This window comes from Pelobates fuscus, chromosome 8, assembly GCF_036172605.1.
Source record: "Pelobates fuscus isolate aPelFus1 chromosome 8, aPelFus1.pri, whole genome shotgun sequence".
In the NCBI taxonomy this organism is placed as follows: Eukaryota; Metazoa; Chordata; class Amphibia; order Anura; family Pelobatidae; genus Pelobates; species Pelobates fuscus.
In genome coordinates, this window is record NC_086324.1 from 161,276,075 (window position 1) to 161,347,019 (window position 70,945).

A 70,945-nucleotide genomic window follows, 5' to 3' on the forward strand; every position below is an offset into this window, starting at 1 on the left:
ACAAGTAGCAGGTTTGATTCTGCTTTTTATGCATTAGCTTGGATACAAGATTAAGGAACAGGCTTCTTGAGCCATCTACACAGCTAGGATACAAGATTCATGGCAAACCACAATTTTTTTTTCATATCTACTGCACTACAGGGAGCCCTGAGCAAAAATAAGGGAGATTGCACAAAAAAACACTCATCATAATACTTTTAGTTTTAGTCCCAGGGTCTGTACCAGTTTTCCACCCCACTCAGTCTCTTGAGGCTGAATCTTTCCGTCCTAGGTTGTGACTGAATTGGGGTTGGTGTGTAGCATTCCGCTTTCGCTCCCCTGGGGTCTGCTGTGGTAGTGGTGCTCTCCAGCTCCTGCCGTTCAGGTGCTGTATAGAGCCGATCCAGGCATGTTATCAGCTTCTCTCCGTGGTATATGGGATCTGCTGTGCGTGTGGCCGCCGCCATCTTAGGTGAGCGGATTGTCTCTGCAGCCTCCTGGCATTGCCCGTCTGGTAGGGCCCGTGTGTGCAGACGCTGGGCTGTGTGGATGCCGTGGTGGACCGGGATGACCCCCGCCGGTCCAGAGGGGGGGGGGGAAGGATCAGTGGTGTCCTGCAGGACTTCGGGGCTGGGAGACCGGCCGCATCTCCCGCCCCGCATCAACTGCTAGGCCCCAAGTCGGACCTGCCTCGGTAAGTGCGCCCGGAGAGTGCATAGTACCTTCGCCCTGTTCCCACTGGGTGCTCCGTGGGGTGGGTAGTTGAAGTACCCGGTTAACTTGGCTGGATTGCCGCAATTTGGGTGCATTTGTCGGCCTCTTAATAGGAGCTCCGGGTAGCTGCGACTTGTCCGCATGGCGGTCAAGCTCCGCCCCCTCTACATAGCTTTTGGATACGCTGGGTTCGATCATTCTATGAGGACTTTGTGCTTTTCGAAGAGCAGCCGTAGATTGGCACTGGATTGTGTATCTGTGGACCAGTACTCTAAAAGGACACAAAATCACCATAAGAGAATTAATTGTTTTGTTATATTTTTTTCTCAAAGCTTCTCCTTCAGTTGAAATAATTAAAACCACATTGAAATGGGCGGGAAGATGACCTTCCAACTTAAAGAATTGAGTGATGTTACCTGGTTCAGCAGTGGGAGGTCCCAACATACACATCAGATGAATGCCGATGGAATCTAGAAAACCCAAATAAAGGAATCCCCCCGGCAAATTAAGTTGTTATGGTGCCAGAAGGTCCTTGGAGCCGAATTACCCTTAGGGGTTAAACTGTTCATGAACAATTGAACCCCAAAGTCTTCTCTCCATCGCTGTTTAGCTCAGCCCCTGTCATTCCAATTCTGTGAGTTTCTTCAAACAGGAAGCCTCAGATGTACGTATATTTCTCAAGGCATTTTATGAATGGAGAGCTTCTGATTGACTCTAAGCGTCAGCTGACGCGCTCAACCAATCTGCGGTGACCCTGTCCCAGGCAGCCCAAGGCTTCCTGTTTGAAGAATCTCTGAGATTCTTCTATATTACCTAAAGTACATAACACAAAGCAGGCATGGCTTATGTAATTTTCATACGCCTGAGAAAACTGGACAAAAGACGGAACTACCTTTGTCAAGTTTTGTCATTTCTTCCAGCCATCACCACTATTGCTTTGTCTATGAAGACTCCCATGGTCTTGTGGAATCCACCATAGACAGTGTTATACTCCCGCACATGCATGATTGTACAGCACTGATGCAGCTCTGAAGAGGACTCATTGGGTGTTGATGATTGTTCTGTTACTAAAGGAAGATCTGTGGGTTTTTCTTAACCCCTTAAGGACCAAACTTCTGGAATAAAAGGGAATCATGACATGTCACACATGTCATGCGTCCTTAAGGGGTTATAATCCTTAGAAAAATGACTTACGATGGCTTCTAGGAGGAAGAAACACTACATGACTCCATTACATCCCTCCACTCAACACAGAGAAAACGGTCAATCATAATAAGTGTCCCAGTACAACAATTCCGACCTGCTTAGTTCCACATATGCACATTTAGTTCCATAGCCAATCAAATCTAATAGGATAAACAAGCCTTACTTGATGGCAGTCACAATACAGAGTACATTGTATCTCTAGGATCGGAACTATTAGTGTAGGAACATAAATACAATATTTATTGCATACAGTTAAATAAAAATTGTATACAGTAAAAGGCGTGGGGAATTCTTACAAAACCTGATGACATTTTTAGAAAAATAAAAACATCCAAAAGCCACTAGGTGGAGCTAGAGTGCAAGTAGTTTTGCAAAGACTACCCCTGTACATGTAGCATTTGTAAAATAAATAGAAAAAATTATAATAATTTTAATGATGCTCTAGTGACCAGGCTTCTCCAAACTCCGGGCCTCCAGATGTTGCTGAACTACAACTCCCATGATTCTATGAATGAAATAGATAAGCTGAGAATGATGGGAGTTGTAGTTCAGCAACATCTGGAGGTCCAGAGTTTGGGGAAGCCTGCGCCTAGTCTAACAGATACATTATTTCATGCCTCTTTATGGACTTTTAATATTAGGTGACTTTTCCACCATATTTAGCAAATATGTATTTATTAAGCGTGAAAAAGAAAATTAAATGTAGAAAGTGAACACAAATTGTCCTGGAACTGGGCCACTGGGCCTCCATCAATCATTGTACTAAGATCGGTCCTTTATATTTAACATAGAGAGGGTATATAGAGAAGAGGAGAAAATAAACAATGTTATTTACTAAAGTGAGAATTATCAGGAATTTAAAGGAAATTCAAAGTGAATTCCAAGTTTAAGGCCAAAGTAGTCGATCTGGAGACATCCTCTCAGATCCTCAAATAAACTATGCTTCCAGCTCAGCTACTTTGGTCTGAAATGTAATTTTCACTTTAAATATCCAATAATATTATGTAACAATTGTTACTAAATACCGTTATTTTATATTTAAGCGGCTATATGGTACCACTTTCTTGGACATTATTATTAATTGGCTAATTTACATTTTAATTTGCCATCTGGACTAAAATAGTTATTTAAACAGATTGAGATTAAATAGAAGGACTTTCTAGTATTTGAATTTTACATTGTATTTTTTGTTTCTCATCAAATCTACCCTTTTAAGCTCACCTACTATATTATTGTTTTAATAGTTAGAGATTTAAATTTTACCGATTTTGAAGTGTTTTATTTGACAGAAATCCCAGCTCCTTGCCAGGTTTTTACTTGGTGTATTTATTACGATTTTTATGATGAGAGTTTTATGGTGACTCTTTGTACTGGCGGTATTTAGGAGATAGGATATTTTTTCCATTTTAGTTTGTTTGGTACTCGGGTGTACATGTTTGTGTTCCCAATGCTAGAATGTTCCTTTAATAAACATAATTAGATGTAGAGAAAGGGGGAAACATGAAAAACAAGCAAACATGGGAAATGTGGGAAGTCTTGTGATAAGAATTGATAAACGGCATCTTTGAGTTATTGGAGAAGGGGCACTAAGGCTGCATACCGCCACGTGGCTCAGCATATGTCCTCTGGTCTAGTGCAGCTGTCAACTGGTCGGTAAACGAGGAGGAATGTCTTGGGGTCATGTAGGTTTTGTCAAGGAATAATTCTGGATACAGATTCACCACCTCCTTCTAAAATACGTGTAGTGTTGGAGACGGCCACCAGCAATGACCTTGAAGAGTATAGGTGTTCCAACATAGGACAGTGGACACACTATGTATTTAGCAGAGTGTGCGTTACATCCTATGTTCATAGTATCATGAAGACCTGCAATAAAGAGGTGGCCAATAGATAGATCTTATGCTAATTTAGAAATACCATCCATGATGCACTACCAACCCTAAGGGTGACAACAGATCATGGGAGTCGAGGACCCTGCTCAAAGGAGCTTACAGTCTACATCAGGGCTGCCCAACAAGGAGATCATATTGTATTAGAACTACAACTCCCATGATGCTTTGCATGCCTTTAGAACGACAAAGCATCTTGGGAGTTGTAGTTCTTCAACATCTGGGGATCTACCTATTGGGTAGGCCTATTGTCCCTGTATCATTTTGTAATTTTCTTATTTATGGTTAAATCCCCCTCTCATAATATAGTAAAGCGCTGTGAAATAAGTTGACACTATATAAATACCAATAATAATAATAATACCACCACCTTCTGGCCATGCTTATTCTAGACAATGGCAAGCGTGGATGGGCCCTTTCATTGACAGATATTACTGTAAGCTTTCAAGGTTTCCAAAAATGTATCAAGGTCTGAACTAGTACTCTACTGGCATGTCTGTGATTTAATAAAAATGTTTTGCTTGCTAAATTGTGAATTTATGATACGGACCTGGTAAGCCATGGGGCGTAGACAAAATAAACTGCATGAAATTCGAGATTAAAGTTCAAACTATTTCAGGTTAGAGATTGACTGTAATAGTTTGTTATATATGTTATATAACCCTACCTATAATTCCCGTCAATAAATGATCATAGATGGCTAGCTACAGTATGTAACCACGAATTGGGAACTCTTTTTAACAAGTAGCTATAGGCAGAAACTCTGCTCACTGCAAATGACCACGCAAGACCACCAGAGTGCCAATAATATGCTAACGTTCTAAAGAAAGATTTCATAGAATCATAGCATATATTGGTAAAGATTTCATAGAATCATAGCATATATTGGTAAAGATTTCATAGAATCATAGCATATATTGGTAAAGATTTCATAGAATCATAGCATATATTGGTAAAGATTTCATAGAATCAGCATATATTGGTAAAGATTTCATACAATCAGCATATATTGGTAAAGATTTCATACAATCAGCATATATTGGTAAAGATTTCATACAATCAGCATATATTGGTAAAGATTTCATAGAATCATAGCATATATTGGTAAAGATTTCATAGAATCAGCATATATTGGTAAAGATTTCATACAATCAGCATATATTGGTAAAGATTTCATACAATCAGCATATATTGGTAAAGATTTCGTACAATCATAGCATATATTGGTAAAGATTTCATAGAATCATAGCATATATTGGTAAAGATTTCATAGAATCATAGCATATATTGGTAAAGATTTCATACAATCAGCATATATTGGTAAAGATTTCATACAATCATAGCATATATTGGTAAAGATTTCATAGAATCAGCATATATTGGTAAAGATTTCATACAATCAGCATATATTGGTAAAGATTTTATACAATCAGCATATATTGGTAAAGATTTCATACAATCAGCATATATTGGTAAAGATTTCATACAATCATAGCATATATTGGTAAAGATTTCTCAATAAACAATCATTCTTTTGTGTTCTTAGTTTACCAAGTTAAATGCAGGAATTCACGTCAATTTGAAGTGGCAGGTGAGCTTACACTTCAATGGCCATTGGAGTAATAATAAAAACCTCCAGTTATTTAAATGTCGTAGGGATTTAAGATAGTGCCCAAGTCATTCGTTTTGCTTTGTTTTTTTTTGTATGTATTAGGACTGAGGTGTATTATAGTCATTGACTCTGCGATGCCTCTTCTCGCAGATTCTGAGCAAATTGCAAAGAAAGCCGGCCCCAGCGTCAGTGGTCCACCTGGAAATTTCCTGGTCTCTTGGTGGGCTATTCCAGCCCTGTTCGTGGGCCGGATGTTCCCTACCCCTGCTATAATCAGTGAAGCTAATAATGATTTGTTTTACAGTTAGGGTCTCTGCAATATTTCTGACCTACCTGGGTAGCTCTCTGTGACAGCGGCAGCTCTCAATGAACCCATTTACAGGAGATAGTAGGACAGCAAGCACATCTGCAATGTACTTCCTAGGGTGGATGGGTTAAAGGAACACTCCACGCAGTTCATACAGTGGTTATGGTCCAAGGTGAGCTCTGGTGCACCTCATTGTAAGTAATGCACAGTGCGGTATAAAAATCTGCACCCTCAGGAAGCCATTTTAGATGTGGTGTTTGTATTACTTATGTACCAAACTTAAAGGGACACTATAGTCACCTGAACAACTTTAGCTTAATGAAGCAGTTTTGGTGTATAGAACATGCCCCTGCAGCCTCACTGCTCAATCCTCTGCCATTTAGGAGTTAAATCCCTTTGTTTATGAACCCTAGTCACACCTCCCTGCATGTGACTTGCACAGCCTTCCATAAACACTTCCTGTAAAGAGAGCCCTATTAAGGCTTTCTTTGTTGCAAGTTCTGTTTAATTAAGATTGTCTTATCCCCTGCTATGTTAATAGCTTGCTAGACCCTGCAAGAGCCTAATGTATGTGATTAAAGTTCAATTTAGAGATTGAGATACAATTATTTAAGGTAAATTACATCTGTTTGAAAGTGAAACCAGTTTTTTTTTTCATGCAGGCTCTGTCAATCATAGCCAGGGGAGGTGTGGCTAGAGCTGCATAAACAGAAACCAAGTGATTTAACTCCTAAATGACAGTGAATTGAGCAGTGAAATTGCAGGGGAATGATCTTACACTAAAACAGCTTTATTAAGCTAAAGTAATTTAGGTGACTATAGTGTTCTTTGAAGTTTGATAATTTTTGGGGTGTTTGTTAACCTATTGAAAGCTGATGTCAGCCAGCGGGGGAGACTTAATGCGTATGCATGGCAATGGCCGTGCTCGCTTTAGTGCCTCCCCCCCCCCATAGGAAAGCATTATACAATGCTTTCCAATGGGGTTTCGGGTGACTCGGATGCATAGTGTGAGGCCATTTAGCGTCAGGTGACCAAAACTGGCCTATCGACCTGAAAGTCCCTCTAGTGCCTGTCTGGTAATAAAAACTGGAATAATTACCTTTGCAGGGTTAAGGGACCTGTGGAATTATGCAACCAGACCACTGCAATGAGCTGAAGTGATCTGGGTGCCTATAGTGTCCCTTTAACAGATGGCACAGCTGAACGATGTTACAAAACGAAAGATTGTAAATAGAGAGTACGTGTCTTTGTCCAGAAAGTCAAGGACAAACGAGAACAATGAAAAGTGGTCGTTTGTCTACGTTTCTTTTATAGATGTAACTATAATGACGTCAGAAAGTTTAGCTACAACACATATGAAGACCCTCGACCCTCAATCCTCTCATTATACACCCACATTCCAGACTTCTCATGGGACAGGATATCAAACTACCATCTGTTCTTTTTAACCCATTAGACACCAATAGCTAATATGAATATAGAATACTGTGATATTTAATGTTTTTTCTCTTATTGAACCCCCGCCCTCCCACAGCATACAATCGGTGTTATTTACGGAGGCCTACATTACAATGTGGCGTCGGAAGCCAATTGATAACATTTTCTGACGTTCAGCCGCTATAGTGCGGCAGTTATCAAAGCAAGCAGTAAAACGGAGCACTGGGACGTACGATTTCATTGTTAATCTCACGACTTCAAGGTTAATAGGACAATATCACACGTTTAACGACACAAGGTAATAGCGCTTTTACAGATTGACAGCTTGGAGGTTACTGCTAGCCAAGTATATCGTCGGGGCAAATTAGTGACCCGTGTGTCATTAACCTGTTATGTTCCATGTGGACATTGCTTGACGTTACGGACCTTTCTGACATTGATATTTATTTATCTTGTGTTCGATTCTGTTCTGTTACATTAAAGTTCCAGTGCTTATTTATCCTTTAATTTGTCTAATTGAATCATTTGTAAATGTTAATCAAATATGTTATGTTATTAAATCAGGGGAGGTGTTTATTGGGCTCATGCACAAACTTAAGTAAATGGATTCTATAATTGATTATGGTTACGTTTTGATGGTCAATAACTCTGATCACCCAGACGTTTAAAGGGACACTCCACTGCCCAAATACAAAATATCTCTGTTTATTAGATTTAACCCAAATTAAAACTTGCATGGATTTAATTATGCATTTTGTCATTGGGGATTAATCTAAAAATCAGCTTGCAAAACCTGCAGATCTCTTGTCTGCTGCCTTTACAAGCCCTCCCCTTCTAACCCCACCAAGCCTTCTGTGGCTGTCCAATCACAGACTTTCCAATCCAACACAATGAAAAGGTTTTGTAAGTCAGGTGCCCTGGGCAATAGCTGCCCCTTTGAGGTCAGCTGCATTGAGCTAACAAAACCAGGAAGTAACAGGACCTGATGTCTGCTTGAAAGCCAAGGGGGTGTAACCAGGTTAATTTATAAAAGTGTCAATTTGTATTGAAATCTGCCATTTTTGCAAAATGAAAAAAATGGTACACTCTTCACACATGAAGCTTTTCAGCATAATAAATAAAATAAACATATTTATCAGAACTATCATTTTTTTTTTTAAATCAATTTACTTTATGTTCTGCACATCACTTATCTCCCAGCCAATAGCGGTTCATGAATTCTTTCCCCCAAGTTTTTGGGGACATACTGTGTATCCCTCCTGCTGGAAAGACTGGGTTTATAAAGCAGAGAAAATAAACACAATAGAAGAATTGTTTTTTGTTTTGTTTTTAACCAGCTGGCAAATATTATAGATACACAGCTACCCGGATGTAGTGGTTAAAAATTATTAAATCAGATGACTTTTATATGTTTATTCATTAATTTATACCGAACGCTGCCTTATGTAACCTTTACCAATTATTTTTCTCTCTTTGATGGATTCGGGTTTTAAATGTTGCATTTGAAGCCGATACAAAACGTAATTATTTAGTTATTTTTAAATTATCATTTATTTTAGAGAGAGACACACACATACACAGATACACAGAAAGAGAGAGAGGATAAAGAGACAGACAGGAGGAGAGGCAGAGAGAGACACACAGAAATACACAGATAGAAAGAGAGAGAGGATAAAGAGACAGACAGGAGGAGAGGCAGAGAGAGACAGACAGAGGCAGATGTATAGAGAGACAGACAAAGAGAAACAGAAACAGACAGAGAGGCAGACCGAGACAGATATACAGAGAGACAGACAGGCCGAGACACAGATAGAGAGGCTGAGAGAGAGAGTGTGGCAAAACCAACCTCGCCACTGGGCATTGGAGAAGCCTGTTTGCCCGCCTTCTGCCTGCTGACTATGGCCCCTGGAAGATATTGCATGTTAAAGACTATTTTAGCAGATTGGATTTTAAAAGACTTGCTGCCCCTTTAAAAATTGTATTGGAGCTTTAAATGGGCACTTCGGATGCAGCCGAAGTGGCCGCCATTCGACAAACGAACCTGTGGCAGCGGCCATCTTTGTTCATTCGAACGAGGCCAGCGGTATGTGTAGCCAAATCCATGGAACTGAAATCGGCTACACATTTTAACGAACACCGCTGACCCTTACCTTCTCCTACACTCCGTTTTCAGCTGCAGAGACTAAGTCCCGTTCGGCAGTTTGAACTCACTGCTATACTAAACTAAATTCACGAACGGCCCCGTTCGTGCATTCGAATGGGACTTAGTCATTTTTCTGTGCAAAATGACTCCCAGCTAACTTTTTATCTACTGGATGGATTTGTCTAATTTGTTAGAGTGTTTAAGTGTGCTGATTCTGAATATGTAATTTTTATGAAGATTGGATGTATATTTGATATATAAGTTATAGTACATGTATAAAAACTGTATTTTTCCTGCTTGTGATAATTATGTTAACCCATTGTGTACCATAATTATATCACAGGTAGAGGGGAGGATTTCGTGTATAATTGCTGGGAGTGTTTTCTGTAATGTACGTGTGTTATTGGTTGTTCTGTAAAACCCTGTGGGCAGTACTATGTGTGTAGATTATGAATAAAAAGGCTGTATGTGCCAGTACAGTCAGTTCTGCTTGACCTCAAAACAAAGTGTTGTCTCGTTATTGGGGGAATTGGATTGTATGCTGATTGCCAGGAGTGTAAGCTGATTGTATGCTTTTCAGCTGTTTATAGCATTCATATGCTTGAGAGCATTCGTATGCTTCTCCGGTTCGGTAGTTGTGGTGTCTGCTGCAGTGCTTGGAGTCCTCAGGAAGCGCTAGGAGCATCCTTCAACGGAGGTACCCAGTCGGGCTGCCCGTTGATCCGTTACAGAGAGAGACAGAGACAGATATACAGAGAGACAGACAGGCCGAGACACAGAGAGAGAGGCTGAGAGAGAGCGTCAGAGACAGACACAAATATATATATTTTTTTACAAATAATAAATAATTCAAATATATATTTTTTTCACAGCAAGCAGATCATGTTTTCAAAGATGGTGAAGCCATCCATACAGTTTGCCATGATGAATAGGTAATAATGCACACATCACCGCCATGCAGTCTAAGGGCCTTAATCTCTGGCAGAACTGTGACGCCCGAGAGTGGTAGGAGTTACACTCACAAGCAGCGCCTGTTGGCAGTGGCAACTGGGGAACTTTAACCCTTTAAGGACACATGACGTGTGTGACATGTCATGATTCCCTTTTATTCCAGAAGTTTGGTCCTTAAGGGGTTAAAGCTGACGGGCACTAGTTTTTACCATGGAATTTGACTTGGTCTGCTGAGTTATTGGATTCTGCTCATATATCCTGTGTTTTAACCTCTGACCCAGTGACGTACTGTTCAACCCCAGACATCTACGGATACATGGATTTGACAATTACTCCTAAGGACCAGTCTCCAGTGCCTGGCTGCCACTATTGTAATGATGACTCCCACTAACCTCAGGCAGCTCTGGAACAGGTGGATCTCCAGAACCCCCTGAATGGCATTATTTTTCCATTAAACTCTTCACTGCTATGATAAATATATATCTCTCCTCTTATGGTTATATTGTGCCGTAGCTGGCTTAGATGGGAATAATTGCTGTGGTATTGAACTATGGAGTTTGACAATTCACAGCATTAACACCTCAGTAAGATCCATTTAGGAAAATTCATACTAATTATTTTATTTATAAAGCACCAACATACGCCTTAGCGCTGTACAACGGCGAAATAAAACATGCAAATACCAGCCAGATTAATAAAGAGGTATTGGAGAAACAGCAATGACTGCTCAAATTCGCCAAGGTGGCTCTATTTTCCGGATCAGCCAAAAAGTTGAAATTCATTAACATTTTAGTGAATAATTCTGTGTTTAGCGAATAAATGTCAGTGTGTATTTCATATATCATTAACGTTGGAGAATTTTGATCTGTATTCCACGTTAGATTTTGACTTATTTATTGTGTAGGATCACATGACACCCAGGTTCCCCCAGGCTCGCTGCTCACTCCCAGAGATTCCTTAAAAGCAACGGAACCTGTCTTCCAGGGTGACTGAATGGCTTATTGCAGCACCTGTTCTTTTTAACATAAACAGAAACAAATATTGTATCCGAAAAACATACAATTCATAAACTAAAAAAAAAACCAAGAAAAAAATATAAAAAGACTCCAAATAAATAAGACAAGAGAAGAGTAGGACAGTAACGCCAGTTTTACTAACAGGACAGTGATGGAAAAATGCAGGGAAGACGTTACAGGCCTATTGCAAGTGTTTAATTATAAGCCAAAACCATATATAAACATTACACACAGTTAGCGCGTGTGTGCGCATGCAGAGTGTTCAACCAAAGCCTGGATGGGAGAATGGGTGAAAAGGTAAAATGTCAAAAATGCAGTTCGGATCAGTAGTCTAATTTACTAAACATTGTTAGAATAGTTTAACCCCTTTAAGAACCAGGTTTTAGGTAACTTATTCTGGTCAGGACAATTCTGACGTTATTACTGTTTCCGAGGAGGATAAACAACAACATAAAAACGATACATCACATCATAATGGCAGAGTAAGGCTTTCTAAAATAATTAACTAAAGAATGATAAAAATCCTAATTGAATTAAAAAGGAGGTATACAATAGTTATATAGATTGGAAAGAAGAAGAAGAAAAAAAAAGACTCAAGTCCTTCAAATTCAACCTTTCATGCTATCTGCACTTAATAAAAAAATTTTTTAAAAAAAGTGAGAAAAATACATTTCTGTTTGCTAAAATAGGACTTTGATTTCTTTTTTTCTTCTCGGGGTAGATTTTTATTCATTGTCCTTTTATGCAGTGTCACAGCGCCCACTCGGTGCAGGAGGCTGCGCGTCCTTACACTTACTGCAGGCACCACCTCAGTCCATCTCCAATGCGGCCACTCCTCCTTCCGGATTCCTTTCCGACTGGCCGCAGCATGCTAGAGCCTTTTTATGGCTCCACCTCCTGAGACCGGCTTGGTGACGCAGACATGCATGCATTGTCACGCCAGCTATGCACATGAAGGTTCTGGCGTCACATGGGTCAAAGTGACCAATAACTGCATTCTTAAGGCTGCATAATCCCTCAGTTGTGCTGTGCCCTGTTGTGGTTATCTGAGAGCACGTTTTTCTTGTAGCATGTTTGACTTTTCTGAACTTAGCTTGTTTTTTGACCATTCTTCTTTCTGTTGTCCCTGACCTTCGGCTTGTTCTGCTGTTTATGTTACATTCTGTCTCCCTGACCTTGTCCCGAACGCCTCCATTTTGCATTAAATCTGGTCACTCTTATCGGTATCCAGTTTTCGATTATTTAGATTTGACAGTTGTGATTATCTATAAAACGTCATACAGTTGAACCTAATGAGAATTATTTACTATTTATTATATTCTGGATCTCTAGTTCCCAAACTCGGTTCTGAAGGTGTACAAGTTCTCCGTGTGCTGGTATACTGGATTTAACAGGGGGAAGAAACCCCTTAAATTGTCCTGGCGGGATTCCAACTGAGACTTTCTTATTTCTACAAGGAAACAGACAAATGAACTTCTGATTTGCTATTTTACAGGATAAGAAACGAGGCCTCTAGGGAACAAGATCGGGGAATCACTACTGGGAAAGGCCAATTCTGTAAAGTGGTGCGGAAAATGTTAAAGTGGAGGAGTCCTCAATGTAATGTGTCTGCCGATTCTACTGGTTTCACTCTTACTCCAATATTTTATTAAAATACACATTGTTAAATCTCCCCCTATATGTCCACTAAAACAGAGGTTTACTGTACATTTCATACATCGTTGTGCCATAGTTACACTTCGCACTGTTTAAAGGGGCAGTAGTGTTTATGGTGTCATTAATTCATGGTCTGGACTCTCCATTCTCTTGTCAGACCAATATGACAAGGGAAGAGAGACCCAGACACTAATAGCCTAGCTCGGCTTTTAACCCTTTATTCACGTTGAAGGGGTGATGCGAGGGCAGTGCCATCTTGACAACATTATGGGCCCCTGGGCAAAGCAGTGCACTGGGGCCCTGCCTACACAACCACTCACAGAAAAAAAAAGTAAATTATCGATAAAATTACGCTTATATTTATAGTTACCTCCAAGAAATGCAATACATTCATACAATACAAACACACACACACACAGAGACTGCTGAATACACACACACACAGACTGCTGTGTGTGTGTGCGAGGGGTGCTCTGTGTGTGACAGAGGTGCTCTGTGTGTAGCCGGCCGCCTCCATCTTGCTCACTGCGGCCGGCTCCATTCTGCTCACTGCGGCTGCCTCAATTGTGCTCACTGCGGCTGCCTCTATCCTGCTTACTGGGGCTGCCTCCATTCTCCTCAGGGCGGCCAGCTCCAATATTCCCTGCGGAGCTAGGAAATCCCAGGTGCCAGGGCGAAATTTCTAGTCGCCATCGCGACCTTGCACCTGGGAGTTGTCAAGCCCTGTGTTATTCTATGACTGAATGCTGTTGCAATGTTCGAGACCTGTATGTTTCTTTATATTGATCTCTGATTTATCTCTACATTTTCTGAAAAAAAAATCAATAAAACTATTTTTTTTTTTTAATGAAAAGAAAAATAATTCTCACATTAGTGAATAACTCTGTTTTCTGAACATGCTTAGCCATGCGGCTGTATCTACAGACAATGACCTACAGGGAGCTGCTGAAATCAAGGTTATCTAAGGTGAGCAGCTAAAATCAAGGAGAAATAACCTACGTTAGCTGCTGAATTTAAGGTTAATAAACAACTGAGAGATATCAAACTTATGTTTCCATAACAAAGGCGAGCAGCTAAATCCACGGCTAACTAACTATAGATGATACTGAATTCATAGTTAATTAACTGCACCAAGCTACAGAAATCAATGTTAACTAACTATGAAGTTCTACAGAATTTAAGGTTAGCCAAGTTTGGATAGCTGTTGAATTTGATGCTTGGTAACCAAGGTGAGCTGCTGAATATCAAACTATAGCAAGCTGCGGATACATACGTCTGGAGACTAACTCAATAGATCTCCTGAATCCAAGGTCATCCAACGACAGAGAACTGCTTAATTCAAGGTTAGGACTATAGAGAGATGCTGAATCCAAGGTTAAGTATCGACGTCAAGCAGCTCAGTACAAGATGCTGTGAGGAGGATTGGAGCTGGGTTTTAAAAACTGTTGGAAAATGGAAAAAAAAATAGAGAAAGGTACCGATTGCAATATTAAGACTACTGAGAGCCCTCAAGGTTAATACTACAGACAGCTGTTGAAGATTAAGACTATGGGAGCAGCTGAATTCTAAGACAATTAATGATGGTGTGCAGTTGAATTCAAGACTAGGACGAGGCCCGTGGACTCAAGGTTTAGACTATGTAGCGCTGCCGAGTTCCTCTGGAGTTTAATGTAAAATCTATGTTAAGTTCTGTTGCTCGTTCGGTCACTGCAGTGAGTTGCAGAATTTATCTGCTAAATCTCAGAATTTTGCCCCTCTGCTCATTCTGTCCTTGTCAATCTCACAGCAGCTGTCCCCGCTCTGTCACCCTGTTTAACCCCCGTTGGAAGTAGTTGAAAGAAAACTATTTGTGTGGCATTTCTCTCTCGGAGCGAGATATTTAACCTTGATTTACTACACATGGCGGTAGTTTATTGCAAGCTGCAAGTCATGAGATTGGCTACACAAATCTACAATCGTGTGCAGTGATGCAATTCTACTCCAAACCCTGTAACAGTGTATCCTGCACTCACAGTGAGGGAGGTGCACATGGTGGCAGGTGATTACCTTGTGTACATTTAAAAATGCCTCCTGATCTCCTTCTCTTGACTAAAAGGAATATTACGCTCATACAAACTCAAACACCTTAAGTGGGCACTCCAGAGACAGAGTGATCAGATTCACCATGTTTTCTGGGACACATGATATATACATATTGATGGGCAGCACATGAAAAGGGTTGCCCTGTAGTATGTATAATTCAGATGAAGGGGTATAAGATTAAGCATTTGGGCAATGTAATGTCCTGCACATTACGCATTATACATAGTGCAGGGCAACCTTTTTCACAAATATGACAACTTTTATACGTCCCTGAAAACATGGTGATTATGGTAATCCTGATTAGAGCTCGCCTACAATATCCAGGCACAGCCCCCCAGTTTTATACCAAACCATTTAGCATCAGTTTTATATAAAAACGTAAGCTCATATAGGGACCAGAGAATGCCTTTATATCGCCGCTTTGATAATGTGAGAAACTAACATGCAATCAGTCCATGTCCATTACATCCAAGCTGGACAGCACTGGTTGGCTGAGAGTGCTGGGCCAACTCGCTTCCATCATGCGAATTTCAACCTACCCGTAACCCTATCTCCCAATACCCAAAATAAAAACAGGAGCATAAATTCCGAAAACAACAACCGAACTGAACAGGCTATCACAACTATCAGAACATTACATTATCAATGGGCCAGCTTGTTTATTGCGGCTGTAGTCATACATGCGCAGCATCATTGGAACAGCGATTTAACATAGTAACGATTACAATGTGCCTGTATTACGACAACATTTTAATTCATATAGTGACTGATATTGGGTGATCTGTACTAACAAAATAAATATATAAATAAAAAAAAAACACACACTGTGCCATGTATTTTATAAAACAGATACAATTTGATAAAAATACCCTATATATCCATAGAACCGTCCCCATATGAAGGCTGAGTTATAGCTTTTCATTGCCATAAAATAAATTCGGAGAATGCCGTGTATGTTCCAATGTCTATTACAATTATACAGCATGCTGGCTGGCTGGCTGGCTGGCTATTTTCTTATTCGAGAATCCTTTTATCACAACGATTGCTGCAATACAAAATTATTTTTATTTTAGAAGTATCAGTGGTTAAATGGGTCATTCCATTACACAGGTAACTAATGGGCTGTACATTCGGTGCTATTTATCTCTGTAAGAGCTGTACTCATACAATACAAGTAATAGGCTATTAACCACATTATGTACATATATATTCTTATGCATTCTTTAGTGGTATATCTCAATAAAAGTCTTGTTGTATACATTACCCATAGGTGTCCTTGGGATGAGGTGACAATTCTTTGAACCATAAACACATTAACTGGCACTCTCTATCTGGTTTATATATACGGTACATACGGAATGGCACTGGATTGAAAAAAAGATGCATTATTTGGGGCCAATTCTCTGAATCTGATATAGTCACAGATTGGCGATTTAGACTAAAAGGGGGTTTACTTATTAAATTCAGAATTTAAACAAAATCCAAACTGCTAAATGTTGTGTAAAATAGCCAGACTATGAGTAGAGCTGATTTGAAGCATATTTAAGATTTTTATTTTGTCTAACACCGCCACTTTATTTTAATTTGATGCAATGTTGAATTTAGCGAATAGCACTTCAAAGTTTGCAATTTCAATTCACTACAAATCAGTATTTAGTAAATAGACCCCAAGAAATGTGTCCAGGCACAATGTGGGGGTATTTTTGTTTATAAATTCTGTTCACAGCAATGGAAGCATATTCTTAAAGTGGAGCAGTCACCATGGAAACCAGTGGAATTTTAGGAACATTCTATTGGATTCCAAGTGATTGCCCCACTGTTCTTTTAGAAGCATTTTATTAACTTTCCCCTCCATGTGTCTCCATATCCAGATCCCTGAGCCAGCAATAAGTAAAGTCTCTGCCCAGCAGCTGCCAAGGCATTGCACAATAGATTAGATAAGCCAGCATGGGACACTCTCCCTTTAAGAGTGAGGAAGAGGCGTGTCAGACACATGCCTCCTTAAAGCGGCCGCTGCTCCAGTCAAAAGTCATAGCCTCCCTGCTGATTGTGCTGCAATAAGGGGGCAACTCAGCCTGCAAGTCAGCCCCAAACCTCACCCCTTCCCTCCTGCCATGTACACCATCACCAGAGGACCCAGCAAGTTAACCACCCAGAGGAGAACAGGTAACACCCTATCTATCGATCTGTCTGTCTGTCAGCTGTGGGACCCCCAGAGATGTCCCCTCTCCATACTCAAAAGTCCAGGAGATCTGCTTAATGCACCATATGTGCCACGGCCTGAGCTGGCATTACAGGGGTTAACAGAGCAGGAGCCCAGAGCTGGGGTACAGTCTGTGCTGGGATCCATGTCCTCCAGAGACTCCCCCACAGCACATACCTTTTATATAGAGATCTGTGCTCCCCACTCTCTCCTGGTACACCTGTCTTAAAGGTTAATGCACATCACGTCTCCTACTGCCCAGTGTTCTATAGCTGCCCATTGTGCTGCACGGTCCTCTGTCTGCAACGCTGCAGGGCTTTCTGTGCACCATACAAGGGACATTGCTCATACAATACAATTTGTTTTTTTATGCATGTGTTTTATTTATTTTTTTCTCTTTTTTTTAGGTCCCAAGCAGCAGATTGATACAAAGTTGCAAGAGTTAAAAAGCAAACAGTTGCTGATCTCCAACTCAGCCAGCACCTGCCAGCCACCTCCAAGGTCAGCCTGCTACAAACAATGTATCATTTTACCATGAAGGGTAGGGGGTGAGGGTCAGGATAGAGCTCAGTCTGCACCCCTATAGTGCAGATTTGGGGTGCTGCTGTACTGGTGGGGGGCTGTGAAGCTGCAGTGTGACCTTGTGCAGAGGTTAGCATGTGCACAGTGTCATTGTCACATGATGTGTGCAGAGGGGTGTGTTCAGGCTGAGGGGGAGTGGCCATTGATCTGTGATCTGACTAATCTTCTCAGGACTTTGTATAACCTGATACACAGCATGTTTGTTCAAAATGTATTTCAAAAAATTTTTTTTTTTTAAATCCAATCTTTGTCAGAACTACAACTCCCATGATGCTCTGTCAGCTGATGTCTACCTTTTTGGTCACTCCTATTCTAGAGCCACTCTGTGTAGGTTGGGTATCTGACTTCATAGTAACTGTAGTGATTCTGGCTGCAAGTGATAGGAGTTGTCGGTGCTCCCTTATACTGCGGCATGGGTACAGTGCTGGATGAAGCCGTGTACTTGGTGCTGTAACGCCGACTGCATGATTATTATTATTATTATTATTATTATTATTATTATTATTATTATTTTTATAGTTGACAGTTGTTATCCCTTCCTCGTGGAAACAATTCCATGAATTTGAGTCCGGAGCCGAGCTCTGAACAAACAGAACATTCATTCTGACAGCGTGATCAGACGCAATTGTCAAACAGGACTATACATAGTGACTGTATACCCCGCAGGGTTCCAAACTGCTCTGTCCGCTTTCTCCCGAGCGAATACCGAGGTCAAGGCTTTTTCTCTAAAGTGTGAATTGTTTGGAATTCAAAGGGACTTTTAAACCAAAAAGGACAAACGTGGTTTAAAATAAATAAATTCCCACTATTTTGGTGTAGTTTTGAAAAATGGTACTGTGAGTGTATCTGCCATTTAGATTGCCTGTCCAGTGGTGACGGTGGCCTTCATTGGTGTGATCATCACTTCCTGGTGGTACATCTCTGATCTAACACACCATGTACTGACCCACCTTTACTGGGTGTAATCGGTTCAGAGTGGCCATGGGGGCTCTTTTTAATTGTGCCCATCTCCAGTTTAATGTAATTTAATGGATTTTTTTGTATCAACCGCAAAAACAGATGTGAGACAGGCTGAACTTGATGGACACATGTCTCCGTCTCTCCCTCTCCCGCTAACAGGGACTTGCCAGCTTTCTGTTGTTATTATTATTTTATTTATATAGCGCCAGCAAAATTCCGTAGCGCTGTCCAATGGTATGATCGTGCACAGAGTATGTCGGGACACACGGCCTTGGTTTGGCCCATTGTGTGTTGGCATCATGTTTGTCAAAGAATGTGTGATGGGCTTTAATCTCAGCCGCCACTGACCCTGGCTGTCTCCTTGATCTAGTTCAAAAGCTGCCATGGTTTTTCCACTGGCAGTGAGCTGCTTTGGTTCTGGCCGTGAAAAAAGGCCATTAATAACGGTTCAATCGTATCTGTGCGCCTCTCTCTCTTGCTGCATGCCTAGTGAATCTAGCTGGGGGTGGCTTCTAGCTCTCTTACGACTGCAACTCCTTTAATGCTTTGCCGGCCTTAATATTGTCAAGGGGTAATGGGACTCGTAAAAAAACAAAAACGAAAACACCACAAAAGAAACACATTAAAGGGATCTCATATCAACATTTCAAACTGGAAAAGGAGGAACACTAATTTTATGAGTTGGGGTGCTGGCAGGGGTGATATGAGAAAATGTAGGTTAATTTTAATGTAATTTGGAACAATGTATCTTATTTACACAGACTGATTTCTAAAACACATTTATTGTAGTTTAAAGACCCATTACTGGGAGTATTATTAGAGCTCTGCTATACACTCAGACACACCAACAATATGGAGCTCCTAGCAACGAGGGATAGATAAGGACAGGGAAATTTGAACCCAAAATAGGGACTGTCCCTCCTAAATAGGGACACCTGGGTGGTATGAGATCGATCTGTGGGCATTTTCTTTATTCCTTCATGTGCTGCATGTTCACAACAGTCTTTATTAACTGACTGGGGATGATGGGTGCTATAGTTCTGCAACAACCAGAACATTAGAATGATGAAGCATCATCATTATCATCATCTCCGTTAGATGCTCACCCAGTCTCCACTCCTTCAAAAAAATCATTAAAAAAACACTTCTTAATAATAGCTCCCAACTGATTCCTCTTCTGCAACTCTCACTAGTCTAATACTATCCTTACCTTTTGTGTCACTTTACCCCACTCCCTCTAGCATGTAAGCTCATTGAGCAGGGCCCCCGACCCCTCTGTTCCTGTTTGTCCAACTTGTTTGGTTACAACTACATGTCTGTTCGTCCACCCACTGTAAAGCGCTGTGGAATTTGTTGGCGCTATATAAATAATAACATAATAATAATAATGTAAACTGTAGTTTTAAAACATCTGGGGGTCTACCTTTTTGGGCATCCCTGGTTTAGATGATCCTTCCCCCAACACCATCGTGTGAGATTTGAGAATGTCGTAAAACTATTGTGTTGGAGATAATCTCACGGGAGCCATGCTAAAACTAGTATATCTAAATATATTGTATAATAAACCTGCCGGCAAATGTATGAACTGCATGAGACCATTCTCTAAACTTGACATTTTATGGATTAATTAACCAGGAAATTACACATTTTTAGCTGAGCAGGAGAGTTTTTCACTAGTCTCAGTTTAGTGATGTCCGTTTGTTGAGCTGGTGGTTGATCCTGGATTAACCAGGTGACCGAGTAGCACTGACCGTCTGGAGATAAGGATCAATAGAGCTGTAGAGGCCAAACACTGTGACGATGCTGTGTATCTCTTTCCATAACCAGTCTGATAACTTTGTAATTACATTATTTATTTAAGGCATGTATTCACCTCTTGGACAGGAGTGTTCCTGGAAGCACCCCTTGTCAAACTGAGGGGTGATATTTACTAAACTGTGATCTGACCTGGGATTTGCCTGTTTTAGCCCAGCTAGAACAAATATATGCCTAAAACTTGCAAATCCAAGTTTAGCAAATAAACTCGTTTGTGGATTTCTACCTCAAAACTATGAACCGGTCAGAGGTGTAACTAGAAACCACTGGGCCCCAGTGTGAAAATTGCCCCCCCCCCCCCCACACACACACACACACACACATGTAGACAAACACACACACACACACTGACTCACAGACAAACACTTAAAGACACACACTGAGACCAGTGGCGTACCTACCACAGTCGCAGGGGTCGCGGTCACTACAGAGGGCCCAGCCGCAGCCATGACCCCTGCAACCATGGGCCACCTAGATGCCACCCCCTCCGTGCTCCCCCTGCCATAGGGGGGCCAAGCAGTGGCTTGCTGGCCACCTAATGGACCCCCCCGGCAGGCGTCAGCATTCCTGCTAAAACTCCTCGAGGGCTGTCTACTGATGCTGGGAGTCGGAATATGACGCCTGCCGGGGGGGTCCATTAGGTGGCCAGCGGGCCCACTGAGGCAGGAGGTACACGGAGGGGGCGGCATCTAGGTGGCCCACGGTCTGCAGTGAGGGGCCCGGTCGCAGCCGCGACCCCTGAGCCCGTGGTAGGTACATCACTGGAACCAGTACTCCCAGAATATGACCTCTATATTGAGGCTCTTTGAGATTGAAGTCAATGGTTATACTGTTTCTAAACATGTGTTCCGGATCCTTTCCTAACCAGTGATCAAAGTTCACCAGAGTCTGTCTGCGGTGAGAGTGCAGCTCAGGTGGCAGCAAATGAAAGCAACCCTTAGCCTTACAAACTATCAGATCAATGGTTTCCAAATAAAGGCATACCCAACTTTACAGTCTCCGTGTATGGGCTCTGTCCTGCTCCATTGTACAATGTGTACCTGGTGGACTTTTTCCATTGATGTAAAGGGCCGGGCCGAAGCTGAATAGCATGTGAAGTCTTCATACTAATTTTCCAGCATTGAGAAATTAGAATTTCCTTCCCATACATTCAGGTATAATCACTGCACTGTTCCTGTTTTGACTCTAGATTGGCATGTTCATAGCTGTTAAGTTGGCCCTGCCAAGATCCTCAGTGTGTTACAAATTGGGGGGGGGAGAAAATGGCAAAACCTTCCTTGCCTGCTAGGATGTTTAGAATGTGTTTTTTTTAATGCCCCTGACAAACTACGCAGTCTAGCACACAGTCATCTACACAAGTCATCATGGACTTCCGGAGGTTCCTTGAGGTTTGAATCTACAGCGCTCCACTACCCCTTAAGACTCTGAGAAATGCCGTTTTGTTTTTGAGTAATGTTTCTCTCTGTCCCACTGATGGTGCAGTGGGGGAGTGAATCAACTCGTTCTTCAATGTACCTCTTTGAACAGATGGAATCCAGTCAAGATGACCACATGCATTACTTCTTTTATCAAAAGCCATTTCCCGGTCAGCCAATGCTCTGGGTGACCATTAAAGACTCAGTGCTAGACTATTTTAGTTATTCCTTTTCTTATGAAGAACAGAACCCCAAGATGAATCAAAATATTGGAAGATCCCATGGCCATCCCAAAAAAAGTAACCACCACCCTATTACTCGCCAGACACCTGAAATATTCCTATTAATTATTAGCTATGTAATGGGTAGTACATTATGCAGTGTGGTTTTCAATTAAAACTCCACAATCATAAGATGTGTAGTCTGTTTAACGTTAAACCACACAAACCCTGCCACATTTAGTTCAGAATCTGTGCGACTTTCCATATGTCTCATAATTGGGTTTGTTTTTTGTTTAGAATTTTTTTTATTTATTTATTATAATTTTTTTTTTAAGCAATCAAGTTCCAAAACTTGTCTTCAACCGGGTAAATGGCAAGCGAATCCAGGCACAGCTCCCATCACCGGAGGAGGAGGAGGTCTATACACCAGAGCACGAAGAGAATGTCCGCTTTGTTTATGAGGGTAAGCATGTCTTAATCTGGATTTAGGTCTACTTTGCCCTATAGAGAGGGAAGACTGGTGAGAAGCTACAATATAGTACGTGGCTTTACCAGCCAGAACGAGTTATGTGACAGCTTGGGGATTGCCTTTTGGTCGACCTTGGTCTGCGTTATTGGAGAAATGTTAAAATTTGGCTAAGATTTACATATTACAGAGAATATGACAATTTCCTGTATTTGCAATATAGCTTGCTGAATTTTTTTTGCACAGATTTATTTTATGACCAGAGAATGTACGTGTCTTTCCCCCCTTCGTTTTTTAAAAGGGTGGGATATGAGGCGTGACCAGGCTCGGTCACTTCATAACCCACTGACATCCCTTTGTGTGTTGATGGTCTCATACAAACACATAAACTAACAATAAGTGTAAATGTAATAATACTACAATAAATGCGCTTCCATTAGTTGCTGTGAGTTTTTACTCTTGCACACCAAAAAATAAAATAAGCTTGTTGCTAAATAGGATTGATATTCAGATATAGTACTGTATTTGCCTGTACCTGGCTCCATCCGATTATCAGAACCCCACAGTAATGCCCTAATTCTTACTCTTGCAGCGTGGCAGGAAGTACAACAGAAACTGGACAAACAGAACGGGGGCTCCACACAACAATATCAAGATCAGAACCCTGATTCCTCCATTAAGAGTAAGCCATGCTTATTGCACACCGATAGTCAGTACACGTAGGTGATGTCCTGCAATGTGCCGAATTCACACGATGCTCTACGGAGGCCTGACTCCATCTTCTTGTAGTGTTTATCTAGAATTACTGCTGTACGTGTCATGGCTTGGGGTTTCTGGGAGTTGTAGTTTTTTGCTTCAGAAAACAATTTGCCTAGAACATAAACCCTTGCTGCTCCCCTAAATCTCACATTGTGGTAGAAAATTCTAGTACACATCCGTCAATTCTGGGTTTGACAAGAACTCTGGGCTGGGCAGGAATTGCAAATGAAAGTGAGACTGTGTTGTGTGGTTTTAAAAAAACAAACTCTAAATCTAAGAGGATGATGTATTGGAACATTACAGGAGAGTATTCAGCACACTAACCTTCTATCAGAGTTCTGCGAATCGCAAAGCGGATTAGTGTCTAGAATTATTTAGCTTCTTCCGATCTCCACATCACTATGCAGCTATTATGCAAACGAGCTGAATGAATTTGCATGCTTGACTGCATAGTGACAAAGAATGGTTTAAACGTTCCCATTCATTCCTCCTTCGATACTGACACACTGTGAAACCTCTATCCTAAACCCGTATTTGTGCGGTGTTATTGGCTTGTTTTGATTGTCGCAGCTACTCCTGTAACTACTGTTTTGTTTGTTTTTATTTTCAGACTTTGTCCCGATTGATCTTGAAGAATGGTGGGCTGAGAGATTCCTTGCTAACATTGAAAACTGTGCTTGAAGACGTATGACGTAGTGTTTTTAACATTTGTTTAATCTGGATGCACAAAATGACTACTCCCACAGGGTTCCATTCCCCCACTCTTCTATTGGTCAGAGAATATCCACTCTTTCCACCCATCAGAACCCAAGAAAAAACACTAAAATGACATTTAAGCACTCTTGGTGCTGAAGAACCCCTCCCTCCAACTCTGTTCAACCCTTAATCTAAATGAGGAGTCGGAGACAGCAGCTACTTGCTCCTTGTGTGCTTGGGTGTTGCTTTCTCTTGTTTTTTATTGCACAAAAGAAATGGTACTGGTTACTGTTTTAACAAAACTGAAAAAGGGGGGTAATGCAGATACAGAGCGCTGATCTGCATTCTATGCAGTCACAGAGCCAGTTCCTCGTAGGCGTTACCCTGTGTTATAAATGACAAGCTGTGATTTGTTTGTTTCCCTTTATCTGTTCATCACACTAGTAACACAGCATTGGACAACAGACATTATTGCATCGTTTTTTCCCCTGGCTGCATTGGTCTCAATGTGTTGAATGCAACCCTTTAGACAGGTCTCCACTTTTTCCTTTTTTTTTATGTGAGGGGTCTGTACAGAGTGGGAAATGTCTATTTTTCTAAATAAAGTCAGGTTTTTGGCTCAAGCTGTATATTTCTGTCGCTAATGTTAATATAATCTGGATCTGTACCTTGCTCTGTTCAAGACTATTTGCCTGGCTGTGCATCATGGGAATTGTAGTTTTGCAGAATCTGTGGAATGATCTGTTTTCCTACCAACTCCATACTTCCCATAAACCCTCTTGTGTTCAAAGGTGCCCTCTAAGCACCCTACCCAGTGCAGCTCATTGACTTTTCGTTGCCCAGCCTAGGTGGCATTGATGGGGTGAGAGCCTTAGCGGAGCTCCTTGCTACTAGTAAGATGGAATCACACCTGATAATGCAGAAGCGGTGCTTTCCCTCTGACAAAATAGGTAAACAGGATTCATAGTACCATAACCACTACACTGGATTCACATGTTCTCACCTGCTCAGCCAATTTATTACCTATAAAATACAGGTGCTAGCACCCTTAACTTTATTTTCTTGTATGTTTCTCACCCTGTTAGATGTTTACTATAAGTAATGAGATGTTAATGGAAAGTAAAACACAAGGAGACGATGTGTGTCAAAAAAGCAGCATAAATACAATTTATTCAGTATACAATCAAATGCCTGTTTGGATCAATCTGTTAATGTGGGCCAAAGAAGAGAGGAATCTTTGCAGTGGATCACAAGCACTCGTGACTTATCACTCTCACGCAAGGGACACCTTTTTATCATTTTAAAGAAACGCTTTTTTATTTTTATTATATTATTATTAGATGCCTTCCTTCTTTAAATTATACAAACATTAAACTTCCCTGCAATCCAGAGCTGGGACCGTTTGCTCACTGCAAGGTGCTCTGCCTTCAGTAATATCATCAAGCTTGATTAACTCTGGCCAATCAGATGCTTTTTTATAAAGTAACATTGATGACACAAGGTGCATGACGGCTAGCTAGCGACCAGCGTTCGAATGCTTTACGTATTGGCGTGGAACCTGCAAATTGTAAACTGCACCATTTCTCAGAAACAGAATTGTTTAATGTGCACGGTTGCAGGGGTGCATTTATGTCCCAAAACTACACTGTCCCGTTGAGGGAGGCAGCCCACGCATGGGTCATGCAGCAGATATCAGTAACATGATCATAATATAGAAATGGAACCCAACACCTAACCAGGACTAAATGGGCTGGATGTTTATATGGCGTTGTTGGCTCAACGAGGCTAATCCTTAGCTGTGCCTTCTTTGTGACATCATGTTGGCCTTTAAGCAAATGAATGGCTACTTGGCCAAACTATTAATTTGCATAAAAGGCTGCATATAATGGGGATGGAAACAAAAAAATTAAAATCCCTTCTTATCGTGCAATGGCCAGTACTGTTATCACTGTAGATACTTTGGACAACATTTCCCTTGATGCCATCTGTAAATACTATTCTTAGTATAGTCAACAACTGTATCTGTAGGTTAGCAATCCTGTCACTGATAATTGTAGTGTTTTTCAAGGGACAATCATCCCTTCCCCGTCCTGGAAATCAACTATAACGTGTGTTTAAATTATTTCCTTTTTACATGTTTATTTAAGATCGATCAGTTTACATCAGAATCCAGCTGAATTCTGGCACAGCCAGAGCAGCCTTTTCTCCTCTGCCTATGAACAAATCATACCAGACTAGAGTTAAATACAGTACTGAGGATTTCTACATTTAATATTTTTTTACAGTGCACAAATACTTATATTTGTTAAATACGGGGATATGTCAACATAATAAAAATGCTAGAATGTGATGGCTGCTCGTCTTTAAATCACCAATCTCTGCTGTGTAGGTGCCAGATTCTCCAATATCTGGCAAGGGAACGTGTGCATTAATAAATGACAGCTATATTTCAGGCTTTTTGGACTGTGAGGGGGAAAATCGCTAAAGGCGCTGGAGACCCCCCCCCCCCCACCTACAGCTCTTGCCACATCTTGAGCATTACATGAGGCTATAAGGCACTCTAGGAGTTAGATGATTGCTGCATGCACATCAGATCATCGGTGGCAGTAAAGAGCATGGATTGCCTTTTATTTATATTAGGTTTTTTTTTTTTTTTAATCCTTTGCTGCTTTTAATGACTTTAGAGCTTGAACTGATTTTCGGGGGGAGAAGTCATAAAAAAAAATGTTGAAGTTTTAAAATAATGTAGTACTGGTAGTTAATACAGTGCAAGTCAACCCATCCCTGGCCTAAATCTGAACCAATTTCATGGTTTTAGGACCCTTTGGTTTAGAGATACTCCTCCAGTCTATTGAGAGAGTTGGACGGAATAAAAAAAAAAAAATGAACAGAAGAGCAGGCTAAGGGGGAGGCTCAAATTCCCTTGTATATGATTTAAACTGGCCTTCCACACAAAATAAGCTAATTTTCACACCATCCCAAAAGCAATAAATAAAATACATCTAACATGAAAACACTCCATGATTATGGTCCCTACTAGACTTGAGCAAAAAATATTTGGGAACAATTTGTCTGAATCAAATTAAATAATTTTATTCTATACCCGAACTGATCACTTGATGGACAAACCCTTCAAAAATATATATTCTAGTCCCTACCAGTGAATACTATATTATGACTTCAAGAAACCAAGTTGTAGTGGATTCTAAATGTTATCAGCACTCAGTTACCATTCCACAGTAGCATGAATGCCAAAACGGACGACTCCTTTCCATATTAATATGAGATGTTCAAGAGCTATCACCAGTAAAATGGACCGGGCAGAGTGGCTCCTATTGATAGGTGCACCCTACTTCCCTGGAATTGGAGTAATTAAATGACGTTATGGTCTTTTTTTGCAGAAAAATTAACCTTCAACACACCCTTATGTCAACAAAGGTTGGCTTAACTACTGGCCCCTCTCCGAACCCTTACACTAAGCACTGAATTGTTCTGCACTACCAATGAAATGGAAACATTACGACCAAGATAATTTGCACTCTTACTTAAAAAAGTTCTACGTGTTTTCATTTAGGTTTTTGAGTTAATGAACCCCTTGGTCACTAGAAGTACCAATGCACGGAGTCAATATCATTGCATCAAACGGCCCTTTAACTGTACTGTGCAGCGGAGCCCCCGACTGATGGGAATTGCTCCTGCCTACTGTTACATAATGAAATGGTCGGACGGCAATCAGTACACACACACACACTCAATGTCTTTCTGTAGTAGTCACGGGACAAACCCTGAATTCGTGACTTTCCAGCTGCTGACGGACACCAATGATTGTGATCTCCGGCAAGCTGGACAGTTACATATTATCCAACTCTGCCCGGGCAAACAACCACAAGAAGAAACAGCCCTAAGGAGATATGGACGGACGGGCTTGGACAAAGGAAAGACTGTGGACGGGAAAATACAGCAGGAGTATTCTTGGGAGAGACAACATTTCTGGTGTCAGTATTAAGTTTAGACCTTGAATTCTCGATGTCCACAATGGGTGTTCCCCACCCATCAGAACCCACAGTTCCTGAAAGAGCACCTTACACGTCCTGTGCAGTGGATCTTCTATACGGTGCCCTCTTCTGGTGGCTGCTGGAAGTGGCTGAAACTCAGGAAAACTTGCTCCAAGGAGATTTGGCTCACGCAGTAATCTGCCAGGTCAAACTTCTCCTTGGCTTTCTCTAGAGTCCCGAACACCTGGTAAAAGAGCGGGATTTATGCAATAAACAGAGTATGACTGTCTAACAACAGCACTGAACATTTCAACATAAGCTAGGGAGAGGCTGGATAACAGTGCAGAGCATTTCAGTATGCGCTAGGGCCAAGCAGGGTGACTGGCAGAGAGAGAATGCAGAAAACTAAGACAAGCTGGGGACTGGCAGTGATGGATTGCAGAGCACTGTAACATGGGTTGGGAACTTGTAGAGCATTGTAAGATGAGCTTGGGATTGGCAGAGCCAGAATGCAGAGCACTGTAAAATGAGCTTGGGATTGGCAGAGCCAGAATGCAGAGCATTGTAAAATGAGCTTGGGATTGGCAGAGCCAGAATGCAGAGCATTGTAAGAGGAGCTTGGGATTGGCAGAGCCAGAATGCAGAGCATTGTAAAATGAGCTTGGGATTGGCAGAGCCAGAATACAGAGCATTGTAAGATGAGCTTACAACTATGTGGGACAGTTTATTTGTTCAATTCATGAATGCCATGGTCTCATTGGGGCTGTTCATTTGACACCCCTATCCATTAATGTGACTTGTGTGTGAATGCCATGTTATTTTTTTTCCAAATATGAACAAATAAGTGGCACGGGGAGTGTATGGATGTTTAAAGAGACACACCAAGTACCAAAAATATATTTTTAATGAGGTGGTTTTGGTGCACCAACGCCATCCCTGTTTTCTGACAATGTGAAACTTTGCTGGATTACAGGTGAGTTTAACGACTTATTACAATAGTGGGGCTGGTGTAGTAGGTACATTGCGCCACTTACCTGTGCCCAGCTCAGATCCTGGTTGGTTAGATGGTAATGTACCATACCTTGGTGCTCATGTTTCAGCATGCTGCCTGCAGTTACAGAAAACACAAAACTGAGTAAATATTTAAACAACTACACAAAGCTTTTTATAAATCAGATTCACTCTTAAAGAGACAGACAACAATATGTAAAGACAAATAAATTATCCTGTTGCTTTTTAAAAAATAAAATAAAATAAAAATATTTGAACAAACATGCTTTTTGTTACATAGCCCAAAAGGTTTAATAAACAGTCTAAAAGGAGGACAGAACTTTATGCTACAAGTCATTTTCTCCCTAAATCTAATAATATATTAACTCCGCTGACTTGCAAGCATTCACATCTACTTCTCAACATTTTACATAGTTTCCTATTTTAGAGATAGACAAAAAGACTCCAATTTTGCAGAACTGCAAGTCCCATGAGGCTTTGCCATCCCTCTCCTACATAAATAAGGAAGCAAGCCTAATCACAGGCGTTACAGACACATGACGGATCATACAATGCGGACACCTGCATAAATCAACACATGACACACAATATATTGCTTCTCAGCACAAGATACTGCATTCTGCGTCCCAAGCCACCACTATGTGTCTATATTGTGTGTATATGTATTTTAGCAGCAAGGGGGTGGAGGTAAACTCTGTCTGTTTCACTGACGTCATCATGGAGCTTGGAGTAATTCTTGAAGGTGTTAAAACTGCATTATTATATCTTTTTTTTCTTTAACAGATCATTCACTGTGTCACAAAGAGCAACAGAGCCATATATTTGATTTAAAAAAAACAAAAAAAACAATCCAATATATTGTCCAGTGATTCCTGCCACCAGCTCTATACAGAAGAACAGTACTATTGTTTTTTGTACATTTCTTTGTAGGTCTGAGCTGTAAACCCACATCACATGTTTTTTTTTTCTTTTCTATAAATGCGGTTACTCACCTGGAAAAACTGTCTCTATAAACTCTTTAAAGGCGATGAGATCCTCTCCACCCTTCGAGGTCTTTGCTAATAAAGTGTATCCACTGCCAAACTTCCCTTTAAGGTGCTGGGGGCTACCAAGGCACTTGAGTTGCCCATTCACCATGATGGCAAGACGCGTACAAAGAGCTTCACACTCCTCCATGCTGGGGACAAGAAGAAGGGAAGAGCAGTCTTTAAAGAACACCAATTATCAAGCAACATGCCTGCCAGGTCATGCCACTGCAACCTAATCCAATTATTACCACAGCATGATAAGGGTACCCATCATCTACTATCCATTTTCTTGTCTCCTAATTTTAACAATGAGGTGTCAAGGAAATGGATGGAGATGAAGGAAGATTTCCTGCAACCCACTGCAATTCCCTTGTATCCCTCCTTTCTTTCATGCCTTCCCTCTTATTCTGGTCCTATTCTACCTCTCTTTTCCTTTATTCCGAGAACTTTTTAAAAAAAATGTGAATGTGTCTACTTGAGTCTCCAATTTACTCCTGCCAAAATGATCTCGATCTCCCTTTGCCAATAAAAGATGATGGGCATTGCTTCCACCATGCTTTCGCTACCTGTGCGAGGTGATGATTACAGCTTTTCCACTCTCCCGTGTCCTTGTTACTGCATCCCACAGCAATCTACGGGCCACAGGGTCCATTCCGGTGGATGGTTCATCCATGAAGATCACTGCTGGACCCCCGATCAATGCAATCCCAGCACTGAGCTTTCTCTTGTTCCCACCACTGAAAGAAAAAATTACAACAAGGTGTTCAATGAGCATGAGTAAAGAATAACCAGGAAGGACAAGTCAGAAGAAGAATGGACATAAGAGAGTGAAAAATACAAGAGTCAAAGACAGATAGAAAAAAGGGACAACGTGCAAAGAAAGAAGGCAAGAGGTGTGTGGGCAAAAACAGATATAGAGGCGGAAATGGGAAGGAGATTGGAAAACTTGGTGAGTGAGGGACAAGGTTCCTAAAAGGACGGGTGAAGGGTCTGGAGTATGATGAAATAATGAAGACAGCACGGATTAAAGAGTGGGGTTTGCAACATGGAGATAAGTAGATCACATAATGCAGGTGGAAGTTGAAGATGTTTGTTCAACTGACAACCTGACAACCTAACCATCAGGAGGACCAGCGTAGACTTTCATATGACCATGTGGGAAAAATACACCATTACTATATAATACTGCTCCATTAATCAGTTCTAATAAGGAATTACTCTCCAATAGATTGCTGGTTTGTTAAGGCTATGGTACCTTTAGTTACAATGGAGATAAATAGTATAAAGTGCTCCCTTCCACCAAAACTGAAATGGTCCATCCATACCTGTAGGTCCGCACAAGTTTATTGGCATGGGCTTCCAGGAGTAGTCCACGCAGCATGTTATCCACACAGCTGGCGATATATCCTTCAGGGACGCCACGTAAACGTGCATACAGGCAAAGAGTCTCACGCCCAGTCATGTGGTCAAGCAAAGGGTCAAACTGAGGGCAATAACCAATACGCTGCTGCACCTAATGGGTAAGAATGAGTATATAAGGCATAGCTAAATGAAGGAGATGGGCATTTAGTAAAATCTTACTTGTATTCAAGTCTGCAGTTGCTGGCTCTGCCCCTGATCTGACTACTCGGCTGACATCATCTGAAGTGATTCTGTGAGCCAATCACAATGCTTCCCCATATGATTGGCTGAGACTGTGAAGGTGGCAGATCAGGGGCAGAGCCAACACAAGTCAAATAAAGCCCTGGCCAATCACTATCTACTCATAGAGATACATTGAATCAATTAGTCCCTATGAGGAAAAAGTCAGTGTCTGCATGCAGAGGGTGGAGACACTGAATGGCAGTCTCACTGTGCAGCACTGCCCCAGGAAGCACCTCTAGTAGCCATCTGAGGAGTGATCAGTGGAGTTATCAATAGGCTGCAATGTAAACACTGCATTATCTCTGAAAAGACAGTGTTTACTGCAAAAAGCCTGAAGGGACTGATTATACTCACCAGAATACAATAAGCTGTAGTAGTTCTGGTGACTATAATGTCCCTTTAAGGCGAAAATAGACAGATTTAAAAAATGTCTCAAGTCAGCTAAGCTTCCAGTTTGGCTACTTTGGCCTTAAATTTGAAATTTACTTTGATTTCCCAACAATTCTCACTTTTGTAAATAACACTCCCATTTGGAAAGGAATTGCTAATTTTATGACAAAACAGCCAAACTGGAAATTTGGTGAAATTTTCCACATTGACCTTAAATTTGCAATTTCCCTGATAATTCTCCCCATTTCACAGATATTGTTTCAAATTATTTTCTGTAAAGGTAATGGGTCAGTGATAGTCACTATTACTAAATTCAGATGTTCTTCACGTGTTTTCATGCTTTGAGTCACCTTTTTGATGTTTTTCAGAATGCTGTATCCATCGATGTACGCGTCTCCAGAACTGATGCTCTCATCCCCAGTCAGCATACGGAATGTGGTCGTCTTTCCAGCTCCGTTGAAACCCAACAACCCAAAGCACTCGCCTCGTCCAACCGCTAACGATATACGGTCAACAGCAAGTACCAAGGCACGTCGTCCATACACCTTCAGGAATTAAGGTTTTAAAATAAAAAATAAAAAATTAAAGTAATAAAAGTACATTTTAATTCTCTCTAATTTTAAACCATTTTCCATCTTTTTGCTAGCCAGTGCCCACCCACCTCCCTGCAAAGGCTTTTTCTATCTCCTCTGCTTTTGAGTTCTAAATTCCTCGTGGCTCACCTTGCTGAGCTCCCGGATAACCAGTGGACTCCCAAGACTAGAAAGCTGTTCTACAGGAGACTCCAAAATTTTTTTCCTTTCATCTGCTACATCTCGATCCTCTGGGGGGGTTACAGGGGACTCTGGCAGTGCAGACTAAGAGAAGAACAGAAAAGTGAATGTCACTTACAGAGAGATTGTCACAGAGCTGTAGATAAACATCAATATTATTACCTAGAGCACGGACTCAATCACAGACTAGAGTTGCAAGATCCACCATGGTTTTCTGGACATGCACCACTTTTTATGCTGATGAAAAGTATATGAAAAGTGCTGCCTTCCAAAAAAATATGGACATACTTCCCAAATTACGAAAGATTAGGAATGTCCACATTTCTCACTGATTTCTCATTCAAACAAAACGTCTGGTGCAATTCAAATTATTTTATGCATGATAAACCTTTTAAGGGACATCACAACAGAAAACAAACATCATATTAAAAAGGACATGTCAAGCACCATAACCACTGCAGTTTTTGTACCACTTTATTTTATTTGGGTGTCTATTGAGCAATGAGATATTTGGGTGCAGATCCTCCTGTTCTGTTTTTTTTTTGTTGTTTTTTTTTTTGTCAAATTGTTTTGTTATCTATTTTATGGTAAAGTGGTTATGGTACTGTGTGATAATAAACATGGGAGGGATTGCTACTTGATGTTGTCCTATCTAGCACACTATTATGGAGATCATGCATCGGTCTTCTTTTCACCTCTACGATATCCAACTCCCACCCAGATCCTACAGGGTTATTCACTATAGTGAGAATTGTTGTGAATTCAAAGTGAATTTCATATTCAAGGTCAAAGTAGCCAACTGGAAAAATCCCCAAGTCAACTATTCCTCCAGTTTCGCTACTTTGGCCGTAAATATAAAATTGAATTTGAATTCTCAACAATTCGCACTTTAGTAAATAGCACTGATAGTGTTTTAGTTGTCGTTCTACGTCTACTTTCTTTCCATCTCACACCTTGTATCTAACGTAGGTCAATCCTTTATCCACCTCCATGGTGCCAATCACCCACCAGTATCTTATGAGGGTCAGTTTTCTTTTCACGTCGGCTATTATCACTACCACCCACTATATAGTCCATAACCCACCTAGTGTCTAGGCAACCATCGGTACTCCAGATGTTGAGGACTACATCTCCCTTGATGCTTTGCCAGCATTATGGCAGAAGTAGTCCACAACATCTAGAGTGCCGAAGGTTACCCACTACTGGTCTAGGAAGGTCTTTCTTTTCATATTTACTGTACTCATCATCCACCAATTCATCTCTATTTCCACCACCCCACCCCAGTTTTAAAACAGCAAGGAGTCACTCCGCATATCTCTCATTTTCATACCCAGTGACGGTGTCTAAAGCTGCATAACAAGTTGTACAGGTGACAGAGGACTTGGCTCTCAATGATGAAGAGAAGACAGAGGAAGGTCAGGCCCTGAGCAGCCATAGCGGTCAGATATCGGCCCACACCAGGCGGAGACCAGGAAAGGTAATTCGTCTGATAGGTGATATCTGTGAAGAAGATATTTAGAGTTTAGATCCTAGCCATATCCCAGCCTGAAAGGCTAACCTTAAAAACACAACAATATCAACTCTCACTTAACCTGCAAAACAGAAGAACCCAGTCCTGTCATAGCCTGAAATATAGAAGAACCCAGGACTCTCCCAGCCCGAAATACATTAGAACCCAGCCCTCTCCCAGCCTGGAAGACACAAAAATCTTAAACATTCCCAGATTGAAAGACAGGGAGCCTAGCCCTCTGCCAGCCTGTTACTTACTCATGCTATGACAGATTATTTCAGTGACTGGAGATGACAGGCAGAATTTGATGAAATGGTAGTTCTCATAGAAGTCACTAAATGATCTTCCCAGACAATAATTTGGTAGCACAAGGAAGACAAAGTCCAGCGTGTGAGACAGGTCCACCAGGCCAAGGGCTGATCAATGAGGAGAAAGAATTGGCAGATTTTAGAGAGTCAAAATGAATGCAAGACGAGCAGGAGTCAACATATAAGACACAATGCAACTTAGGAAACACCTCTGTCCAAAACTGAGCACTATGGAGAATGCATGAATTACAGACAGTGAAACCACGTTCTGTGAATAGAGAACATTCTGTAGAACCTTGGAGCATTTTACCTGGAATGCTCATGATGGTCACAGAGAGGAAGCTGGCTGTGCCAGACAGGATGTTGAATATTGTAAGACGGGTGTAGGCCGTGGCAGTGGAAGTGAAGAGGAAGCTGAAAAGGTACATGAGAGGGATGACAGCCCAACCATAAAGGAGCAACATCAGCATCACATCCACCAGATGGCGATCATCTGTGTACGCTTTGACCCCAAAGGCCTGGAACACCACCTAGGAGGAGGAAGAGGCTGATGGATCAAATTTGTGGTGAACCAACATACAAAGTAGTGATCATAACTGTGACTGAATTAAGGGAGTGTGAGGGATAATACATGGAAAACAAAAGGTCCATGAGAATACAGATCATAGAGGACAGGGTTATAAAAATGAATGTCCACGAGTTTCATGCTTTAATTCATGGAGTTCTTAGGCCTCCTCAGAGACATGCAGATCCTCTTACATCACCTTAATCATATACTAGGATGAACCAACTTTGCACATCTAAAGTACAACACATTATCTACCCACTAAAATGTTGGATACTGATATAGGCAAGCAAAAAAAAACACAGAATATAAATCAAAGAAACTGAAAACCACAAATCTAGGAAAGTGAGAACCCATGGAGAGAGGTCAGGGAGCGGTGTGAGAGATAAAGAGAAACAGGGGCATTCAAGGAGGAGTGAATGAAAGAGACCGAGAGATGGAGAGAAATTATGGAGAGTGAGCAAAATTTTAGTACTGAAAAAACAAAAACTATAACCATTAAGAATAAATAGATATGGAAGACTGAGCAGAGGGAATAGATTGCACGCAAAATGGTTATGGGTGATTGAGATGTGCTATTATCAGACAAAAGGTGTTACGTCAACACCCAGAGAAGTGATATTTAGAGGGATGTCCCACTCACCAGCATAAATACACACGGGATAAGGAAATTAAGCAAGTCCCAGGTGAGCGCTGACAGCCAGTAGCTGAAGGAAGAAGCTCCGCTCACAAACTGCACATGTTTCGACTTCACGGCCCTTTCTCCCACCAGCAACAGGGAGAAGGTGCTGGCCAGAGAGGCCATCCCGTAAAGAAGGTTGATGGCAATGGCGAAACCCGTCTGTCCCCTGGGACAAATAAAAGCAAATACCCAGTCAGTGAAAGCTTTAAATCCCCTGCCGCAGGTTACATATAATTAAGGTATGCCTACCATGCTTAATGTAAAGATCAATCACCAACGTACAATTCGATCAGTGCTGAACAGAGTAATTTTTTTAAATAACTTTGATCATTAGTAGATGGTAGGCAAGGAAAGGATCAACACAAGGAACCACCTTAAAGTCTTGAGACACATTGGCTAAATAAAAGCCTAAAGACCCTACAGAGGTTTAGTTTCTTTCCCTCTCCTTACTGCTGCAGTTGATCCTGTGCCGTCTCGGTGTTGTTTCGCGGTTGGGGATAATTGGTGATGGAGATAGAAGCCTCAGATCCAGCAATCAGCTTGAAGAGAGCGTTGTCTGCAAGAGTAAGGGCAGCGGCGACTGCATGGAAGGCCTGGTTATTGAAGAGGGCAGTGAGTTTGATCCCTGAGCCAGACGTCTGGATGTCCGCTGCACAGAGACAATGCTCGGCAAATAAAGCTCCTTCGTCAGAAGCCCTGGCCAGGAGATAGTCATCAATGCTACCTGGAGACACAAAAGTTCAAATAGGTGAGATCATGAAAAGACTTGGTCAACAGGCACACGTTTGCAGATGTCTAAGAGCAATTATTTCAGTAAGATCAGGAATTAATAGGTTGAAGTGAGAAGAGGTGTATTGGGTTTTAACAAAGGTTTTAGGAACTGCAGGGTGAGAGAGACCTAAATTGAAAACAGTCGCTGCTTCACTGATCCCCTTATTGCCCCAAACTCACCTACAACCTCTTGTGGCTGTGCATCCTGTCCATCAAATTGATCTCTGTAGCTCTGCGCCAGCATTTCTATCAAGGACGAGGCATTAGGCAGCACAGCGTACGGTACACTGCTTCTTCCATAAGGTGCCAGACTCAGCCCAAGAGCTGGGGAGTCCTGGGGACCTGGGAAAGTCTTTCCGACCACTAGCGCCAAGGCAGTGAAAACCAGAGGCACCAAGAACTGCCCAACAACTATCTTCCAGTTTCGCCAACTGTAGGTGGCTCGTTTCACAAAGAGGGCATAGAATTGCTGGCACCACATGGAACACTGAAAGCCAAATAAAGACATTTATGGGTTGGAGTGGTAGGAAAAGAAAACAAAAGTGTGGGAAAAAATCAAAGTTGTAGATCAAAGCAAATAAATAAACGAAAGAGAATAACTAACATTCTTTTTTTATGTTTCGCATCTTATCCTTCATTTTGACAGCTTACATTATCAGAGGTCCTTCAGTTATCTTTCACTCCATTCTGAACCATTATACTTATCAAAGGACCTTCAATTATCTTATCTCAACTACTGATCTTGTCACTTTCAGACATTCACTGAGCTTATTGTACACACAGTACATCTGATAGCCATGCATTTACACTCCAACTCCAAAACCTTCTGAGCTCTCTCTTATATAGTCTCTCACCCCCATATTTAGCTTAACGTTGGAGCAATCTTCAGTAATCAACGTCCCGCTGTCTTCCGTACAGTCGCTCAAAGAACAGGACTCATCGGCTGCCCAGTCATTGGCACGCCGTTCATGTTGGTACTGCAGAGCCGGCAGCTGTATAGCTTGAATATCCAGACTTGTATCCACCAGTTTTCCAACCCTGGGATCACAAAAAAAAATTCTTAATGTGAAAAGTAAAATGTTTCTCCGTTGTACTCTAAAATACTCAAAAACAAAACTAATAAAAAAAAAAAAGACACAGCTGACTTGTTGGTTTCACACCACCCACAATTCAATAACATTTTGGCTTGTTTCCTACACATAGTAGAGTTCCCCTTAACAGAGATAAGTACGGACGAAAGGGGAGAGCGTTGAAGAGCTCACCGTAAAAAGACTTCCTCGATGGTGGTTACAGACGCCCCGTAGCTTGCAATACCCAGGGCCTTCCGACGCTTCTCCACTTCCGAGAAGAGGGGCTCAAACCTTGGTTTAAATGGAAAACAAAATGAGATAAAACTTTGATAACTTTCCCTCATTTAATGTGCTCCGTAACATCACATTAAATGTATCCTCCACTATAGACCAGATAGAAGGGGTTTCAAGATGCAACTGGATGTGCCTAAATGGGAGTTCATTATATGGCAATTGTAACACACAAATATCACCTGCCCTCAGTAGCATAAACTTTAAAATGTTCCTCCTTATACCAGGCACTTGTCTTTAAAGCCATACTATAATAACATTTATTACGCATGCATTGTTAGAAATTATATCCACACCAATTGCTGCATCAATCATCAGCCAGCACTGCACTAGAACAGGGTTCAACTGGTAGCACAGGTGAAGCCAAAGCTCTACGGGTCAGATGCTACCTATACAATCTCCTCTGATCAGTCACATGTTTTGCAAGGAGGTAAGTACATGTTAATTACCTGTGGGTGCTTTCCTTGGGAAGGACGTAAGACAGTTCTGCCCCTGCATTGCTCTCCAGGGTTGCATTGGGTACATAGCTAGTGACAAGCTCGGTGACCTCTTCCACCTGGCAATGTGGCTCCTTCACCATCACCATGTGATAACCAGCACCTACAGATCATCCGCAGGACATTGTTATATGGAAAATCCTTCAACAATACTTCCCAAATCTTGCAGACATGATATAGAGCAATAGTCTCTGCAAACACACACAATTCATTGACCAGTCATCTTTTCCTGGAATTCCACTTGGCTAGAGGTCTACACTGTGCCCATTGCCCTGTATACCAGCCTCATCATATACAACTTATTTTTTAGGAGCCTGGCAATGGGCATGTATGTACTCAAGGTGCTGCTCTATAAACCGGTTAACTGCCCAAGGACTACAAACATGTGTCTAACCTGCTTCCTGATCACTCAGCATAGGTTCTGTCTGTCTTCTAGTCCACTTCTAGATCATCACATGTGAACGGACTCCACCTCTTGATGACTAAACTCTGGTAGTTTGCCGATTGTTACCTTATAACTGTGAGTGCATTCCTGGCTCTAGCATCACAATAATGATAAAAAACAGTATTACACTATACTGTATTTTTTTCTCTCTTTCACCTAGATATATTTGTCACAAATCCTTTTTTGCCTAATCCATCCTCTAGCCCCTCACCATATTTGCATTTTAGGAACAGTGGGGAGCCGCAGCACTGTAGCTGGCCCTCAGCCATAATGGCAATCCGATCTCCGAGCAGGTCAGCCTCGTCCATAAAGTGGGTGGTGAGCAGGACAGTTCGGTCTTGCTTGTGTTGCCGTAAGAGCTCCCAGGTGTCTCTGCGAGAGGCTGGGTCCATCCCCGAGGTGGGCTCATCCAGCATTACAACCTGTTACATAGTGTAGAAATCACAATGTCACTTAAGATCACATGAGTGTACATCACAGTGTAGATTTCAAAGTTGCTCCCTCTCCAACCTTCCACCTCTTCTCCTATCGATTCCAATGCTCTCTCCACTGCTAACACATTCACTATTTTTCCCACCTTCTTGCTAAGCATGGGAGACTGCAAACATCTGCTGTGCTGCCCAACAGCTTTCCATGTAGTTGCTGGGTTTCTCCACTACCTATATTGTTGGGTGTGCTTGGTCCATTGACTGGTCCCTTTCCCTTCTTCCTAGGACACAACTGAGGAAGCGGGCAGCTTATCGACAGTAACAGTGTCTGGGTCCTTAAATCCACAAACTCCTTCTGTGGCTGGGCTGGAATAGTGAATGCCTAACAATGGCTATGTGATGAAGAACCACAAGATGTTGCTAGTCAATACTTCCCACCCCGACAGCTTATGGGAATTATAATTGACAAACATCTGAAGTGCCAAGATCAGTCTTCACTGGTCTAGTCTACCTGCTTGTCCTGTGCATGTGCCAACTAAAAGTTTTTCCATTGAGATTTCTGTTTTGGTTGGATCTTAAATGTTTACTAGTTTGGCTGCTTTGCATCTCTCTGCAAAGAGCATGGTCTGGATTCTTTGAGATGCGAAGCAGCCAAACTAGTAAACATTTATTAAGCACAGTGATACCCTGCAAAACTTCTCTGACCTTGGACCCGGCGATGAGGGCAATGCCAATGGACAGTTTCCGGCAGGTACCACCAGAGAGCTGGCTACTCAGAGCATTTCGCTTCTCCTCCAATCTCAGCATCTCCAGGATCTTGTTCACCTCCTCGGAGCATCGCCAGCGCGGGCAGCCTTTCAACTGAACACAAACAAAGGATAAATCACACTTGTCCAGTGCTACAACAAGTTTATACAGTTTAATGGCCATCACTCACCCCTGCGTAGAAGTAAAGATGTTCCTCAACGGTAAGACCTTGGAAGAGGACATCATGTTGTGGGCAAAGACCCAAACTGCGTCGGATAAGTGCCATGTCCTTCGAGATCTCTAAACCCCCAATGTAGCATTCACCGGATGAAGGTGGGAAGAGCCCTTAAAACAGGTAAGAGAGGACAAATGTAAATTACGGCAGATGGTGATGGAGACCGCAGGTGGAATGAGCTTAGAACTGGTACTAAGAATGTAACTGAAAGAATGTAACTGGTTGGAAGAATGACACACTTACAGGGTTATTTACCAATGTGAACATTGTCTGGAAGTGCTTCCAGTTCAGATATTTTGACCTTAAATTTGAATTCCTGACAAACTCACATTAGTGAATAACCCCGATAGATAACAACGGATGACTACAAAGTAATGCTCAGGAAAGGTATCCACAGGAAAGGGTGCTTGCTAACAACAGCAGTCCATATGGCTGAACCCAAAACACCATAATTAACAGAGGATAACCCAATGTTGGAGAAGAATGGCAAACTTTACTTGCTCACTAGCTGTGCTATGACAGATCCCAGTACCTGTTAGCATAGAGAGGGTAGTGCTCTTTCCTGCTCCATTGTGTCCCAGTAGCACCATAATTTGTCCTTCATACATGTTAAGAGTGAGATCGCGCACTGCCAGGCGCCTCTTGCCATCCACGCGGTATGCCTGGGGTACAAAGATACAGTGTAAGCAGCGTTAGTAGACCTTAGTAGGATTCTAGAGGTTATCAATACTTATTGGCACTCATTTTATTGAACTCAGAAGGCTTCACTCACTCTGATGGGAATTTAACCAGTGACACCTGAACTGGCATCCTATCCACTCTGCTATCTCACCGCTATACTAAACTACCAGAGAAACTAATACACTCCAATCAAAAAATGATAATGTTATTTATAATCCAAAGCTAAATACCCATTTGTGGTTTCATCTCTCACAAGAGTTTTTGTTTTTTTAACAATCAAATTAAAAATTGATGGAGGCCTACGATATTTACTAAAAAGCATATCTGACAATACAGGTATCTGGGGAAACAATAAAGTCCCTCAAACAGAAGTAATTCGAGAAATCAGATAAACTGAGAGGACAAGGGCTGTAAATGGATGAATGAGAGATTTAATGGATATAATTATAAAGTAAAATAGCAGCAGAGAAAGATTGACATTAGAAGAAAAGGTTTTAATGATCAGTTTTGCACCGGGGCCCCGTGGATTGTGTGTGCGCCACTGGCAGAGACTCAATGTCAATTTCTGTCAGAAGAAGAGGGTACACCAGTTAAAGAGGCAGAAGGTAAGTTAGTAAATGGTGATTTTAAAGTCCAGTGTCTTTGTCCTCCCCTGCATGGAAGGCATTGGAAGCAGTTTTTGATGAAATGTACCTTTGTTAAATGCTTAATACGAATCCCAGGCGCCAGATCGGAAGGTTCTTCTTCCAAAAATTCCCCTTTCAGTACCTTCTCAGGATCCTCGTCTTCTTCCTTTTCGTAAACCTCAGCCATCCTTGGAGTCCCACACCAGTACGAAGGCTGGAACGGATAAGGGTAGTTTAAAATCACAATAATATTGAAACCAAATGTACCTCACTCTAATTCAAGCATTTAACGCTTGATGTTAAAGGAACACTATAGGATCAGGAACACAAACATGTATTCCTGAAACGAGAGTGTTAAAACCTCCATATAACCCCACTTGCCCTCCCTAAATATAGTAAAATCTTACTTGTATTAAAGTCTGCAGCTGCTGCCTCTGCCCCTGATATGCCTGCTTGGCTGACATCATCTGAAGTGATTATCCGAGTCAATCACAATGCTTTCACATAGGATTGGCTGAGATTGTCAAGGAGGCAGTTCAGGGGCAGAGCCAGCACAAGCCAAACACAGCCCTGGCCAATCATCATCTCCCCATGGAGATGAATTGAATCAATTCATCTCTACGAGGAAAGTTCAGTGTCTCCATGCAGAGGGTGGAGACACTGAATGTCAGTCTCACTGTGCAGCACTGCCCCAGACAGCACCTCTAGCAGCCATCTGAGGAGTGGCCAGTGAAGTTATCACTAGGCTGTAATGTAAACACTGCATTTTCTCTGAAAAGACAGTGTTTACTGCAAAAAGCCTGAAGGTAATGATTCTACTCACCAGATGCAATGCAATAAGCTGTAGTTGTTCTGGTGACTATAGTGTCCTTTTAATGTTAGATGGAACAAGATTCTGAAGTGACAGAATGTTCTAAAGAAAGGGGTATGATGAACTTGACAAAACTAGTGGGCAAGCGCTGGGGAACTGAAATGTGAAAACAAGCCTAGTGAAGAAGAGGAGCGTGGATTTAGTGCAATAAAAGCAGAACAACATGGCAACTAAATATACAAAATATGGTCATAAGATTGTCTAATGCTCAGGTTGCACTTGTTGCCGATAAGACAGAACGAGAACCGAATCCTTTTGGCAGTGGATACAATTCAGCTTTCGGTTCATAACTAGAGTGACAATGCAGTTAAAACTAAACAGGAAATGTCACTTCTCTGGAAATTGTACCATTGAATAAAACATTTTTTTAAAAATCACGTTTTTAGCAATTTAGAAACTTGTATCACATTTCAGTTCTGCCCTGGCACAGTCGAGGCACACACACCGAGAACCAGAAACATGGCTGCCTGACAGATGCAGATTTGGTCTCTTTTTCAAATGGCATAGCTTATAATAATGACTAACACTCCTGTTACAAGATACAGCTAAACACAGCTGTACAGATTTTTACATTAAATTTTATTTTTCAGACCTCCATGTCAACACTAGAATGGCAAGCAGGATGAAAGATATAGAGCATTTAAGGTCATTAGAGACCAAATGTACAAGACTCAGTGTCCTCACCAGAATGAAGAAGTACCAAGGCTGGGGAACACCGTAATCTCCTGGCATAACCGATTCCACGTACCACCCAACGACAGAGTAAAGGAAACTATCAAACAGGAGCATCAGTAGGACCTGGCCTAAAGTGAAATTATCATCCACACTGACCGGGGTTAGCAGATTGGACCACTGAGCTCCGGTGCCTGTAAGGAATGCAAAAAAAAACCTACAGTAAACCCACAGGGTAATAAGATAATACAAGAAAACAATGAATGCAGAGACCCTCCTTAATTAATGTAAACAACTTGCATGCTATGCGTCTAAGCCAGGGCCCCTCAAACTCCAGGCCCCCAGATGTTGCTGATCTACAACTCCCATGATTCTCTGGCTATCTGTGTAATTCAAAGAATCATGGGACTTGTAGTTCAGCAACATCTGAAGGGCCGGAGTTTTGACCCCTAGTCTAAGCGATCGCCAATATGTATGCTCTAATTCCAGAGCATTGTACTATTAGACTGACTGCAGGAAGTATACACACTAAACTGCACAGCAATAACCTGAAGATAAATTATGTGAAATTAACAAAAATGCGTTTCTGCAAAACAAGTGTATAAGACCTGAGGCTGCGCTATATGTTCAAACATTAGGATTCATAAAGGAATAGAGACAGAAGTAAATTTTTCACAAGTATAATATATTTTGAGTAAGCCCTAAAAGTGTGGAATAAATCTTACATCATCAGATCAAGTGAAATTTAAATTCAGTACTACAGACATTGAAGGGTTGAACTTTCTTTTTTTCACTTTATATTACTAAATACCGGTAAATATCTATAAAGGACAAAAAACAGTTATAAAGTTCAAAATATAATTTTTTTTTTTTCAACTGACCTAAACTTTGGGGTAAGTTTTATACCTATTTATCTTTACCCCTTCTCATTCCAACTAACCTTTGCCTTCAAACATTCCGATAATCTGCGCCCCCATGGCCATGCCAACATTGGAAATGAGGCAAGACGCCAGCTTCTCGCTATGAGTTATTATGTCATATCGCGGAGAGATGAAGAAGTAAGGAATGTACAAGAAGAAGTAGAGGAACCCACCAGCGGCTGCTGCCATGTTTGCTGTTTTGGAAAAAAGACGTGATGAAGTAAACAAGACGACTGGGAATCAAACGTAATTCATAACATGGCATTATGGAGCTCTCTGAGGTTATGTTTCAAGCTGAGCTAGGAAGACTGTAGAAGTTGGACAGTTATCTCCTACGTCTATCCTCTGTCCGTACTCCCACATCTGATGCTCGCCTCCAAGATTTCTCCAGGGCTGCACCTTTTCTGTGGAACTCCCTTCCCTTCTCTGTTAGAATTTCACCCAGTCTCCACTCCTTAAAAAAATATTTGAAAACTCACTTCTTCAGGAAAGCGTATCATTTAAACAGTTAGCGGGTTTTCACCCCCCACTCCATTATTGACACCTCTCCTGCAACTGTCAAAAATAGTTCTCAGTGAATACTTTTCAAGCAACGTATTTCATTCCCCTACTTGTACCTTTTGGGTCACTATACCCCACTCCCTCTAGCATGTAAGCTCATTGAGCAGGGCCCTCAAACCCTCTGTCCTGTGCGTCCATTTGTCTGGTTATAAATAAGTTTCTGTTAGTCCACCCATTGTACAGCACTACCCATTATAAAAATAATAAAATAATAATCTCACCTCTGGAGAAGAAGCTGCTGACCATAAAGCTGAATGAGATGGTCGAGATGGCGTAAACCATTAAATACACAAATACCAGGGTGGGATCACTTCTCGTGAGGACGGCTCCTTCGCTACTGACCTGAAATACACAAAATTCCAAAAGGTTTTCAGCGTACTCATGTAACATAATGTGCGAATAACCAGGACAAGAGGGCTTAACCAAATTCAGGACATAGCTAACCCTCAAGTCAACATGTGACAACACCAAAAACAAATGTGAGCAAGTCACCTGTGCTCTTATTTCCGTATGAAAGAATACTTTTTAATGTATTTATTTGGAGAGGATACTGACCTGGATGCAGAGCAGCAATGTGACAAAAAACACGGAGACAAAGAGGAGGATGAAAAAATGTATGAACCAGGCCAACGAATGAAGCCAGGAACTAAGTCCCATCACACGCATGTACTCCTGAAAAACAAAAACAAATTAACAAAAAAGAGAAATAACATGCCACGTACAGCATACATAATAACTGGATGGGCTTCACATCACTAACCACTCATGATCCATGGACAAAGGAATAGGATAGAATTCCACTTTACCCGACAGGCGTTTGTGTATCGTAATTTGACTGAAAATGCACTGGGGGAACGGTAATTTTGAAGCATGGCACCATTTTTCCAATATGGCAGTTTTGATCTAAAAGTTGTAATTTCCTTGCCACTTCTATGCCTACACCACTTCAGTAAATAAACTCTTACCAAACCTCACCCCACGCCCCAAAACATGAAAATCAAGTTAATACGCTTGTCACATTGTAATTAGGGAAGAGAAGGATCCCTCTCTGGAAATTGCAATAAAGTAAGCAAATATAAATTGTTACATTCTAACCATTTCGCACACCCAGGGAAACTTACCTTCAGTTTCCGTTCCTTCTCCAGCACGAGGGCACGCACAATGCTCAGGGAGGTATAAGTGAAGCTAAGCATGATCAGCAGGGGTAGCTGGTTCTGAATGGCTAAGATAAACAGGTCGCTGACATACGGAGGGTAGGGAAAGCGCCGCATGGACACTTGGATCTTTTTCAGGAGCTCCGAGCCGCTCTCATTAGCGTGGTGGAGGATGATGGCGCGATCCACAGCGTGCTGAACAGCTAGGAACCCCTCACGCTGATACCCTAGAAATTGGGAGAACGGGAGATCATTGATAAGACCCTTCAAAGGGCCACGGAGAAGTCATTTAGGAAACTGTGATGAAGTCATAGTGATTTGTGGCACGCTCTTCGGCTAATGAAACCTAAAATTGCCATTATAACAATGTCCCTACAGAGGGAGCTAATATTTTTATGCTTAACAGGTGACATATTACACAATAGAACACTCTTTGAAATCTGCAAAACCCTCTTCTATGACGTGTCTGTTACAAACCATATTATCCCAATGCAGCCTGGTAACCATGTATAATGGGGTTCAACGCAGAAAAGAAAAATGGCTTAAATAATCACCGGGCGCACTCCCCATACTCTCATTCTAATGGAAAACCTGTACTTTTCATGTCTATGTTTTGATGTATATTTGTAGAAAGAATATGCCTTATACTGTATTGTTTGGATGATGGATTTTCTCTCGCTTGTCCCTTTTCTCCCTTCACTTTTTAGTTTTTTGCAGCCTGTAAAAGTAAAGTTTCAAGCAACTACCTCCCCATTGAAGAGACACAATAAATGTTTTGCCATGTTGTCAGAAACTCTGTAACATCCTACAGGTGAATGCCATCCCATTCCTCATCTCAGATCCACACAATCATTTTCTCACCTGGGTTTCCTCCTGCAGCGTCATATGGCTCACGTGGTCCTGGCAGCTGAAATAGTGGGTAGAGGTACCGTGTGTGCCAGTTCCGATCCACATTAGGGTTCAGCCCAGTCTGCTCGCTGAAGGGTGCATTACGCGGGCTGTACTTAAACCGTAATTTGTAACGGACCTGTAGCATTGGCAGAGAAAAAGCAATCAAGTTCTGAAAAACCACCTCCTGCATCCCAAAACTCTTGTCACATAGAGAATAGAGCCTTACAGAACAATGTGTGGGACACAATGTATCCACCAGTAACGTAACTAGTGTTTGTACTTCCAGAATTCACATCCAGTCATTAGCAATAATGGAAACCCTCTACTGACAAACAAGGTGAGATAGCTTCTTTTTTTATAAGAAAATAATTCCCTTAATTTGTCCATTGATAATTAAAATGATTTCATTAATAAGGCTTTATCACACTCCAGACTGGAGTTTCCCACTTGTTGTTTACCGCTTTACACAGATAAGGCGCGAAAAAGCATATGCATCCGAAGAGAGCTGACAAATAAAATAGAACTCTCACAAAGTCATGACAACATATGCAACGCTATTCTTGGAGGACGTAAAAAGAAAGCATCACCTGGAAAAAAAAGGATAACACAAGTTTCAGGTGACTTCATTTTTTATTAAAATCTGTAACTTTCTGAGAAGTGACTTTTTAAAAACAAAATTATATATATATATATATATATATATATATATATATATATATATATATATATATATATATATATATAAAAATAATAATTTTAAGTCACTTCTCAGGAAGTTACAGATGTTAATAAAAAATGTGTATATGTATATATATATAAAATATAAAGTCTGGTTTTTATTAGGTCATATTAAAAAGGATTAACGTTTCAGTCCTTCTCCAGGATCCTGATGAAAGTCCTGGAGAAGGACTGAAACGTTGATCCTTTTTAATATGACCTAATAAAAACCAGACATTATGGAAGACCGTGAGTGCAGCTAACTTTATATTCTATTTGGACATACATATATACATATTGTAGTTAACTTGTAGCTACCCCAGAACATGATCTGTCCTCTGATGTGACAGGAGTAAAGGATTGAAAGCTCAGTATTTATTCTCGCCTTGTAGTCACCTGAAGTGGAAGAGGATCCCAACTTTGGTTAAAATGGTTTTCGAAGACCAAACCGGCCAGAACTTTGCCCGAGTGGTTATCATGTTTGATGTACTGCTCAAAATCTTTTTCAGTGCGGAATCCACGAACTGCAAGGACAGAAATATATGGAGATGTTACCGGTAATGAGAAACATTTGTAGAACATAATAACCTCATAGGAGACTGAATGGTGAGGGCTTTACTAATGTGCCCCGGAAAAAAAGACAATTCCAATGTATATTGACCTATCAGCTGGGACAGGGTATGTACAGTTAATATATATATGGAGAATCACTGTCTTGTTTGTTTCTTTTCTTTTTTTTTTTTTTTATTACACGTCCCTAGAGAATTATATTTAAAATACCTAAAATCAGGTGAAGAAAGAGGTGATATCAATAATACAGCAACTTTGGTGAAAACCATTTTATTGAGGTGGTGGTTTAGGGAAGTCAAAAAGCCAGCCAGGCATGTGAATGGGCAGAAATGGTCTAGTGCAGCCTCACTCGGTGATAAGCCTTTTTTTTTTCCAAAAGAAGCAGAATATAGAGAACTATTCCGGGAAGGCAGACATCAGTATTAGTGGTAATATTGGAGAAATTGATACAAATGGGAAGATACTGAATTATGTAGAAATGAGATACTGCAGGAAGTTCCTTATATATGTAACATTCTACAGGGCAGAACCTTTCAAGCAATGTCCATTGGCTTGTGAAAGTGATACAAGTCCTGGCATACATAGTGGATTTAGTAACCGAGGTGGACAAAAAAACATGTAGAAAGTTAGTATAGTGTGGATCTTACGTCTGAAGTTAATTCGCAGTTCCCTCCCAGCGGTTTCAGTGATGTTTCGCACAGCATCGCTGTGGGACGGCACATAAGCCAGCTCCCAGGTTCCAGTTAAATGAAAATAGAACGGGATGGAGGGGAAATCCATTTCTTTGTACATGGTGGCATTGGGATGGGTTACTGACTGGACCCTGTGACGCAGAGCAATCAGGATGGCGGAAAAGAGGAGGGGTAGGGCTAGCTCGATCACAGTCACTAAGACCTGACGTTTCTGTGGATCGAGAAATAAAGAAATAATTAATTATACATCACATCAGTCCATTTACAGAAATAAAATGCTCTCTAACAACAAATACACGTTTAATAAAAATCACAAGAATGATACACACAAGCATACAATACATTCACATACGACTAATTATTCTGATCACAAAGCACCACCTAGCACAAAAACATGCAGCGGTGCTGTACAATTGGAAAAAATTAAATAAATAAAAAAAATTAAAAAGATGATTATGTTAAACTGAAAAAAAAACAACACTCAGACAAGCTTACAAATTTCCATGAATGTCTGGTAGGCTTTGGACTACACGGATTTAGAAATTGATGCAATATGAGAGGAACACAACAAACAAAAAAAAACCACACACAAAAAAAATGCATTCTGTTTTTGTATTGTTGTATACTGTTCACCCCAGCCTACAGGAGTCCTACAGTGTAAGGTATTGCAATAGTTTACAGTACTCCAGCAAAGCTCACCTGTAGGATGTAATTCTTCCATAGGAGAAGTCCCAGCTGTCTGAACAGCACCATCTTGCGATTATAGAGGCTGATAATGGATCTACGGCAAGTGCAAAATACAATATATTATGAGTAGCAATACTCCAATGATGAGAATACGCCAGAGGGTTCCACCCTTCAACAGTAGCAACCAAAAAAGACGTGATCACGACTTGCTTCCATCTCACACTTCTCTGAAGACTCCAAGACTTGTAAAAGAAGTGTGGGGAAAAACTATGTGTAGAATGCCCCATGCGGTGGCCCCTTCGCCCAAATGGAGTAATCGTCCCTTATGTGCACACATTGCAGGAACACTTAGAGTACTTAAGAACCCTGAAGGTTTATCTTTTAAAGTAAGTAGGACACTTGTGAATGGGGGAGGGAAAGCACAATGACGCCAGGGCGCTAATGTTACGAAATCTTCTTGAAGCATAGCAATGCTCAGAAAGAAGCAGCCACTTGAGCTTTTTTGTAGTCACTTAAGGTAAATTATTTTGTTAAAAGGTCAAGTATAAAAATTGAATGACAAAGGGTGTAGCAATGAGGAATTTTTATACTTAGATTGAGTTGTAAAAATAAAATTATCGGCGTAATGCGTTTCTGCGGTATAGTCCTGATTATCATAATAATAATTAAAGGAATACTCCAAGCAAAATAGCCTTATATAGTGGTTATTGTGTCAGGAATTCCCCGGCACCATCGCAAAGTAAGTAGTCAAACCATTTTAGTACAGTTTGACAAGCTACCTAGGTCCTATGTGGTCTTCAGCAAAACAAGCCAGTTGACTCTGAAGCAAGCATACCAAACTGGCGGCCTGCGGGTCGCATGCAGCCCACAATTAATATATTTACGGCCCAGTGAGCCACGAATTTGACATGTTAAGGCAGAGTAGGTACCTGCTCTCTCCACATTGCAGGTGCCTACTCTGCTAAACTTTACTAGGCCATCACTGTAGTGATGCCGGGTACCGGAATATTACGTAATTCGGGCACGGCATCACTAAACTGCACGCAGGGAGCAGGAAGGGAGACCCCAGGGAGAGGCCCCACACCACCTCCCAAAGGTAGGGAACAATAAATAAAATTATGTGTATGTGCAAGAATGTGTAAATGTGTCTGTCAGTGAGTGTGTGTCTGTCAGTGAGAGTGTGTCTGTGTGTGTGTGTGTGTGTGTGTGTGCTTGTTAGTGATGTGTGTGGGTCTGTCAGTGTGTGTGTGTCAGCGAGTGTGTGTGTTGGTCACTGTTGCGATGGCCACAGCTGGACAGTGGAGGACTTGGAGGTGCACGGAACGTCACATTCCGACGTGATGTCAACGTGCTCCCCCTTCACAGGGTTTCAAGGATTAGAGGGAGGATCTGCTTTGGCACAGGGTGCAGACGGCGCCATTATGGGTATACCAGACACTAGACTCTGGAGTCGCATTCTGGCAGCGGCAATGTGAGTGGAGTCTGCTTGTTTGGCTAATATTGTAGCAAGATGGAATTTGTTCCCTTTTTGCCAAGCAATTGGAAACATATTTGAGGTTTTTTTTTTGTCTTCTTTTGAATCAACAGAAAAACAAACAAACAAACAAAAAAACGGGAATGGTTGAAAGGCTGAACTTGATTGGCTGGACTCTTTCTACAACCTAAATTACTATATAGCTATATGTATTAAAACCAAAAGGAGGGGGAAAAAAGGATATGAAAGGTATAAAATGACTAAGGGACAGTTCAGACCTGCTACTTTTAAAGGAAGAATAAACTATTGAAATTAGCACAATATTGAATTGAAAAGAACTTTGAGATCAGATGTCTGATTTAAAGGATCACTATAGGGTCAGGAACACAAACATGTATGGGCCCCTCGTGCCTCCATAAATATAGTAAAATTTTTACTGTATTGAAGCCAGAAGCTGTAAATCTGCATGCTGTTAGACTCAGAAAAACAAGCAGTCTGCTGACATGTGGTGCCAGATCCAATCACAGTGCTTCCCCATAGGATTGGCTGAGACTGACAAGGAGGCAGATCAGGGGCAGAGCCAGCATGATTCAAACACAGCCCTGGCCAATCAGCATCTCCTCATAGAGATGAATTGAATCAATGAATCTCTATGAGGAAAGTTCAGTGTCTGCATGCAGAGGGAGGAGATACTGAATCCCAGGATGCTGTGCACAGTGCTGCCCTGTGCTCAGCTGACAGCAGATCTGAGTGGATGGAGGCATATTATGCCTCCATCAACTCCGAAGTCCCTCTGGTTCACTCTGAGTGACTGCAACTGGAGGTGTCACTGGCTTTCAATGTAAACACTGTATTTTCTCAGAAAATACAGTGTTTACATTCTCAGAAAATACAGTGTTTACATGAGAAAGGCTGCAGGGAGCTATAGTTATCACCTGAACAACCTCATTAATCTGAAGTTGTTCAGGTGACTATAGTGTCCCTTTAAACAATTTGTTTGAAATCCTTTTATTGCATGCGAAGCTATGAAAATCCAATGTTCTTGATACTTGTGATGTATTGCATACGCTGGAGGCGCAATCTATGCAGGATCTTTATGTCCTGGTTAAACTTACTGTTAAAAGTTTGAATGCCTTATTGAACGTCTGCTGTGTGCAAAAAAGTTTATGGCTTCTAGTTTAAACATGAAGGGGGAAAACACTAATTTGTAGATTGTCCTATGTATTAACTATTTTATACACATATAAAAACTTTTCAGACAAGTCAAAAGGAACAGCAATGGGCACTTACATATAGCACGAGCCTACAATCAGTTGATGACCTGGAAGAGAATTGTGCTATTCTAGAAATATTTTCAAATTAGTTTTTTTTTATTGTTTTGTATTTTCAAACAAGAATTCATAAAGACGAAGCACTGAAGATAACAATCTACTGAATGTCAACTATTTCATAAAAACCTTGCCCTCCTTATCACACAGCCAGCCAATAGATGTTAAGAAATCAATCAACGCCGGCAGAGATGTCGGAAGCTGTGACTGTAGGTGCACGATATAATATGCAGACTTTGTAATTTGGGGACGAGACAGCTGGGGATGAGCAGATGCTCTAAATCCACATGGTTGTTGTCATTAATACTATGCCAGTTGCAAAGAGGAAAAGCCCTGGAAGGCTTACTTATAGGATAGGTTATAGGGTCACTGACTTTCTTGCATTGACAAGTACCTATTTATTTCTGGTTGTCTCCATGGTAATATAGATGTATCCTATTTCAGTTTAGGATTGCCATGTGACCATCGTAGATTCCTATTTAGATGTGTTAGAGTTTGAGACAGAGTGTTCCATTATGTACTTTGGTCAGGAGTCTTTAATTACACTATATGGGATTAAAGCCTCCAGACCAAAGTACATAATTGTGTTTATGATGGATTATATGGGACAATGTCCATATTCCCTCTTGTCTGATCACCAACAATCTGGTTAATCGTGCTAGTCTCAATTGTACCCACTGCATGAATTGTAAAATAGAAAATGTATGCAGAACAAATGGTCACCAAAGAGCAAACACAAGCAAACGGGACAGGATCAGAAAATTGGGACTGTCTTGCTGAATCCATGACTGTTGGAAGGTATGACATATTTTATCCAGTTTTCAGGACCAACTCTAAACTAACTGGAAATAAAGGAATACGCTGGAGATCATTTTCCAGTATGCAGTGTCCTTCGTAATTCTCCACATTTAATGTTTTAGGGATAGCAACCACAGTTACGAAGTCAAGGCCACGAACAAACATTTTCTTTTGAAACGAGCAACAATATTGGAAGTAAATAGTGTTACATGGCTTAAAAGGGACACACCACTGCCCAAATAAATAAAAAATCACTGCTTAGTAGATACACAACCAATGAAAACAAGTAATTAATTATGCATTTTTTCATTGGGGTTCTCTCTTAAAATAGCTTGTCTGAAGCCTTTGCAATCTCTCCCTTTCTAACCCCGCCCAGACTTTCTGTGGCTGTCCAATCACAAACTTCCCAACAACGCTCAATGAGAAGTCTTTGCAAGGCAGGTGCTCTGAGCAATTGTTGTCTCAAAGTTAGCTCCAGTGAGCTAACCAAATCAGGAAGTAACAATAACCATTGCCAGATTGACAGGCAGAGGGGTGTAATAAGGTTAATTTATGAAAGTACCATTTTCTATTGAAATCTGCCCTTTTTCATAAAATACAAAAGTGCACACACTGAAGTTCTTTAGGGGTTTGCAATGTCCCTTTATCTATGTAACGGATCTGTTAGTCTGAAGCAATGCTTATCTGCTGACAAAATCTGTTTCTGTTTATCTTTTTTGGTGACAAGTTCTTCTTTACTCAAAAATATTACTGTATCTGCCGTGTTCAGCAAAGTTTACTCATTTGCAATAAGACTCTTTACCAGCTGTCTTCCGGTCATTGTACTGACTAATTTTACCAAAAATACAAGTTCTGCAAGCTACTTTCACTTGGCTTCTATCCAAAATAATCAGTCACTAGACCATCAACACCACGTAGTACTGTGCTAACATTGAAACACCATCCAAACTGTTTGTTCTTAAAAGAAAGAGAAAAAAAAAATACTGTTAGCCTCTACATTAAACACAAACGATTTATACTCGGTCTCAAAGGTCACTGGAGAAGGGTGGGGGCAGGGAGAATGGTAAGTAAAAGACAGCAACCACTATTTGAAAGCTCCATGGGCGATAAAAGATGATCATTTGGAGAATACCTGAAAACCCCTATGCTTGGGCAAAGTCCTACAGTGATGCACACAGCTTAAAAAACAATAGAATCTTACATCACATTGTTCCTCTTTTGGAACCTTGACTTATGAATGTTCTTTATGCTCAACCTCCTTTGGTTCTATGTGCTGGAACCCATACGGCTTGACACCGAGACATCTTGTTTCTCAAATACTAAGTAACTTTGGTTTTATTTTATATCTGCTGATGTAATTTTGGTGTGAAAATGTGAGGCTTGGTGAAGAAGCCCGACAACTAATCTTTTGCTATCAACCGGGATGATTAAGGTCTACCCTGATGGTAGACATTATCAGGGTTATTACTAAAGAGACATCAATGGGGGAACCTAATGCGTATGCAATGCTTTTCTATGGGGGTTTTCAAGACGATGGACATTCTCATGCAAAGTGCAAGGATGTCGTTTCACGTTGTTAAACTTAGTGTGAATCAAGGAAGCGCCTCTAGTGGCTGTCTTGAAGACAGCCAAAAGAGGCAGTCCTAAAGGAACACTATAGTGCCAGGCAGGGATAGAATGGCCCACCGGGATACCGGGAAATTTACAGACTCCTGTAATTTAAATATTTTACCCTCGGACTGTGCCAGGCTGTGTCAGTCCAAGGGGAGTAATGAGGGAGGAGTTGGGTGCTGATGTGGTCGCAATTAGGCTGCTGGTGGCCAGAAGGAGCTGTCAGTCTCCCTTCAAAATTAACATCAATTTTGGCCCCTCCCCCTGCATGTAAGCCCCACCTCCTGACAATAGCCCCACCTCTCGCACACAAGTCCCGCCTCCACACACTTTGCTTACCTCGCTGGAAGGAAGAAGCCACAAAATGGTAACTTACCTACCAGTGTCAGGTAAGCTTCAGCCATGACAATGATTGTGTTTGTGCCTGCTAGTGAGTGAGCATGTGTGTGTGTAACTGCTAGTGAGTGAGCTTGTGTGTGTGTGCCTGCTAGTGAGTGAGCTTGTGTTTGTGTGCCTGCTAGTGAGTGAGCTTGTGTGTGTGTGCCTGCTAGTGAGTGAGCTTGTGCATGTGTGTGCCTGCTAGTGAGTTAGTGAGTGCCTGCTAGTGAGTGAGCTTGTGTGTGTGCGCCTGCTAGTGAGTGAGCTTGTGTGTGGGGGTGTGCCTGCTAGTGAGTGAGCTTGTGTGTGTGGGGGGGGTGTGTGTGTGCCTGCTAGTGAGTGAGTACCTGCTGGTGAGTGAGCTTGTGTATGCGTGTGCCTGCTAGTGAGTAAGCTTGTATGTGTGTGTATGCGCCTGCTAGTGAGTGAGCTTGTGCGTGTGTGTGTGCGCGCGCCTGCTAGTGAGTGCGCTTGTGTGTGTGTGCGCGCCTGCTAGTGGGAGAGCTTGTGTGGGTCTGCTAGTGAGTGAGCTTGTGTGTGAGTTTGCCTGCTAGTGAGTGAGCTTGTGTGTGTGTGTGTGTGTGTGTGTGTGTGTGTCTGCTAGTGACTGAGCTTGTATATTTGTGTCAGTGAGCTTGTCTCTAGTTAGCATGTGTCAGTGAACTTGTCTGTAGTGAGCATTTGTGTGTTATCTTGTCTGTCGTGAGCTTGTGTGTGTCAGTGAGTTTATCTGTAGGAAGCATGTGTGTATCAGTGAGCATGTGTGTGTGTGTGAGCTTGTCTGTAGTGAGCATGTGTTTGTCAGTGGGCATATTTGTGTGTGATAGTGAGCTTGTCTGTAGTAAGCTTGTGTGTGTGTCAGTTTGTCTGTACTACGATTGTGTGTATACCAATAAGCTTGTCTGTGTGTGTCAGTGAGCTTATTTGTGTGCATCTGTGAGCTTGTGTTTTTATGTCAATGAGCTTATGTATGTCAGTGAGATTGTTTGTCTATCAGGCTGTGTATCAATGAGCTTGTGTGTGTCAGTGAGCATGTTTACTGTATAATTAAATGTGTTACTCTCAAAGGACCAATTTTTTTATTTCAGAAAAAGAAATATAAAATATTGGTCCTTTCAGAGTAATACATTTAATATATATAATATGTAAGAGTAAAACATTTAATACATATAATATGTAAGGCTATGTATATACACATACACACACATACAGTACATAGCCTTACATATTACATGTGACAATACATGGCGCGATTGCTTATGGGGCTGGCATAGATTTCCTTTTTAGAGCTGCAATGAATCCCCAGTCCAGCCCTGGTGTCAGGATCACAAACATGTATTCCTGTCACTATAGTGGTAAATTACCTATTTATGTCCCTGGGCCCCTCTCTTTACAGTAAAAAGGCTAACCCTTTTTCCAACTCTTCACCGTTCTTGCTGCAGCTGGCTCTGCCTCACTCCACCTTTGTGTCTGAGATTAGAAGATTGGTGATCCCAGCCAAGCCAAGACTTTCCTATAGGAAAGCTTTTGGAGGCTATTGCGCATGCTCATCAAAATACAGCGCTGTGCCAATCAGCATCTCCTCAAAGAGATGCATTTAATCAATGCATCTCTATGGGGAACGTTCAACGTCTTTGATGGACTGCCACTAGAGGTATTACTAGGCAGTAATGTGAATAATGCTTACATTAAAGGACCACAATAGGCACTCAGACCCCTTCAGCTCAATTAAGTGGTCTGAGTGCCAGGTCCCCCTAGTTTTAACCCTGCAGCTGAAATCATAGCAGTTTCAGAGAAACTGCTATGTTTACATTGCAGGTTTAATTCAGCCTCTAGTGACTGTCTTCCTGACAGCCACTAGAGGTGCTTCCGCGATTCTCAGTGAGTAAATCACACTGAAATGAAGCTGGACATCCTTATGGAGTCCAGCATCAAATAAGATCCCAATAGGAAAGCATTGAGTAATGCTTTCCTATGGGCGGGTTTTAATACGCGCGCGGCTGTGGCCGAGCATGCGCATTCTGCTCCACTCGGAAGCTGATGTCGGCAGGGGGAGGAGAGGTCACCAGTGCCAAGGGAGCCTGGCGCTGGATTAAGGTAAGTGGCTGAAGGGGTATTATCCCCTTCAGCCCAGCGGGAGGGGCGCCCCGAGGTAGGTGGGAGACATATTAACCCCTATAATGCCAGAAAAAAATGGTTGTTTTCCTGGCACTATAGGATCCCTTTTAAAAGCTTGCAGGGACAGGCTATAGACACCAGAAAAATTACATTGAGCTATAGTCTCTAAAATTGCAATGTTTTACAATCCAGGGTTAGGGGGACAGGGTCACTGCACCCAGACCACTTCCTTAAGATGAAGTGGTCTGGGTGCCTATAGTGTTACTTTAAGCCCAGAGTAGCTAAACTAAAAGCATTGCTGACTTCGATAATTTTTCCAGTTCAGCTAAAATTTTAAAGTACTTTGAATTCTCTTTTTAGTAAATAACCCTGTATGATAGTACAGTTTAAATTCTTCCAATGTCATCTGTCATCACTAATTACCGACATCCTTGGATGTCCACCTACAAAAGCACCCTGCTGTTAAGGCACTACAATTCCCATAATTCTTCACTGTATCCTTCACATTTGAAAGTATTGCATTTTGTTTCCAGCTACAGCTAAAATGGTCTGTCCAGTTCTTTGATGATACTATAAACATGTACATGCACTTAGTACACTCACCCTGAAGAATTTGTGGTTTGTTCTTCCAAACAATTTTCTCATTTCCATATATATATATATATATATATCTCAGAATACAATGTGCTCGGTATTAATAACTGGATAAGAAGGGAGATTTGCATTTTTCATGAGACGGTAAACTCATCAAATCAAGTAACTTTAGAAATTCCCTAAATTGTGACCACACTGTTTTCTATAGTGGCCCAGCTCGGAAACACAGTTGGGCTTTAAACTGCCAAATCAGAGTTTGCAGGGAAATTCTCTGTTTTAGATAAGAAACTCAGATGTATGTACGATCAAAATACCATGAAGACTTAATAGTATTCTTCTTATATTGGTCATTATTTAGATTTTGTAAAAACCGCAAGACATTTCTTAGGCCTACTCACCCCTTGGTAGAATACCACCTTGGCTTCTGTTTTAGATATGAGGATTTATTGGACACGAGTTTTCTTTAGAATGTCCGAAAATGACAGGACTATTAACTCAACCATGAATTGTGTTTCTCGCACCTATACAATCTGTTATTAGATGGCATTACTAGAGGATACATTCTAATATCTTACCTTTGAAAGAATCTTATGGAGTCAATCTCTGGTGGATCTCTCTTGACAGAGACGAATACGACCCTTTAAAACCCAGTTCCACAAGGTTTTCATAACAAATAGAAGGATTGCTGCAGGTGAAGCAGGATACTCACTTGGTGATGGGCCATGTATTATCCCCTCCTTTCTTCAATCTTTCTCACCACAGGATCTTTCTGTTTTGACTGAGGCTTTTGGTTATTAAAAGTTCTGTGTACCCTAGAGGACTGTTTTTAAAAGTGCCATAATATGTAATTTATAATAATGCCGCCTGGTCAGTGCCCCTCTGACAATGCTGGTCCTTTCTTTGGTACTGGCTGAGTCTAAACCTTATTGATATCTGCATAGATATGAGATCACTGTGTGTGTGCAGTCTCTCTGCATGGACTCAGTAGATATTATGCTGCAATAGATTTTCTTAGGGTAGTCTTGGTTTGTGACTCAGGATAATGCTTTGTTCCCTTTGTCTTCCTCAGGGTAATGAAATGCTTTTGCAGTGTCTCACTGAACAGATGCTGCATGCACTTTTTCTCTTTACAATTCCTTTGTGTTCAGGGCCCAGGGCATTCTGTGTAAAGCCTGCTGCATCTCCGTTCCCAAACGATTTGCAGCTGCAATGTATCTCTCTGTAAATAACCACTCTACACGCTGCACTCTAAAAACACAGCAGTCTCACTGTGTCTACATCCCAGGTGATGCAACCCTTGTCTCAGAAAGGTGTTGCGGTCTACTTATCAGCAGAGCAGCTACAAAACCTGTCTCTGGGAGCAGTCTCTTCTCTTCACCTTGTTAATGGTGTTGCAGTCCCTTTCCTCAGTCAAAAGTGTTCGTGTTTAACCAAACCTAGTACTATATGCCCACAGCCGATGTCCTGCAGTCTCTCACAGCAGTCCTTTTCCCCAGTAGAGGTGCTGCAGTCTCTTCCCTCCCAGTAGAGGTGCTGCAGTCTCTCAGTGCAGTCTCTTCCCTCCCAGTAGAGGTGCTGCAGTCTCTCCCCCGAGTAGAGGTGCTGCAGTCTCTCAGTGCAGTCTCTTTCCCCCAGTAGAGGTGCTGCAGTCTCTCAGTGCAGTCTCTTTCCCCCAGTAGAGGTGCTGCAGTCTCTCAGTGCAGTCTCTTCCCTCCCAGGAAAGGTGCTGCAGTCTCAGTGCAGTCTCTTTCCCCCAGTAGAGGTGCTGCAGTCTCTCAATGCAGTCTCTTTCCCCCAGTAGAGGTGCTGCAGTCTCTTTCCCCCAGTAGAGGTGCTGCAGTCTCTTTCCCCCAGTAGAGGTGCTGCGGTCTCTCAGTGCAGTCTCTTTACCCCAGTGGAGGTGTTGCAGTATCTTTACCCCAGTGGAGGTGCTGCAGTCTCTTTCCCCCAGTGGAGGTGCTGCAGTCTCTCAGTGCAATCTCTTTCCCCCCAGTAGATGTGCTGCAGTCTCTCAGTGCAATCTCTTTCCCCCCAGTAGATGTGCTGCAGTCTCTCACCGCAGTCTGTCTCCGTACAGGTGCTGCAGTCACCGTCTCTCCGGGATTCAGACAGCCGATGACGTCACCGGTCGAGTGGGGGGGAACAAAACATTGGTTCCAACCTCAGCCTCACGCCGCTTCCGGGTTAGGTCACATGACTAGAAGTGTCCCTGCTGTCACATGACCCGCAGTGTTGTGAGCCTGTATGGCCCTGTGTATGGTGGCTGGGTAGCTGGGTGCAGGGTTCGCCTCGCAGTCTTTGTTTGAATGGGGAGGGGCAGAGGACACAGTAAATATGGTGATAAAGTAGGTGAAGGGCAGATGGTGGCTCAGATAGGAGTTTACAGCAGGGCTGGGCCTCTCTCAGATCAGGAATTGCCCTGTCAGTGCTGGCTCAGCGTTATAGGAGTGGTGGTAGTTGCAGCAGTAAGGCATCAAGGTGGCAGACCTGGTTATATAACAAGCTGGGCAGGTGAAATGGGTGACTGCAAGCAGAACCTCTGTGTGACATGGCTGCCTGCATTCCCCATGTTTCTCTGCTTACATAGCAGTCCATCCTGTGCTGCCTGCTAGCATGCAGAATCCATGGACCTTAGCAACAGAATCAGTAAAAAGGAAACCATGGGTGCACTTAAAGTTTCCTTGCACCATAACCACTATAATAGGCTGCAGTAGTTTTGGTATCTAGTGTATCAATACTACTAGTTCCACCTGCTGACTATGTTAGAGATATGATTAGTTAATCTAAAAACTATTTTCGTTACCTTTAAATATTTCTACTCTATCTTCTACTAGATCCCTACCTATCCTCTCCTGTCCCTCACACATGAATGTTATCATTTATATTTATTATATTATATTAATGGTATTGTCTTCAGATGGGATTGATACCGGAGAAACTGACGGAAGCCAAGCACAGAGAGATGGACACAGGTTTCTTCAGGAAGGAAGAGATTCTTTATTGGATCACCGATCGGGACTCAGAGGGACTAGCGTCACCAAAATACAGCAAAGTCTGAGTACTGAATACATAGAGTACATTCCTTATATAGCACTGTAGCTCCTCCCACAATTAACTACACCCACACATACCCTTAACCTATTTAATAAATAGAGTCTAAACTCATCCATCCGGTCTAACCACGTGGCTCATCTGATACAAAGGAGAGGGACGCGTAATTCCAGTTCTTACATTCCTGCACCTGGTCAGTACAGTGATAACAGTATCTTAGCTACGTGTAATTAACTAACTGATACTACAAACACATATACATACATATGCCTTGTGGCAATCTTAGCCTGCTAAACTTGTATTTTACTGGAATTACATCACATTCCCCCCTTTGATGCCTCTGATATTTCACAATTACTTGAGGCATCACTTAACCTTGGTTTGCATATACCTCAGGTTACCATGAACCAGACCAGACTTATCTTATGATGTGAATCTTTTAACACTCATCTTCCTGCATTGGTTCTCCTTGATCTAGAGCCTTATACTTATATATCGCCATTATCTGTGCAGCAGCCTTCCTCTCTGCTATACTTCCTATCAGGCTTTGCACAGACCTAACTACTAAGGGTATAAGACACGGTAGGAGTAGACACAACAGTAAAATCAGTAGGACTCCACCTACCACTGCCTTAAGCCCTCCAAACCACTCATACCAGCTACCAAACCAACTACTTGGATTGTACCCTTTCCATACCTGAGTAGGCACATGCACTAGTTTAACCATATGGCTAGTAAGCTCAGCTATTGCTTGCCCTTCGTCATCTATTTGAAGACAGCAATTGCTCAGGTTAAACTTCCCACATACACCTCCCTCTACTGCCAAAAGGTAATCCAAGGCTAATCTATTTTGGTACACTGCTGTCCTCATCCTGGTATTATGCTTCGCTAGAAGATTGAGTGCTTGTGAGGTCTCATTAGTAATAATCTCAACCACCGCCTGTAATCTTATAATACGGTTGAGCATATAAATTGGGGTTCTATAACCAAAGGTACCATCTTCTGCCCACGTGGCTGGCCCATAATAATCTATGATACGCTGGGGAGGCCATTCATTATCTTCCCAGGTGCCTATCTCTAAGGGTCCCCTTTTCTTCCTATGATTCACATCATACACTTTAACACCTAAAGTCTCACCTGTTTCAATCGGTAACAAGAAGAAGGATGGTTTGAGCATACCCAACACACATGCCCCTTCCCAGTCCTGTGGCAACTCCGAATAGGCTTTCTTACCACAGATCCAGTACAAATTTGCTGGGGCTCTCCAGGTAGATGTGATGGATAAATCAAACCACACATCCTTTAAACTGGCATATCTAGCAAACGGGTTAGATGGTTCTGAGACATTTGAAGCCGACCACCAAGTTGTATTTTTAGTATCATCATCATAAGCTTTTTGCCCTAGACAAGTTAATTCTCCTACAGAAGTATTATACATTATTCCTTTCCTTGCTATGCAAACATAACCTATGATGGAGGTCTTTAATCTCCACTCAGATTTACCTCTAACACTCAAATGATAATCGGCTTGTGTAGATATTAGTTGGTCAACTGCCTCAGAACCGGACATTACCTCCTTTGCTTCCCAAGGCCATTGGTCTCCCATGTTAGTACCTCCACACACATAGCAGTTGGTAACATTAAGACTACCGGCAATACTTTCAGCTAGGTCAATGAACAGGTTTTTAGCGTTATGGGGGATCTTATTATCTATACTCATCTCTTCATAAAAGGAATGGTATACTTGATGAGTCTGGGAGGATACCGTATCAGTCTCTATTCCTATAAACAATAATGTCCCAGGATCTAAACCCGTCCCGTATATCTGAAACCCAAATAAATTTCCATACTTATCTAGGAACTTGTCGGGGTTATTAATAAGTATATGGACTGGGTTGCATTCCATAGACTTACAATAAGGGCTAGTCGGCAACTTAGTCACTATCATGTCTTTATCTACTGTCTGTCCCCAAGTCGCCCACCCCACACAAGACCAATATGGACAAAAGTTATAGTCTTTATTTGGGCATCTAGGACTCACATATTTATTTTTACTACTGGGACAAATATATTTATCATTAGACCCATACGTCCTCTCCCATCTAAGATCCCCACATACATTCCACGGTTTTCTACCACTTGATATCGCCGTACATGCATCAAATAGCAGAACACCCGAAGAATGTACGGATTCTAACACCGTCTTATTAATTAGGGTCCCCTGAGGATCTCCATTCCTGAGAGTCAACCAAATTGTACGAGGTTGATACTCTGGACTGAAGCACTTAGGTTCTCCTACTCCTAAATGGCACACACTATAGTCTATATTTAGGTATCTACATCTTGATACCTCTCCTTTACATTCGTATTGTGAATGCCAAATTAGGGTTTGGGAAATATGGTTACCTGTTCTCGTAGTCTTAATGCATACCTCACAGCTAGGAGTGTCGGTACCTCTACCTTCCTGAATATAAAAACACATATAAATAAACACAATCAAAAGCACATCTTTCGCCGTCATCCTCAGTCTTCGTCCGTGCGATGGAACCTCAGCTTCCAGGATGTGAGGGCTGCAGGGAATGGAGTTCTGCTCGTCTTCACAGGTGTCCCTTCGAGACTTTCCTGGCTTATACACTATGTGTTGGTAAGCGGACAGGCTTTATTATGGCCTTCTCACTCACACCTGTAACAATAAAATTTGTAATCCACAATAATTCCTCGTTACTCCGACTGAGTAGTGCGTTTCAACCGGATCTTGCAGGGATTCTCTGGATCTGCTGTAATTTGCCAAGAATCGACTGCTGCTGGTTTAACCCTGGAGTGATGTATCCACGGAGTTACTTCGGCTACTTTTATCGCTGTAGGGGTAGACAAAAGAACAACATAAGGACCTCTCCACTTGGGCCCTAACGGTACATTATTCCACTCTTTAATCCACACTTGGTCTCCTGGATGATAACTATGAACAGGGGGATAAATATTCACAGGTAATCTATCTTGTACCCATTTCTGTACCTCCTCCATAGTCTTACCCAACTCTACAACCTGCTGCCGGGTAATTCCTTCTCCCAACTGACTCAAGTCCCCCCTTAAGTTACCAAGTACGGGAGGTGGTCGCCCATACATGATTTCAAAAGGAGAGAGGCCCATCCTTCTGGTAGGGGTACTGCGGATTCGCAATAAAGCTATGGGTAAGAGAACGTTCCACTTAAGTTGGGTTTCCTGACACATTTTAGCCAACTGGTTCTTTATAGTTCTATTCATTCTCTCTACCTTACCAGAACTCTGGGGTCTATATGCAGTATGAAGCCTCCACTTTATACCAAGCATATGAGTCAGTTGTTGTAGGCACTGATGAACAAAAGCTGGACCATTGTCCGATCCTATAGAACAGGGTAGTCCATATCGGGGTATTATTTCTCGTAGCAGGAATCTTACAACTTCTCCTGCTTTCTCTGTACGAGTAGGACATGCTTCTACCCAGCCTGAATAGGTGCACACAATTACCAACAGGTAACGATGTCCACCCGATTTAGGCATTACTGTAAAGTCTATTTGTAGATCGGACATGGGGAGTCCCCCCATAAACTGGACTCCTGGTGGCTTTACTGGTCCTTGTCTTGCATTATTCTTAGCACACGTTACACATCTGCGTACAATGGCCTGAGTCAAGTTGGACAATCTTGGTATGTAGAAATGTTTCCTGAGAGATTCTTCAGTACTGTCTCTCCCAGAATGTGTCCCGTTGTGATAATTTTGGACAATTTCTACCGCTAGTGATGCTGGTATGACTATTCTTCCATCTTCTAGCTGATACCACTTGTTCTCCAAATACTTTCCCGGTTCAGTCTTTAACCACTCCTCTTCTTGAGCTGTATAAACTGGAGTCCATTGGGACAGTGGAGTTGGTATAAGAGCAGCTATATGCCCCACATACTCCTGTCTTCCTGATTCAGCAGCACGCTTAGCTGCACTATCTGCCATCCGATTTCCCTTGGTTACATCACCATCTCCTCTCAGATGCGCTCGACAATGTATGATACCGACTTCTTTCGGCTCCCACACTGCTTCCAATAGTTGTAGGATTTCAGCTGCGTACTTGATTTCTTTGCCTTCTGAATTCAGTAGTCCTCTTTCTTTATACAAAGCTCCGTGGGCATGAGTGGTTAAAAACGCATACTTAGAGTCCGTATAGATATTTACTCTTAAACCTTCAGCCAATTGTAACGCTCGTGTTAGTGCTATTAATTCTGCCTTTTGTGCTGATGTTCCTTTCGCCAGTGGCCGAGCTTCTATCACCTTGTCTATTGTTGTCACTGCATATCCTGCATAGCGGATCCCTTCTTTCACATAACTACTGCCGTCGGTGTAATATTGAACATCGGGGTTCTGGATGGGAAAATCACGAAGATCTGGTCTACTTGAAAATACTTCATCCATTACTTCCAAACAATCATGTTGACTTTCAGTAGGTTGCGGCAAAAGGGTAGCTGGATTTAAGGTGTTTACAGTCTCTAAATGCACTCTTGGGTTTTCACACAACATTGCTTGATACTTGGTCATACGGCTGTTACTAAACCAATGATTTCCTTTGTAATCCAACAACGTCTGTACTGCATGTGGGACTCGTACATAAAGTTCTTGACCCAGAGTGAGTTTATCGGCTTCAGCTACTAGCAGGGCGGCTGCAGCTACGGCTCTTAGACAAGGTGGAAGTCCGCTGGCCACTGCATCCAGTTGCTTAGACATGTAGGCAACAGGTCTTTGCCATGATCCCAAGTACTGTGTCAATACTCCCACAGCCATTCTTCTTTGCTCGTGTACATATAAGTAGAATGGTCGTGTGTGATCAGGTAGACCTAATGCTGGGGCACTCATCAAAGCCTTCTTCACATCTTCAAATGCCGTTTGCTGTTCTTGGGTCCATAAGAAGGGGTCGTGCTCTGTACCTTTGATGGCTGCGTACAGAGGTTTTGCCAGTATCGCATAGCTGGGAATCCATATCCTACAGAAGCCTGCTGCCCCCAAGAATTCTCGCACTTGTCTTCTATTCTTGGGTATTGGTATTTGGCAGACAGCTTCTTTTCTCTCTGGCCCCATAATCCTTTGACCTTCAGAGATATGGAATCCCAGATACTTGACAGTTGGCAAACACAACTGAGCCTTCTTCCTGGACACCTTGTATCCTGCCTTCCAGAGAATATGTAGTAGATCGTGCGTTGCTTGCTGACATTTTTCTTTTGTAACTGCTGCTATCAACAAGTCATCTACATATTGTAACAATACACATTCTCCTGGGATAGACTCGAAATCCAGTAGATCTTGACTTAGAGCTGAACCAAATAGGGTAGGTGAATTTTTAAACCCTTGGGGCAGTCTTGTCCAAGTCATTTGGCGTTTTGAGCCCGTTACAGCGTTCTCCCATTGGAAAGCGAAAATACATTGGCTTTCTGCGGCAATTCGGAGGCAAAAGAAGGCATCTTTGAGATCTAAGACTGTGAAGTAAGTAGCCCCGCCCGGAATTAAAGCAAGCAGGTTATATGGATTGGGTACAACTGGATGTATGCTAACAACCGCATCATTGACTGCTCTTAAGTCCTGTACAGGTCGATACTCATCTGTACCGGGCTTTTGAACAGGCAGCAATGGGGTGTTCCAGGGGGAAGTACAGAATTTTAGGATACCATACCGTATGAACTTATCCAGATAGGATTGGATGTTCTTCTTAGCCTTCTGCGGAATGTGATATTGTCTTAGGCTCACTGGATAAACCCCATGTTTCAGTTCAATTTTTATTGGTGGAATATTGCGGGCCAGTCCTGGTGGGTTGTTCTCTGCCCAAACTCCTGGTATGTTAAACAATGTCTCATCACTCCTAGGGTTTTGGCTAGTCAACACTGTATAAAGTCGCCACTCTTCTTCCTTTGGTACGGATAAAGTCATAATACCTGAAGGTCCATTAAACTTTAAGGATGTTGTTCCATTTGGTAGGAACGTAATCTGCGCTTGTAATTTTGATAGCATATCACGTCCCAGCAATTGGACTGGACATTCAGGCATATAAAGGAATTGGTGTTTTACTACGTGGCCTCCCAATGTACAGAGTCGACTTTTAAGAACCGGTTTTTCAGCACTTCTTCCAGTTGCTCCTATCACAGTAATAGTCCTTCCAGATGGAGGAGCAACTAGATTAGTCACCACTGAATGTTCAGCACCAGTGTCGATCATGAACGCACTCCTTTTCCCCCCTATTGATACATCGACCATAGGCTCCGCTCGACCAAGGGGGATGGAGCCCGGTCGGTATCAATAGTCCTCCATGACAGTGTCAGCCAATCCTACAAAGTCCCTACCTTCTCTATCGCGGGACCTTTGCGCTGCTGGAATATACCTGTCTTCCCTAACACTTCCTCTGTTCCCATTACTCCCTCTATAACCATTACTCCCTCCGGGGCCTCCTCTACCTCTCGCTCTACCTCTAAAGTTTCCGTAGCCTGCCCTGGGTTGGTCTCTCTCGTACTGCTCTCTTTGCGGACATTCGTTCCTCCAATGCCCTTCTTCCTTGCAATACGCGCATTGATCCCTACTCAAAGGCTCCCTACTCCATCTATTATTGCCTCTATCTGGGCCCCGTTTATCTACGCCTGCGATCGCTACCGCTAGCATATCAGCCTTTTTACGCATCTTGCGCTCTTCCTCTTTCTTACTTTCTGTATCCCTGTTCATATAGACCTTATTTGCTACCTCCATTAGTTGGGTGATGGACATACCTGCAAACCCTTCTAACTTTTGTAGCTTGCGCTTAATATCTCCGTATGCTTGGCTGACAAAGGCGGAGTTAACCATTCGGGAATTGTCTGCGTCTTCCGGATTAAAGGGGGTATACAAGCGGTATGCCTCCAATAATCGGTCATAAAAGACACTGGGCGCTTCATCGCTTTTCTGGATCACCTCAACTGTCTTCGACATGTTAATGGCTTTCTTTCCTCCGGCTTTCATGCCAGCAATTATAGCGTCTCTATAGGCTCTGAGTTGAACCATATCAGCACCATTTACGTTCCAATCGGGATCGGTGTTGGGATAGTGTGTCGCGGCCCATGCTGCTGGATTGGCTTGGTTCAAAGCACGGGCTCTATCCTCTAATGCTTTAATGGCTGCTTGATTTATTCTTGTCCTTTCCTCATTGTTAAATAAAGTCATTAGTAACTGCTGGCAATCAGCCCATGTCGGATTATGCGTCTGTACTATTGAGGTGAACAGATCAGTCATAGCTTGTGGTTTCTCAGTATACGAGGAATTATGGGTCTTCCAGTTTAAAAGATCGGTTGTGGTAAATGGGACATATACGAAGACTGGGTCAGCGTGTGCCATTTGACCTGCGGCATCGATATAAGCTGACCCGGGATTCAGACGAAGAGGCATCTGATAGTGCTTTAATTGTTGGGCACCAGTCAACTGTCGGGTTTGGATGGGGCTACGTAGAGAGGCGTCAGTCATGGGTTCCGGTCGGGGAGAGATAGGGTATGGGGATGTGGGAGGTCGGTTTTGGGAAAAGGTCGTAAATAAAACACTTCGAGCCGAGCTAGATGAAGCTTGACCGGAAGTCTGAAGTGGCGCCAAATCAGGATATTCGTTTCTAATGGGGGTGGATTCTGGTTCCGGAAGGGGAGATTTAGTACGAGGGGGGGTGGATCCTGTACTGGAGGAGGAAGCGGAAGTGGATGAGGGTAATGAGGGGAGGGGTGCAGGACTTCCTGCGTTTGCGTCACTTCTTCTTAACGGAAAGTAAGGGGGCGGCAAAGGGATCTCGGACTCAGGGGGCGTGTCCAAAATGGGCCTAACACCAGTCCTAGTGGACGAGCAAGTCCTAGCTACCATGAGGCGACACTGCTCCTCGTGGCATGTCTGGAGCCATTTTGGCGAGTCATTTACGGCCTGTCTCCAACAGTCAATATAAGGAAACTGGCCGTAAAGTTCAGGCCTACCCGATACAGCCACGTGTAAGCGCTGTACCAGAGTTGGATCCAAACTGCCACGTGGCGGCCATGCCGCAACCAAAGTAGGCCACTCCCTAGTACACAAAGTGACCAAACGTACAGGAGACATCTTTACCCCAAAATCACAAACTTTGAATCCCTTTTTAAAATTCTTAACCATACATCCTAAGGGATCCGGAATCGTTGACTGCGACGCACCCATACTTAACAATGGAACGTCGTCGACAACGAATACTATACACGCGTACTATTCAACAGTCACACCCGTTTCCTCTGGCAACAGCACCACGTGGTACGGTTACCAAGTGAAACGTACACAATAACAATAAACACTCAGGGAATTCCCGTACACACACAGCTGTTACACCAGTCACTATATAATCAATATTATGCCCTTTGGCGTAACTATACAGTCACCCACGCTATAATTCTCTATATACGAATTACCCGTCTATAACACACCCCAGTAACATCGTCTTTTACAAATAGCGGTTACAGTACGGTTAGCATAGGTCAAAGCACAAGTTAAGGTCACAATACAATTATTAGTGGTTATGGTGTTAAACATGCAATGGACGACAATGATTAGTACTTATTATATAATGTCAGTAAATATACAGGGTTATGGTACCGTGCACTATAATACAGCAACACACTATTAACACTCTCGCTAGATGGCTGAGCTCGCGCTATCTAACAAGATATACACTTTACTAAAACAATCGTTAACACATTTACAATTCCCAACTAAACTATTGGCCAGTACCTTGAATGGACTACCTAAAACTATATACACCCGTTTTGGTTAGCCACACTGCCCAATCACCACATATATAGCGAGCTAGAGAACCGAATTTACACAGGCGCCTCTTAGTCGCACTATCAAAAGTCTAGTGGGTTCCAAATTTACACGCCTTCCCACTTAGCCCAGATAGGATGAGAACTAGCGAACCGAATTTACACAGGCGCCGCTTAGTCTCCCGGTCCCTCCGACCTAGCGAACGTAATATACACCCTAGAACGCTAGTCTAGACAAGACACCGGTGTCCGGCTAGGGCTATTTACACCAGGACCCCGCCTGACTAACCAAATCAAACGGTCTGACTAAAGAGCGTTCGATCGAGCGGTGCGCCTTCGCTCCTTCCCTCCGACAGAGGGGGCAGATACACAGATTCAAAACCCCTTTGGGCCTACCGCACAATCGGTATACCCCTAGTGGGTCCTGCCGTCTAAAACAGCAGTTGTCTTACCTCCTCGTTCCTGAACCTGAGTTCACACTCATCGACGGGGACACCCCAGCACTTCTCACGTAGAGGCCGATGATCTCCTGGACAACAGACCAGTGGCGCCGAGACGAAGGGAGGTCCACGCAGAAGTTCAGGGGTGCAGCCGTAGAGAACGTGGGCAAAGATAGACCGTCTCACGCCTCTGCCTCTCAGCTACCGTTGAACGATGAGCTTCCCGGCCAATGCACCAAATGATACCGGAGAAACTGACGGAAGCCAAGCACAGAGAGATGGACACAGGTTTCTTCAGGAAGGAAGAGATTCTTTATTGGATCACCGATCGGGACTCAGAGGGACTAGCGTCACCAAAATACAGCAAAGTCTGAGTACTGAATACATAGAGTACATTCCTTATATAGCACTGTAGCTCCTCCCACAATTAACTACACCCACACATACCCTTAACCTATTTAATAAATAGAGTCTAAACTCATCCATCCGGTCTAACCACGTGGCTCATCTGATACAAAGGAGAGGGACGCGTAATTCCAGTTCTTACATTCCTGCACCTGGTCAGTACAGTGATAACAGTATCTTAGCTACGTGTAATTAACTAACTGATACTACAAACACATATACATACATATGCCTTGTGGCAATCTTAGCCTGCTAAACTTGTATTTTACTGGAATTACATCACAGGATGAATGGCAGCAGTTTCATCTGCATTCATAGCATGTATTGAATTTGAATACATTTCCAGGATGTGCCAGAACAGCCTGTCGTTTGATGCAAATAAGTAGAGTTTAGTTTTTTTTTAATTTAAAGC

At 42.1% G+C, this 70,945-nt stretch overlaps 2 protein-coding genes across 2 annotated transcripts; one reads left to right on the forward strand and one right to left on the reverse strand.

The window, feature by feature from the left end:
- The first annotated feature begins 17,001 nt into the window (after positions 1–17,001).
- On the forward strand, positions 17,002–25,426 carry MCRIP2 (MAPK regulated corepressor interacting protein 2). Its single transcript, XM_063430586.1, has 5 exons — positions 17,002–17,158; positions 17,603–17,696; positions 22,524–22,651; positions 23,247–23,336; positions 24,024–25,426. Exons 1-5 carry the CDS (start codon positions 17,107–17,109, stop codon positions 24,092–24,094), a joined length of 435 nt encoding a protein of 144 aa, XP_063286656.1. The 5' UTR covers positions 17,002–17,106; the 3' UTR covers positions 24,095–25,426.
- Positions 25,427–26,750: 1,324 nt separating this feature from the next.
- On the reverse strand, positions 26,751–60,007 carry ABCA3 (ATP binding cassette subfamily A member 3). Its single transcript, XM_063430578.1, has 31 exons — positions 58,418–60,007; positions 49,554–49,635; positions 48,810–49,065; positions 47,989–48,116; positions 46,846–47,011; positions 45,952–46,211; positions 45,386–45,502; positions 45,052–45,172; positions 44,290–44,463; positions 43,362–43,543; positions 41,874–42,020; positions 41,032–41,161; positions 40,455–40,609; positions 40,223–40,378; positions 39,301–39,511; positions 38,597–38,747; positions 38,049–38,147; positions 37,641–37,824; positions 36,967–37,273; positions 36,466–36,739; positions 35,977–36,181; positions 35,079–35,298; positions 34,718–34,876; positions 34,281–34,450; positions 32,900–33,034; positions 32,528–32,722; positions 31,469–31,656; positions 30,710–30,880; positions 30,108–30,292; positions 29,139–29,212; positions 26,751–28,348 (listed from the first exon to the last, which is right to left on the reverse strand). The coding sequence occupies exons 2-31, from the start codon at positions 49,605–49,607 to the stop codon at positions 28,217–28,219; spliced, it is 5,106 nt and encodes a 1,701-aa protein (XP_063286648.1). The 5' UTR covers positions 49,608–49,635; positions 58,418–60,007; the 3' UTR covers positions 26,751–28,216.
- Between the last annotated feature and the right edge of the window lie 10,938 nt (positions 60,008–70,945).

Bases quoted from the DNA above. Each gene is read 5' to 3' on its own strand.
- MCRIP2 (XM_063430586.1), top strand. From the start codon at position 17,107: ATGTACACCATCACCAGAGGACCCAGCAAGTTAACCACCCAGAGGAGA. The intron at 17,697-22,523 runs GTCAGCCTGCTA...TTTTTTTTTAAG, and splicing joins ACCTGCCAGCCACCTCCAAG to CAATCAAGTTCCAAAACTTG. The intron at 23,337-24,023 runs GTAAGCCATGCT...TTTTATTTTCAG, and splicing joins CCCTGATTCCTCCATTAAGA to ACTTTGTCCCGATTGATCTT.
- ABCA3 (XM_063430578.1), bottom strand. From the start codon at position 49,607: ATGGTGCTGTTCAGACAGCTGGGACTTCTCCTATGGAAGAATTACATC. The intron at 35,299-35,976 runs GTGAGTGGGACA...TCCTCCTCCTAG, and splicing joins TCCCGTGTGTATTTATGCTG to GTGGTGTTCCAGGCCTTTGG. The intron at 34,451-34,717 runs GTAAGTAACAGG...TCTTCTTCACAG, and splicing joins AATAATCTGTCATAGCATGA to ATATCACCTATCAGACGAAT.